Source organism: Amborella trichopoda, chromosome 5 (assembly GCF_054954075.1).
Source record: "Amborella trichopoda isolate Santa Cruz 75 chromosome 5, AtrichopodaSantaCruz75HAP2 v2.0, whole genome shotgun sequence".
Taxonomy (NCBI): Eukaryota; Viridiplantae; Streptophyta; class Magnoliopsida; order Amborellales; family Amborellaceae; genus Amborella; species Amborella trichopoda.
Window position 1 is genome coordinate 41,917,309 of NC_142340.1, and position 72,089 is coordinate 41,989,397.

At 34.2% G+C, this 72,089-nt stretch overlaps 3 protein-coding genes and 1 long non-coding RNA gene across 7 annotated transcripts in view; 2 read left to right on the forward strand and 2 right to left on the reverse strand.

Moving 5' to 3' along the window:
• Positions 1–9,968, forward strand: part of PDF2 (prefoldin 2) — a 12,555-nt gene extending 2,587 nt beyond the window's left edge. The window contains exons 2-3 of the mRNA XM_006829542.4: positions 9,133–9,256; positions 9,356–9,968. Of these exons, the coding sequence (XP_006829605.1) occupies positions 9,134–9,256; positions 9,356–9,676 (444 nt within the window). The 5' untranslated portion in view covers position 9,133 and the 3' untranslated portion in view covers positions 9,677–9,968. The remainder of the gene's footprint in view (positions 1–9,132; positions 9,257–9,355) is intronic.
• Positions 9,969–21,794: 11,826 nt separating this feature from the next.
• LOC148782114 (uncharacterized) lies at positions 21,795–24,479 on the reverse strand. The gene is made up of 3 exons (XR_016056338.1): positions 24,120–24,479; positions 22,035–22,962; positions 21,795–22,001 (listed from the first exon to the last, which is right to left on the reverse strand). It is a non-coding gene; the product is annotated as an uncharacterized LOC148782114 (long non-coding RNA).
• A 127-nt stretch (positions 24,480–24,606) lies between these two features.
• Positions 24,607–35,420, forward strand: ATSRL1 (PRP38 family protein). 4 transcript variants are annotated; one of them, XM_011630897.3, is made up of 6 exons: positions 24,607–24,677; positions 28,427–28,524; positions 28,627–28,930; positions 29,098–29,178; positions 31,573–31,644; positions 34,187–35,420. In XM_011630897.3, the coding sequence occupies exons 3-6, from the start codon at positions 28,643–28,645 to the stop codon at positions 34,994–34,996; spliced, it is 1,251 nt and encodes a 416-aa protein (XP_011629199.1). In that variant the 5' UTR covers positions 24,607–24,677; positions 28,427–28,524; positions 28,627–28,642; the 3' UTR covers positions 34,997–35,420. The 4 variants fall into 4 exon arrangements, with proteins under 4 accessions (XP_011629199.1, XP_088724086.1, XP_006829603.1 ...); XM_088867960.1 differs by having other exon boundaries at positions 28,427–28,930; XM_006829540.4 differs by lacking the exon at positions 28,427–28,524.
• Positions 35,421–40,761: 5,341 nt separating this feature from the next.
• Positions 40,762–42,422, reverse strand: LOC105421881 (uncharacterized). The gene is made up of 3 exons (XM_088866285.1): positions 41,597–42,422; positions 41,326–41,550; positions 40,762–41,285 (listed from the first exon to the last, which is right to left on the reverse strand). Exons 1-3 carry the CDS (start codon positions 41,945–41,947, stop codon positions 41,070–41,072), a joined length of 792 nt encoding a protein of 263 aa, XP_088722411.1. The 5' UTR covers positions 41,948–42,422; the 3' UTR covers positions 40,762–41,069.
• Positions 42,423–72,089: the final 29,667 nt, after the last annotated feature.

Consider the following 72,089-nt stretch of genomic DNA (forward strand, 5'->3'; position numbering starts at 1 on the left):
GAATTCATAGAGTCGCAGGTTCATTCTGTGTTATCAGATTTCTCTGTTGACCTAATATCCGTGCGTTGTATTTACCCTAGTTTTGTTTATGGTTTCTCTATTTCATCAAAGATGTTTTTTTTAAAATAAAAATTGGTTCTAAGATTTAAATTTTTCTTGATTCATGGAAAATACATTGATCAAGTGTATGGGATTCCAGTAAAAAAATAGTTTGTTAAGTGCACATCTAGTTTGAAGCTTCATAAAGAAATTAACATTCATTGCCTTTTCTTTCGTCCATGCTTTACTAGGAAGGGTGCAGTTACAATTCTCATTGACTTATAACATTCATGGAATCAGATAACAGTAAAACTGTAAACCAGTGATTTAAAAATCATCGAGTCCACACGGACTCAGGCGAGTTGACAAGGGAATCGGTCTTCCCGTGTCGATTCCCTGTAAAAACAGTGTATCGCCTGCTTCTAGAAGAGAATCGGCGATTCTCTATAGTGAAACGGCCGAATCATTGTATAGAATCGGATGGTGACGTCATGTATCGGCATGTATGACGTTTCCAAGGGTAATTGGGATATTTGTCTTAAAAATGAAGGTAATTTTTCACATTCTTGGACATCAGCACCACAATCACGTGCAATCACGTGCCCATGTCCCTTTCGCTCGTACGCTGTTGAAGAGCTCATCCTCACATCTTTTATAGACTTGGAAGTCCCTTGATATTTCCGATGTGGGACAATTCCCACTTGCCTTCAACAGCATGCAAGCCATCTTCACACAAGCCATTACCTAATAAACGGCCATATAGTTTTTCCAAGCCATTAACTATTGCAAGCCATTGTCCACATGTGTAGTGTTTTAATTTAGCGTGTCAAATTAATAGCACTAATAAACGGCCATATAAAATTAAAAAATAAATTAATAGCACTCATTAATTTAGTGTGTCAAATTAAAAAATGGCCATATAAATGTTTTTTGTTGTTTATTAGTAAAATAGTTTTTTTGATGTGTTTTATTACAATATTTTATTTTTATTTTTATTTTTTTGTAGCTATTGTGCATATTGCCGATGGGATTTTTTTTTGAATTTGGACATCTTTATTTTTCATTTTTTTGGGTAAAGCTATTTTGAAATTTTTAATATAATTACATTAGAATTTATTGGTGGTTTGATTTTTAATTTTATTCATATGATATGGAAGCCTTTTCTAATAACTTTTTAATCACTTTTACTATAATATTATAATTAATAGTTATATATTGATAACCAAATCTTGTATTTTATTTATTTACTTATTTATATTATAAATTATGTAATATATTATTTTTCTTATAGTTGTAAATAAGATTTTTTAAATTTGATGATATTATAAGACATTTTAGATTTGTTCTTATATGTATAGTAAAATAATTATAAAATATAAACAACAATTTCAATTTCATTACATAATATTTTTAATATCATAACATTGTGAATTATATTCAATTCAATTTATAATTATCATGTGAAAATAACTTGTATTGTTCAACTTTATTGTCAATTATTAATGCAAATTTAAAACAATTTGTTGATTAAAACTGTGAATTAATCTCAGGTGCCCACTAATTTAGATGATTTGTTCCTAGATTGAGTTAATGAATTGTCACGCGAATTCAATCAATGGCACAAGGGTGACCAAGATGATGAACAACAACGATTTTTATTTTGGTATTAGGTCGTATTTTACGAATTATATGCTTTATTGTAGTCCATATATGATTATATACTTCATCAATGATAATTCTATGTTTCTTCTTTTGTGTGATGCAAATTTAATGGTTATCAGTAGTTCATATAGGGAAAGAACATCTCAATATTCGCATATTGATGCAAAAAAAATGGAAGTTATTAATGTAGTACCCCTATTTCGTATTGGATTCCTAAAAAACAACATTTGTAATGATTTTTAATATTTTTTTCTATTTTTTAAAGGTCGAATCCAACCGATTCGGCCGATTCTCGATCCAAAACACCGATTCGCCGATCCGGATGGGATTTTGAGGTGCCCGATCTGGGGCACCGATCCGTTTTTTAAACCACAGCTGTAAACCATTGAGACAAAGGGGAGTAATGGGTATTTCAGAAGTTTCAGGTTTGAGCAAAGATAAGCACGAGGTTACTGAGGTGAAGTGGAAGTTCAGTGAAAAAGGAAGAACCTTAATGGGAGAAAAAGGATTTTGATGGATGTGGTTCTTTTTTTGGAAAGGTCATTACTTATAATGGTGAGTGTATCTTGAACTCTGTGATATTATCATTCAAGAGGAAACATTTGATGCTGAACTCTTCAATCAAAAGAGAGAACTAAATCAATTAAATAGTTCGTGTATAGAGGCAGCTTAGAAGATGCCAAATACTTCACTAGTAGATTTCAGTATCTGAAAATGGCTTTGAATGTCTGGGAAAACCGTCCATAGTAATACCACCATTGTAGCTGAAGATAGTCTTCGAAGTAAAAGTTTAGAGGAACAATTCATCAGGTTTAGTTGATCATCCTTGTAGAATTTACTCAGTTTTAGTTCATGTGTTTTGGGAACAAATTATTTCAATATCCTTTCCCGAGGTTCATTTTTACTGCTAAAATTTGTTCTCGCAATTAATTTAAATATAGGAATTTTCATCACTTTTAACAGATTCTTTTATCAGTTTTCTTGAATTACGATAATCCAGACAACTCAATTGTTTCTCTCAGTTGTTTTTCCCTTTAAGCTACTCTATCCACAAAAGTACTCTCTATAGGCAATTTATACATAATTCCTTGAAAGGACTGTGTGGAGCTTAGTGACCTGATGGTGTTCCTTAGCAAGAAAAATGTTACACAATGAGCATCCTTCTGTTAGGCCTTGAGGCTTATCTCGGGCTTCACTGTGTGCTTCTTTATTATCATAGCATTCTGTTATCTTCTCCATGATGTTGTAATGGGCTGCTGACTTGTTATCCATGTTTTCGACTTGGCCTTTTAGAATTTAGACTTTTTTTTTTTTTTTTAACTTGCCCTTTTAGTATTAGACCGATACCAAATTATTCCTTTTTTTTTTCACAGAGTTATTGCCTTATGTATATTACTAAGGTTGTGCTATGAGCAAAGTAACTGGGACAAAAATCAGGAGTTTGTTTGTCCAGTGTCTATGTTTCTGTATTGCTACATGATATGCAAGATGTTGATACCCGACACAAACTAGTGTCCTGTGTCCATGTTTTAGTATTGCTAAATGATACTTTAGATGGTAGTGCGATTTTCTTTCGCTTGTGTTGTGTGTTTGGGGGTATGTTGTCTCTAATAACACCGGACTCAAAAAGTCATGATGTCTAGCCAAATAAATTCTAGCACGATAATCGTTGGAATATTGCATGGACCATCAGAAATGGCTACGGTGGGTAAAAAGCAGCCTCATAATATCCTAAGATGAAAATTCCCCTTAATATGATGAAAGGAAGCTCCTCGTCAAAATCAAGAAAGATTACAGGCGCAATTAGGCCCAGATCAGCAATTGGACGGTCTAGAAGGAAGCACGGCCAAACTCTGGTCAAACCAGCTCAATATGGTAATTTGACAATTCAATCTTGAATCAGGGCATCCCGAGATTACCCTAAAAAAATCAGGCCAATCTGAGGCCAGATGACCAAGATATCGCTCAACAAAGCCCAGCCATCGATTTCACAACATTGATCTAAGGCCAATCTACAAAGACTCCTTAAGATATTTAAATCTAAATGTCCCAAGAACTTTATGGGTGAAAGGTATCAATATCATAAGACTGAAATCTACATTTGAGCCTAACTCGATATCGGATGAAAGAGACATGGCCTCTCAAACACCTTGAATTGTAGTCAGGGTCCACCTAAATCAGCCCAATGTTACAAAAGAACCCCAACTAGAGCTGTTCTCTCAAGCCGGGCCGGTCAAAGCTTGTGCTAGCCCAGTCCCAACCCGAAAAATATTAGCCTACTAGGCTTGGCGTGCTGGGCTTAACATTTGGCCCGAACCCTGCCTTTTCTCAACTCGAAAGGGGCAACTCTAGCATTTTTATGATACTTTTTGAGTCGGTACCTTAGTTGAGATGAAAATGAAAAAGTAAACCATCTAGTGTTAATTTGGATGCTTTGACACCTTTAATGATTTTGTGAGGGTTTTGACCCCTTAAATATATTTTCCCAAACTAAATACATTATTCATCATAATATAGTATATACGTGTCTCAATGTGTGGTATACATATGCATAATTGAGTGCCTAAAATATATTTATGCACTATTGAAGCTATAGTATATATGCGTCATTGATTGAGGTGGGCTATCTTCACTTCTTGCATCAATGGCCATACATGTATCCTTATTTATGCATCTAAGCCAATAACTCGTACATCGACCCTAAGTGCCATTTTCAGCTATTTATTCTCATAAGCATCCCTCATTTATATCAAGGGCTGGCTTACGGCTCCTATGTCATCTATGTGAGATAGATTGTGTACTTCCTAATGGGAAGATCAAGTCCTCCGTAAGTGTCAATTGATATCCTTCATGACTTGGGTATACCACATGAAGGTGATGCTTATCTTATGAAAATCTTGTGAATATCAATTTGCAAATAGCAATGCTATGGGTTCTTTTCTACCTAGTGAAAAGAAGACAAAAATCACTGCCATGGGTATGATGGAGCGGCACCATTATCATGGGAAACCCTAATGAAATTGGTGGTGCTGTTGATTATATTGTGAATCTTTGTTGATGCATAAGGTTGGGCCCATGTAATGGAGCTTACAATGCCACTTAAGAGTTGATCGGGCCCTTCGCTTGTGTTAAGGAACAGCCTGGAATTGATAGTCCATCTCAGTGTGTGCTTGTGTTTCTATTGTGTGGTGCTGAATTTGCAGTACTTTAGTATCAGGGATCTTGAGGACTGGTGTTTATTTCCCGAGGGTTTGTTGCGGTTGAGGTAGAGTAGTTGGTCTTTGAGATTTTTCCCAAACGTCTCTTGACCTATATCGTTTGCTTTTTGTTCTTGTAGTCTTTGTCAACAATTTTTATTACTGATAAAAATGAAACTACAGTAAGAAGGCTAGATTCCTTTGAGCAAACCTTTTGAAATAACTCTTCTGTGTATCTCTGTTATTCCATTTAGCGTTGTCTAGGTTTTTTTAATACAATGAACCCAATCACATGCTCGCTTTCTGGGAAGAAGAAAATTTTAATCCTCACTTTTTCCTTTAAAGGTTCTGTAATCATCATAGGACCTAGTACAACACTTGGGATATCCTTGGTTTTGTGTTGTCTAAGTCGATACCCCAATATGGGAGTGTGTGAATATAACAAAATGTGCCCTGGCTCAGGTTCAAACCTGAGTACTTTTGAAAACCATTCATTCTACAGCAGGGGCGAGTTATCCTATGTGTAACTTAAATGTAAAACTCTTTTACTTTAAACGAGAATCACATCATTATGCTTTGACAAAGTAATTGTATTGGGGTTCTATTTAGTGATTATAGCTCCAAATGAGGTCAGTTTGGTGTCAAAGGATGGAACTGAATGGCAAAGGCGGCTTGCAGAGAAGGGAGATTTAATTTCTTAATAGAAATGGCCTCTCGAAGTAAAATCCATCCATGAAATATGGTTAATGTTCTAAATATGCAAGCTTTTCACTTTTTCTTTTCTAAAAAAAAAAAAATTCAATGGTAAAAGTGTATGACGATGCATATCTTTTCGACTCTTTAGAACGTAGATCTATAAATATGGCAATGAATATTTTGATGCTAACTGTAAATAACTAAATTGCTCGTCCACCTTTGTCATGGTTTTCCTACAAAAGTTACATTGATCAAATCTTTAGAATGAAATTTCATTTAGGAACCCATTTTTGTGGTGTGGATCAGAACGGATCTCATAATCTTGTTGAGTAGCGTCTTCTTTTTTCTTACCAAAATAAGGAAAGAATGATGAATTAAGCATGTTTCTCACCCAAAAGGGTTTTTGGAACTTGTATCTTGAAGAGTCTAGTTTTAGCAGCTTCTAGTAGATGTATGCTGCTCTTTTTGGGCAACTCCATCAACATGAGGTTTTATCGCATGTGTTGATGAGTAGGCAACTCCATCAAGTTGAGATTTTTATAGCTTGTGTTGATGAGTAATGATCTTGTTCTCTGTTTGGAAATCTGTTTAAACTTTGGAGTTTATTGCTATATTTGTAGATCCTTCATCTCAGATTTGGTTTTACAAATTGGGGTATTATAGGTTATGTATATTATTTGTGTGATAGTTTGACTGAGACGAGGGACATATTTGCTGGTGTGAAGTATTAATTTTGTTTATATTAAGTTTTCTTCCCTTGCTTACGAATAGATGTCTAGCTTATTAAATGAGGGGTTTATCTTAAATCCAGAATAATGCCCGCAGTTTCAAGTCATATGCATTATAATAGGCCTGGTAGTATGGGAGGCAGAGAAAGGGATACAATCGACGCTATATTTGATTGGGTTGCGTGAAAAGGGAGTGGGAGCATTGGGGAAGCATAAAGTCAAAATGGTACTCTATGAATGTTGTTTAACTTTAGAATTGGAGTGCTTAAATGTGTAGCATCTGCAGTTCTTTTTGCCTCGTCTTTTCTTGGGGAAGAAAGAAGAGAAAAGATTGATGAGCCGCACATTATGGGCACAATTGATGGGCATGGGATAGAACTCTGTATTGATACTTAGACAATAAAGAAGGTTTTCAAGGGATAAACAGAGCATTGTCATCAACTTCCAACTCTTGGAATGAATGGAGTTGTTGGAGTCAGGGTAAACCACATCCTTGTATTTATATAGCTTATGGTATTTGGCTCTATTGCTCTATCGCTAGAAATTAGTTCATAGAGGACCAACATAACTCAAGCGATGATTTTGATTGTGGAAATAGATAAATTGGAAAATTTTAGTTATGCAATAGCATGGGTATGTGCTCTGTTCTTTTTGCATTGATAGAGTTGGTAAATCTGTCTTTAAATAATTAGGTAAGGGTGTTTATGTCCTTGCCCATTCATATAGGATAGGTAGGCAAAGGTGATTCTAAATTAGTTTCTCTTTCTGGAAACTTTATCAGAAACAGGGTCTTGATTTATTACTTATCATACTTTATTCTTGGATTTAGATTTTTTTCTATAGGTATGGATTGAGATCTTGAAAAATTTTTGGTTATAAATTTGGGTTTGGTGGGTTGACTATATTTCTAACGATTTTGTACCAGTCTAAATCCTATTTTTTTTTTTTTTTTGCATGTTTTTGTATTTGATAGGTTATTGAAATGAATTTGATTTTGGCTTGTTTGGTTTAGTAAAGCTCAAGATTTATTTATTTATTTGTATTTGGAATTCATTTTTAAACCTGAACATTTCATCCAGCAGCTTAGTTTGGTTTTTCTCTTTGCTTCTTTAATCACTGCTTCGGGTTTAAGAAAGTTGTTGTTTTACTTTAAGGCAATGCAGGTTCAAACTGTGAACATTGTAACTTGTCCAAAAAGGCAACTAATGAAAGTTAAATTGCGCAGACTGCATAGCCATACAAGAAAGTGAAGATTGAAATTTATTTTAGTTTTTGGTCTGAAAAGTTAGTTTTCCACTGGTAAATACATTTATGATGATTCTATATGAAATTTTGAATTTCAATGATGAGCTGGTATCTAAATTTTCCGATTCATCTTTTGGCAAAACCCTATTACTTCAAATATATATGATTTTGTGCTTTTCTGTGATTGATGATAGGCTAGGTTGTTTTCTAGTGTTATGAAGTATTTTACTTTTGCATTTTTTCTTGTGGGGAAGTTACTGGTGGTTGTGGGATTTCTTGGATATATTAACTTTGATTGGTTTTTAAGTTGAACCCCACCAACTGTAACCTTTTTCAAATTGACATCTCTTAACCTTTCATCTTTCTGGTTATTTCCTGTTGTTCAAATCTCTCTCTTTGGAGGAAAAGAAGAAAGAAGATGGTGACCAAAACACTATTGCTGGAATTGATTGGTCATGGGATAAAACTCTATATTGATACTGTGATAACAATAAAGGATTCATGGAATAAACAGAGCATTTTCAACTTCCCACTGTCAAGTTAATTGCTCTTGTTGGTATTGGTGAAATCCTTGTATTCTTACATAGCTTATGGCACTTTGCTCTATTGCTCTACCTCTAGAAACTTGATCTTAGAGGACCAACACAACTTAAATGGTGAATTTGATTGTGGGAGTGAGAACTGATGGTTTGGAAATTGGAGATGTGCAATCGGAGTTTTATGTGATTGCGGCATATCAATGAAGCTAAATGAGAAGTTCTATAGGACAGAAGTTCTATAAAACAGTTGTGAGACTAGGATTGTAATACGGGGCAGAATGTTGTGCGGGCAGGAAACAACATTCCCATAGGATGAGTGTAGCTGAGATGAGGATGCTGAGATGGATGAGTGGCAAGGCAAGAAAGAATAACATTCAAAATGCATACGTTCAGGAGAACTTGAGTGTGGCTCTAATAGTCGATAGAATGAGAGAAAGTAGACTTAAGTACGTTGACCATGTGCAGCGCAAGCCTAGTACAACACGTGTTAGGAGGTGCAAGTTGGTTCAAGTGCAAGGCTCGAAAAGGGCAAGGGGTAAACACAAAATGATATTGTTAGACGTGGTGAGAAAAGATATAGGGATTTATAGTCTTATTGAGGATATGGCTCTTGATAGAGTAGAATAGCAAACAAAGATTCCAGTAGCTGACCCCAAATAGTTGGGAAAAGATACCTATGATGATGATGATGGATTGGAAAATTTTGCCTATGCAGAGGCATGGATGTCTGGTCTCACAGTGCCAAAGGATAGAAGTAATAGTGGTTGTAGTAGTAAGTGGATAGATTAATAGCACTAGTAATTGTCAGTAGTGATGGAATGGGGTAGTTGTAGTTTTTTTGTCACACGTGTGTGAGAGAGAGAGAGAGAGAGGGTTTTTTGTATATTCTTTGCTTATCAATTTAACGTTCCTTTACCTTTTGACTTCTCTTCAATTGCATCTTGATATCCACTGTGGGACTGGAACTGGATTAAAGTTACATATACAGGAGGAAAATACCCAATTAACCGCTCTTTATTGCTTCAGTATGGCTGAGAAGGCGGGTTCAGGTAGAGAGCCAGCAAATGAGCAAGCAATCGCTACTATGTATGGAGCCATGCGCACAGAGATCAACCAGCTATACACAAAGATAACGGAATTAGAGATGGAGGTTAGCATATCTCAAATTCGTGATTTTAAATTAATTTTTTTCAATGCCTTTTCGCTTCTCTGTTCTGATTAATGACATTGGTCTTCCATAACAAAATAGGTTAGTGAGCACTCTCTTGTTATTGGGGCAATTGAGCCCCTCGATCCATCGAGGAGATGCTATAGAATGATTGGTGGTGTTTTGGTAGAGAGAACGGTGAAAGAGGTTTTGCCTGCTGTGAAAAGGAACAAAGAGGGGATTGAGGAGGTGATTAAGAGGTTAGTGGAAGCTTTGGAGAAGAAAAAGAAAGAGGTGGCTGAGTTTGAGTCTAAGCATAAGATCAGAATTAAGAGACCAGATAGTGAGGCGAGAGAGGAGGGTGGGCGCAAGGAAGGGGCAGCCCAAGGGGTCCTTGTCGGCCCGGCAGGCGGGAACGAATGATGAGTCACTCTCTCTCTGTTTCTCTCTCTCCATGCGTGTGTGTTCTCAAGGACTTGATGTTTGTCTAATGGGAGAGGAAGGAGAGCTCATCTTTTATGTTGGGTTTTGGAGATGAGTTTCTCTCTTCCTGTCGGTGTGCGTACAATACAAAATGCGTAAATTTTTTGTAGAAGCAAAAGGTAGGGCATTTTTTATGTTTGTACAATATTAATTTTGCGAGTACCCAGGTGCTTACACCTTGAAGAACTTCTCAATTGAGTGAAGAATGAAGTAGGCCGGGTTTGATAGTGGATAAGGGGGATTTCCATCTCTCTCTCTCTCTCTCTCTCTCTCTCGCGCGCATTTTGGAAGGATGGTTTTGTGCATGTATTGTATTTCATATGAGTATAGTGGTGAGTACTCTTACCCAATATCCATCATCTATTATTATCTGCAAACGGTTGAGATGAATAATTACTTCTATTATAAAACGAGAGCGTTAGAAAGTGGAGAACAACTCATTTTGCACTGAGATAAGTACAGATAGTGGATATTGGGCATGAGCGCTCAACATTTTATGCACACACAGGGTAAGTAATGGTCATTGTGGAAGACTCTGGTGTGGGAATGCTCACATGTCAACCATTGTAGGTACGTGTGTTCCAGCACTTGTTTTTCAGGACTTTCTCGTATCTATGACTATGGTGTGAGGAATGGTTGATGAAGGTTACTTTCATGGGTGATACTCATCTCTCTCTCTCTCTCTCTCTCTCCTTCCCGGCCACACCCCAATAAAGAGCTTATGGTGAGAAATGAAAGCCCTTTATGAAAGAACACATCGCTATGCATGTTCAAGGACCCGAAAAACTTCAAATTCGTTTTCTAGCATGGTCTCTAAGAAAACGCTTCTTCTCCATTGAGGTCTCAAATTTTGATTTGAACCGAGTTTCAAAATTTTGGTCTGAGCCAACCGTTTTAATGAATGGTAGATTGAATATATTTAAAGCATTTTGAATGCTCAAAGCCCCTTTTGTCCGAGTGATTTGCTAAGGATCAGATCATCGATGGGTTCCAAAGTCGCCAAAAACACGATTTTGAGGTGTGGCCACACGGATTTTTGGTGTGGCCAGGGTTTCATCATAAATTGATCCATTTGCTAACTAATTAAGACGCTCACAGGGCTTTGTGCATTTGCATTTGTGCATTTTGACACTTAATACCATTTGTAATGCTCCATTTTCCTTTTCTTGTCTTTTCCTTATCTCTCGCTATTCCAACATGGAAAAAGTTTATGTAAGGGTGGGCCTAAACAATCAAATTAGGGTGCACCTCAAAAATTTTGCTAGAAAAGGTTATTTTGATGTTGAAAAACAGTCAATTTGATCTTATCAGACCTCTACATTTAATGGACATGAGAATTAGATTTCAAGTTCTGGAAATGGTGCATCCTGTAATGTATCATCTAGACCGTCAATTTTCAAGATTTTCAAATGTTCATAGATATGCTTGATCTATATTATTTTTAATCTTTGAATTTTATAATTCAAGATGAAAATAAACCTTAAGGTCATCATGAAGATTTCAAATACTGAAACAATGTATTCCGAGACTATTTGAGGATGCGCCTCACGGTTATTGTTTAGGACTTCAGCCTTAAATTGCACCCTTCCAACTCTTATGCGCCTATGTATCCATACAAGGATCGATAGCAACATGGGTTTTATATCGGTGGTGAATACTTTTCTCCTCCTTCTATTTCCTTTTTTTGTTTTTTTTTTGGGAATGCTGACAGTGTCTTTTTCCTTGCTATGTGCGAAAATTAATAAAAGGGAATTTATCGGAATAACTATGAGATAATAAACTATTAAACATTTTACCGATGTCTTTTGATTTAATTTCAAAATACCTATCCAAAGACATAGTTGCAAAAGGGTAAAATATTAAATGATTAATTTATTCTTAGTAGTTTGATAAATTTCCTTTAACAAAATGTCAATAGAAACTGTAATTTTCAAAATCTATGGACTACCAAAATTGAATGGCTAGACCTAAGTTTGGCCCAAGAACCTCATCATCATCATCAGAATCATCATCATCAGAGCTTCTCTATTGCTTCCCTTAAGACAATGAGAAATATGTGCTTCGGTTCCATTGTGGATATTCCTAATTCAATAAAAAATTGGGAGCATTCTCCAAGAGATGTTTTGCTCTCCTCTATAGCATCAAATCGCATTAATTGATGGGTGCAGTTGGCATACGGATACATCCGTAGTTGTAGAGGTAAGGTGCACCTTCAAATTTTATCATGGTATATAATTTTGATGAAAAATGTCCTTAGGATTATCTCAAATCTATTTTTATATCTAATTATAAAATTTTAAAATTAAAAAATGGTTTAAATCAATATAAACATATGAAAATCTTGAAAATTGATGGTGTAGATAATATGTTGTAAAATGCACTATTTTTGAGAAAAATCTTTTTATTTTTCATGGTCATACATCTCGATGTCGAGATGATCAATCAAAGAGTTTTTCAACATTAAAACTACTTTTTTTCGATGGATTTTTGAAGTGCATCTGTAGTTCTACATTATAAGGTTCCATCCTTATATAAATTTTTTCCTTAATTAAATGCCATTCAACAATTACGGTTCCTGCTATGTTGTCTGACTTTTTTTTTTTGAATGTTAACGGGAACTTTATTGAGCAAATGAGAGATTGCAAAAGGTAAATAACTAAAAACAAATGGCAAAAGAGAGAAAGAGAGAAGAGGGAAAGAGAAGAAAGCAAAAGATAATAAAATAGAATAGTGTGCCTTAGACTTTTCTCTGTTGATATGACAGAAGATCACCTCCCTGCCTTGTGTGGATAAAATGATTTCATCCATTACAGGCGTCAATCGTCATGGGACAAGGCTTGGATGAACACACCATTTGACTACATTTGTTGAATCTCTCTCCCTTGATAATGGTGCGAGCATGATCTTCCTGAAGATTAAAAGCACATTCTTTAACCGTCATCAATTTTGACTCATGAATATCACAGAAATTAAGTTGGCCATATAAAGATGACATATCTTTGTGAGTCCCTGAAGATGCCTCCATAACCTGTTTTTTTGAGATTGTGCGAGCACTCCCGTCAAAGTTCAATTTGGTTTCCACTCCGCTGATTTAACAACATTCTTTACATGGATGCTGAGGAGATGAGCAAAGTTCGTAAAAAATATTTCTTTGGATAGCTTTTCAGGTTTAAAGAGGCTTGTGCGTAATGAACCATTAGCCTCAAGACAGCACGAACAATGTCTGCTGGTGCTTTTGAGAGTCCCTTAAAAACTCTAAAATTCCTCTCCTTTCATAATGACCATAGCAATGCAGCAATTGTATGACATTGTACATCTTGTATTGAAGTCTGTCTCTATGTCCTCGGCAGTGCTGTTAGTTTTTTGGGGAAATGCTAATATATATATATATATATATATATATATGGAAAAGTCTTTCCAATGTTTATAGGCCAAAATGAACAGTGATTTTGCCTACCATCATCACCGTCCAAAGTTCATCGTACGGTCACGATTGTCTGGTAGTGTTTTATTTTTTATTTTTTTTCTACAAATTGGAATGATCTGAAATTTGGAGTGTGTATACATATTAGTGAGACACATTTAATAAAAATATAAAAAAAATAATTCATAAAATAAATTGATCAAAATACCCCTAAAACTTTTTGAGGGTATTTTGGTCAACTCTTTTCATGTAAAATATTATTTTGATATTTTTTGTAGATTCGCCTATTTGTGATGAACATAATTTTCAAATTTCAGGTTATCCTGATTTGTATAAAAATAATGAAAAATAAAACACTACCAGACAATCGTGACCATGCAATGAATTTTGGACGGTGATGATGGTAGTTAAAATCACTGTTCATTTTTGCCTATAGGCATTTTGTAGTATCTTCTACATATAGAAAATGCTTCCCAATGCCTATAGGCGAAAATAAACATTGATTTCGTTTACCCTCATCACATCCAAATTTCATCACATGGTCACAGTCATCTGGTAGTGTTTAAATTTTCATTTTTTTTTTACAAATCCAAATTACTTAAAATTTGGAACGTGTGTACATCTTAGTGAGGCACACCTAATAAAAATATGAAAAACATAATTCGTAAAATATAAATTGACCAAAATCCCCCGAAAAATTTACAGGGGTATTTTGGTTAATTTATATTTTATGAATTATTTTTTTCATATTTTTATTAGGTGCGCCACATTAAGATGCACACATTCTCCAAATTTTAGATCATTCCGATTGGTAAAAAAATAATGAAAATTGAAATACTACCAGACAACTGTGACTGTGCGATGAAGTTTGGATGGTGATGAAGGTAGGCGAAATCGCCGTTCATTTTCACCTATAGGCGTTTTTGTAGTATCTTCCTCGATATATATATATATATATATATATATATATATATATATATATATATATATATATATGAATGATCGTATGTATTTTAGATACACCGTCATAGAGTGTATTTGAGTTTTACACGATTGATTTTGACAATTCAAAAATCTTATAACCTATTAAATGGGCTAGCTGTGAAAGGTTTTTAAGTTTAAATTTCTTAGCTTTTTTACCATATATATATATATATATATCGATACCCTTCTATTAATCCATCCCTTTCTCTTTCAAAGGGTCTTGCCCCTCCTTTGACTATGACTTTACCAATCTGGCCCCTCCTTTGACGGGATTGTCCACAGCAATGGCAATCAACTAAAGATCAACAGGCTTCGTGCATGCCCTCTGTCTTTCTATTTCACAGCAAGCAAAGATCTTGTTGTATATTCGTCAAATTACAAGCCACTCCAAAGTCACTCGGCAAGTATCGTTTGCAAGCTCGCATCTCCATCATATTGATGAGATTATCACAAAATTTCATGGGACAAGGAAGGCTTTTCTGGAAAAAGGAAAGCTGTATAAATAGAAAAAACTTTTGCTTTTGAGAGAAAAAAGCCCAATTTCTGTGTCTCTAAATCCTTGATAGAAGGAAAAAAAAAAAACCTAAAATTTGATTAACTTGGACTTTTGAGAGAAAAAACCCAATTTCTCTGTCCTTGAGTACTTGATAGAAGGCAAAACAAAAATCCTAAAATTTGATTAACTTTGGCTTTTGAGAGAAAAAACCCAATTTCTCTGTCTCCGAGTCCTTGATAAAAGGAAAAATAAATAAATCTTTCTCAAATGCTTGAGTAATTCAGTGGAGAAGACACATCCCTACTCGTTTTTTCAAATAGATTAGGAGTTAACTTTTTGAAAGTGTTAGTAAAGTGATTAGTAGTAGGAATGAAAACCACAATATAGTGACTAAGGTATGGGGATGCCAACACCACGACTTCACCCCCTTTCCTAGGTATGAAAGAATTATATCCTAAAGAAAAAAAAATTTGTCTAATTAGAATTTCTGCATATGAAGAACTATATCCCAAAGAAAAAAAATGTCTAATCAAGATTTCTACATATTAACATAAAAGGGTTATCCACCCGGGCAAGTTGCTTTTGTTGATCCATTAGAATGGCGTATCAATCCCCATGCTTTCCTCATCTTGCAGTCTTATTTATTCAAGAGCAAATTAAGTATGGACACTATTTGGGAGATTAATTACCGTTTGGAAGCTCTCTCTTTCCTCTCTCTCTCTCCAACCTAGAGCCCGGACTTGATTTTGCGGGATTGAAAGGTTCAAAACATGTGTAATGTTTTACGATGAATAGGGCGAGCATCAAGATTGATCATTAAGCGAGAGGGCTTTGTTTATATCCTTGTTCTTTTTCATTTTCTTTTAAAGAAAGAACCTAATTCTAACTAAATCCTTATTCACATATTTCACGTGGTCCAGATAATCTGGCATGCAAAAAGGAGTGGAATTAAACTGAACCGAAGAATATTCAGATTTGAGAAAAAGAAGAAGATGAAAAGAAAAAACATTGCCCATTGCTTTCTTCAACAAGGCCATGGCCATGGCCAACGCGATAGAGATCATCTTCGTTTACAAAATATGAAACTTAACCCCCTCCCCCCATTAATGATATCTATGGGTGTGCGGTGCTCCTCATGGCTCCTGAATCTAAAACCCCCATCTCCCCCTGAAAACAAAACTCATTCTGATGAAGCGTAGCCATGTAACTCTTCAGATCTTTAGCAATCATTCTTGCATCAAAGCAATGAACTTAGAGCTGAAACCAAAGACGCACTTTGATCATTAAGCAATCTGAAGCCAAGGACGAACTTCGTCATGGGTTGTAAAGAGAGAGAGGATTAGAGAGGAGAAATGACTGAAGAAAGGGAGGACTTGATTTATTTTAGATGAAAGTACGCAATAGTCAATTCATTAAGGCAAATGAAATTACGAGAAAAGAATAGAAAAGACACATGGAAAGAAAGAAAAAACATGGCCAAGAAAGAGCCAGAGCCTAAGCACTAGCAGCTTTGGTAAGTCGATCAGCATCAATATCAAAACCTCTCTTAACATGAACAAAAATCACTTCGTGGGATTCCAATGCCAAAATGATACGATACATAATGCCACTAAGGCTCCAAGACATGAGGTCCGACTGATTAAATTTGATAACGTTTGCTGAATCTCCTTTGACAATCACTTTGAGCTGATTTGAGCCAAGACTGTCCACTCCCATTTTGAATGCCCATAGCTCCGCCTTATTGATCTTGCAAGTGTGCAACCTCCCATGAGAAGACCAAATGGTCAAACCGTGGTTATCACAGAGAAGGCCACCATAACCGTTGACATTAAAGCGAACACTTGTATCATAGTTGAGTTAAGGGGGACTTGGGTTTCGGGGATTCAGAGAGCTATCCGGTATTTCGAACACCGGACAACAAAGAACAATAACTTAAGCAAAGCACGCTGTCCGATAATGCAAAAGCCGGACAGCTCTAGTGAATGCACAAATAATTATTACTTACTGTTCATTAATTATTACAAGGAATGTGGGTTGTGATCCATAAAACTATATGAAATCTATGCTCCAAAGTATTATGACTGTCTAGTTAATGAATGGACCATAGTTATCAAGTCCAGACCAAACTGGTGGTCTAAGTAGTTGAATCATCGACTACTGCTTTGATCGGTTTGATCTAAAGTAAAAATCGACTTTGCAAAAAAAATCAGTGAAAACTAATATTTGACTAACTTTGGTCCATCGGACTAATCAAGTTTAACATGTTCGATCGGCTAACTGTAGGGCTGGCAACAGGGCGGGATTGAGACCTGGGCCAGGTCAACCCTAGTCCTAGCCGAGCCTTGTTCCCTTGAAGGCCCACCCTAGCTCTATTAGGGCCGGGACGGGCCTAGCAGGATAAAATTAAAGAAAACTAAAAGAAAAAGGTAAAAAATAATAATCATAATACGGGTCAGACCGGTTAGGCCTTTTTTGCCTTAGCCTGGGCCGGGCCTCCTGGCCCATTTCCACCCCTAGCTAACTAATGTTAGACAATTTTTTTTAAACGAATATCCATTTTCTTTTCTTTTTTCTAAATCTTGTTCAACTAGTTTTGACCAACAGTCGAACCAATCTTGGTTAAACTAAACCTTTACTGATTCGATTAGCCTGATCAATCCTAGTAGTACCGGGATGAACCTCCGTAAAGTAGGAAGATACTAAAGATCACTAACCGGCTTATGACTCAAATATTGGGTCCCACATTTCCATTCCTTCCCTCTTCTCTCATCTATTTAGTTGGATGACACTAGATACTTGGGACCATGGGGGTCCTTTAATTGTCATTTTTGTTCGTGCCGGTGTTTCAAAACCTGGTGATTTTTTATCCAGGTACAAGGTAAGACATTAATCTTGACCCTTGGATTTGAAATTGGGATTGTATACAATACCTTTGACACAAGACGATCACAATTACTTATAACTATCCGACGTGAAGTGTGATAGCTTTGATGTGTCAAAAAGTTCAAGAAAATTTCTTTTGAAGTTCAAGCTTGATCAATAGAATAATTGCAGCCATTGAATTACACATCCAATGGTCAAGATTAATGTCCCACCTTGTACCAAAGGTACTTACCAAAAAAAAAAAAACCAAAGACTTATACGACAGGTAAATGATCTCATCTTGTACACCTTGTGCCATGGGACCCCTTAGGATCACCATCAGATCTACATCTCAATCTTGGGATCAGAAATAGTTTCACCGGCTAACCCCTTCCTAAAACCAACCATGGCCGGTCATTTGTGTCACAAAAATTTCGGCTCTGTTACTGCTCTCGGTCCTCACCCCCTTTTTTCTCCCTCTCCTTGGCCCACTGGTTTCCTCTCACCTTTTTTCTTCCATCTTGCACCTTCTTTCTAATTTGCTCCTATCCAAGTGGCCGCGAGATAATTTTGGAGGACAGTTTTTTGGGGGTCTGCCCAAAACAAAAATAGACGAAGAGGAGCCCTGTGAAGCCCTAAGCTCACTCATTTATGCAAGTCTCTCTCTCTAACGAAGCTCTTGTGAATCCCTAAATCAGAACCCTAGAAGTCCTAAATCACAGAGAAGCTCGTTCGACCTTGCTGATGAAACCCTAGACTGCTGAGGAGCTCTCTCTCCTTCTTCACGCAGCCATCCGTAAAGCTCACTCTAACTGCAACTGCAACTGTGAATCTCATTGCTAGGTACTCTCTTCTCCACCGAACAATTGAAATCACAAACCAAAAAAAACCACATCAATCTATTTTGCCTCTTGAATTGTAGTTTCAGAGTGGTCACTGTTACTTTTACTTCTCTGGTACGACTCTTTCTTTCTCTAGGGTTTGTCCCCTGCTTATTGGGACTCAGGAGCTTGATTTTTATGTTTATTGGGTGTTTTATTTATATATTTGGATATTGAATTTGATGCTTCTTGGGTGGTTTAGTTATGATATGGGAGCTTGAATTTGATGTTTATTAAATGTTTGAAGGATCCCAGTTTTTTTTTTTTGGGTGAACTTGGTCATGATTTGGGAGATTGAATTTGGAAATCAGTTTTCCATTTTGTACTTTTTATTTTTGGTTGCTTTGGTTATGATTTGGGCAATTAGAATTGAGGCTTATTGGGTGTTTTGGTTGTGTTTTGGAACCTCGAGTTTGATGTATATTGAACGTTTGATAGAACCTAGTTTTTAAAAAAATTTAGGGGGGTTTTGTTTAAGGTTTGGGAGATTGAATTTGATGTTTCTTGGGTGGTTTGGTTTAAGAGAAACGAGGCTTTTTTGTGTGTGTGTGTGTGTGTGTGGTGGTGGTGGTCTTGGTTATGATTTGGGAGATTGAAATTGATGTTAGTTTAATGTTTGGGGTAGAATTATAGGGGCTAGAGAAGGCCCTGGATATTGATGTTTTTGTTTAATTGTATAGAACAACCAGTTGAACTTTTACGTCCTATATTATAGAACATCCAGTTGAACTTTTACATCCTATATTGAGTGTAAAAATGTGAATTGTGTAGAACAACTTCTTTTTACATTATGTTGATACTGTGAAACATTATTTAATCAATTATTGGAGAATTTGTATTATCTTTTCATTATCTAACTTTTTAAACTTTTTTGGTATCTAATGAGATGCAATGTTACAGATATGATGTAAGATAGGTCGAATATGTATAGAGTGAGAGCAATGAGCAAAAAAATCATAATTCGACTTTTAAAAATACCGAAAAATATGGTCCGAACCGTAGTTTTGTAACATAAAGGTGATCTATGTCACAATAAAGTTTTCTTGCTCTCTCTCTTTCTCTCCCTAGCCTCTATTCTTATGAGACTTGCATTATCTATATGACAAGCAATGCTTACCAAGCTGTACCATATCTATGACAAATAAGTATTATAATCATCATATAGTCTTTGTGAGTTGTCAATGGAATATTATTTTGCTCTTATTGAATAAGATGGCACTTTATTGCCCTGCTTGCACAATTTGTTTTCTGCTATTTCTATATGGAATGAATGATTTTGGATATGGTTTACTATTTTTGTTTATTCACTATTTGAAACTTGGTTAAGTGCTTCTTGTCAATGATTTCGATCCAATCTAGAATATCCAATGACAAAATAACTTGTCATACAAGTGGTGAGAGTAAGAAAAAAGTAGATAAAGAAAGTATAAGATAATCAATATTTACAACATAATCAATATTTTACCCCTGCAAGTTGTGAATCACTACTTTTTGACAATGAACAAGTGTGTGAATTATATCCCACTTTGTTGCATATATGACATGTAACCAGCTTCCGCGGCTTCTTTTCTGATGGTGTTTTAATTCTTATGGTTGAAGGGCGGCCCTTTGTTGCAATATAATATCACTTGTTAAACAATCTAGATTTATTTCACTTGTTGTCGTAGCTACTCCCATGTTACTTTCATTGCCCATAGTGCAAACTTATGTTGTATTTTCAATACTTTCCTCATGGATAGCTCTTTGCTTCAATTCTTAAAATCCCAACAACACCACTTCAAAAACACGTGTAGATTTTGCCTCAATGTCTGTAATGTTAATTGCTTCACGACTTAAATAGTTGAATCATGAGAACAGAGAATCCATGAAATTTCCCATCACTCTTTTTTTATGCTCATTTAATAAAACCCATTTCTTGGCATTCCTTGTCCATCGCCTCAAAATGTATTGGGATGGGATTTCTTGAACATGCTCACGATGCACAACGGCTAACATATGTCTACAAAGGTACCCGGAAAACTCAAACAATTTACAGTTACAAGTTGCTTCGGTTTTGGAGACATCAAATATAATTATTTATTCTTTGCTATTTTTTTCATATGTGGTCAACTTTGTATGTGTTGATTGACCAATCCTCCTCAATTTTATTTACCACAATACATATCACTTCATCCAGTTCCTTTTGAAACTTAAGGAACATTGTCCTGGTATAAGCATTTGCTGCTTGCTTCTTCATAGGTAGGCTTGTATTCAAAGTTGGTGCATAATAAGAAGTGAGATGATCTAAATAGGATTCATCGTTGTATCGGTGATCAATAGCTTCTTCATATTTAAGAACAAATTCTTGCAGGGTAGTTTGAGAGTTCAAAAATCCATGAAAAAATAGTTCATACTTTCACTTCGCTGGGTAGTAGAGCAATTTGCAAATAATGCACCACGCAAGTAGACTAGTATCCATTGATGTCGCTAACCAGCTATTTCCTTTAGCTCATACTTATCAATAATCAATCCCCATAAACTCTCGAACTCTTCAATTGTTTCGGTCCAATTAATACAATGCACAAGTGGTACCCAACTTCTCATTGACCTTTTTTAAAATGTGCCATTTGCAAAATCTGTGGACAGTGTTCGCGAATACACGAGCAATAGCTCCTTGCATGGCTTTGTCTTGGTCGATAATTATTGTAATGGGATGTGTGTCATGCATTGCTCAAAGCCATGTCTCAAATAGCCAAACAAATGACGATTTAGTTTCATCTCCTAAAAATGCACACCCAAATAAATTGGAATTTGTATGGTGGTTGATTCCAGTAAAAAGGGCAAGGTATTTTAAACTTATTAGTCATATAGGTTGTATCAAAAATCACCACATCCCCAAACATTTATATGCATTCCTTGACCTAGCATCAACCCAAAAAATATTTGTTAAATGGTCATTGTCAGTTACATCACTTGCATAAAAGAATGAAGGATTTTCACTTTGCATGCACTTTAAATAATTTAAGAGCAATTGAGCATCATCGTCAAGGCTTTTTTTTTAAAGCTTCCTAAGCTCATTTCTACAATCATGATCCATTAAGCCTAAATTATAGTCTACTGCTCTAAAGACATTCATAATCTTATTAGTAGGAATCTCAGCTTTATGAAAAGTATCTATAATCCTTTTCTTACGTTCAGAAACAGCTCGATGAGATTGAAGACAACGCGCTTTACTTGAATTCACAAATTCATAATTGTGGTATCTCTCAAACCATGTAACATTCCACTTATCAATATCTTTTTTACATATTTCTATCATTGCTTTGCACCCAACTCTTGTGTTTAGTACCTTCCAAGTAGGTTTTTCAATATCGACTTTCTTTTAATGAAATCCTTCTCTTAAACATAAAAATCTACAAGAGAGCACGACCCCATCATGTTGTGTTTTTTCTTGTATTTCTCATGCGCATGCTAAAATCCTATTTACCTCGCATATTCATTATATAATAATTTTGCTTCTTCTTCATATGAAAATTCCATATCCACAAATGGTTCACAACCAATATTTCCTTCATTTGCATTGGGGTATCCCCTTCTTCCATTTTCATCTTCCTAACTGCAAGTGTTTATAACACTAACCTCCTTAGAGCCATCATTATTGCTCCCTTTTACATGTGATGCCACTGGTGCATGTGAACATTTTATAGGTGCATGTTGTCATTTTGGTCGAACTTCAACACGAACAACAACACTAATCAATTTTGAATCACTCATAACCTGGATAGCTCTATCTATTTCTTTCGCATTGGCACCATACCATAAGGGATGATCCTCAATGGTTAGTAGGAAATCGTAAAGCATTGTTGGTGTTTCTTTCTGGATCAATAACATGGAATGAGAATGATACAATGAAGTGTAATAGAAATATTTAGACTTTAGACACAATTGGCAAACTCAATCAATTCAACTAGAAAAACATGTGTAGTTCAAAAGATGTATCATGTGTCATACTCTATCATGTATCAATTCAACTAGAAAAACATGTATAGAAACAATACATGTAGACCTACGATTTTTGAGCTATTGTTAGTCATTGCATCTCAGGTAGCTGAGTTCTAATGCGCCATTAGAGAGAGTGGGTTGTCATTTTAAATGCAGTTAATTTAGTGACGTACGTATCTACCACTGTGACAATTTATTACATGCTCCTTATGGTCTCACATGCAGAAGTAGACTTCTGGAGGTATATGTGTGTTAGGTCTCAATCCAATTCCACCCAGCCACAAATGCATTTAATGTACATGTTTTCAAGCACCCAAGTATGAAGAAACACTAGAAAAAATAGCAAAATTGGTAGAGAAATAGTAAGAAAGAACGAGGGATAAAAATGAATCTAACAAATAACAAAACGATTTACGGAATTTACAAACTTTCAGTCCGATTCTACCAAACCACTCAACATGCGTCAACTTCAAGCTTCCCAATATGAAAAGAGAAAGTGAAAAAGTGACATGTAAAACTGGTAGAGAGAGCGAAAGAGAAACATGTAACCTGAGTATTACATTTCTATATAGCTATATATTTCCTTATCCCCTTTGACCTGCAAGAAACAAAAAAACAAAAAACACCATAATATAGTTGGTACATAAAAACGTCAACCAGAAAGAGAGATTGCAAAACAATTTAAATTACCTTCTATAGATTCCCTAACATACAACGATCTTGCAACTATAGCATCTACAACTCATGCCTATACTAAAATTATGCAAATTCTACAAGAATTCTAATCAATTATGCAAAATTACATCGCCCAAAGTTTTGGGTGTTCTTATTCTACATCTCCCTAGCAAAAGTAGAGAGAGATATACAGGTAAGGAAGTTGCAGTTAGAACATTGAATATCTTAAAACCTTTTAACATAAAAAAGTAAACAGAATCAGAAAAGGATAAAGAAAACAACAATCTCTCACATAACAGAGAAACAATAAGAGCTAAAAGACAACCAGAAATTTCACCTAAGAAAGCTATCAAAAGAGAGATAAATGACCATGCATATGAAAAACAAAAACAAAACAATCCAAAAAGACAGAACCACCTATTTACACACAGAAAAAAAATTCCAATACTCTCTAATCATGTGAAATAATGATGATCCATTAAACAAGCAAATGAGTGAGAAAATAGGGTGGCCCAAGACTCCACTCTATTTATTGGGGCTGTTGGTTTGCTATAGCAATCTTTGATCGATTGAAAACCAGAAGTGGTGCCCTCTTTCACCTCCTCCATACCCACATAGACCACAATCTTCTTCTCCAACCATATCTAACCTTCTTCTTTGTATCAGATGATGAAAACTCCACAAAAAAAGCTCTAAAATTCTCTAGAGAGAGATATTGAGAAATACAAAGAGAGATTGAGAAATACTACCCCCAATAAAAATGAAATAAAGAGATACAAATATATAGAGAGAGATTGAGACATACCAACCCCCCAAAAAGATGAGATAAAGAGAGAGATTGAGAGATGCCTTACAAAAAAAAGCCTTAGAATTCCCTAAAGAGAGATCGAGAAATATAAAGAGAGATTGAGAAATACCTACCCTCAATAAAAACAAGAAAGAAAGATACAAATATAGAGATATTGAAAAATACCTACCCCCAATAAAAGTGATTATAGAGATACAGATACGAGAGAGATTGAGAAATACAAAGAGAGATTCATAGATAGAGAGATTGAGAAATACAGAGATATAGCATACCTGTTTTTTGTTCTTCAACCGTTCTTTGAGACCTTGTGACCTTGCGAGAGAGAAAGAGGTGTTTTTCGCAACATCGTACCCAAAACAATTTGTCCTCCAAAATTATCTCGAGGAGACTTGGATATGAGGAAATTAGAAATATTGAGCAAAATGGGAGAGAGGGAGAAGAAAGACGAAACCCTCCATGGCCGATTTTAAAAAGGAGTTAGCCGGTGAAACCATTTAGTGATCCCAAGACCGGAATGTAGATCTAACGGTGATCTTTAAGAGTCCCATGCCACAAGGTGGTAGGGTCCCCCATTGGATCATTACTCGTCTCATATTCTTTTTAGTTTGAATGCCATGGGTGAATCGTCTTTAAGCAGTAGTTAAGGGTATTTATGTCCTTTATATTCCTACAAGTACTGTTAGGCGAAAGTCATTGCAAAATTGTTTCTCTTTCTTTTCGTTCGCGGAGCGGTAAAAGCCCTCACGCCTCTCTCTCTATATCCCTTTGAGATTCATCTCTCTCTCTCTCTCTCTGTCTCTCAGATTCACCTCGCGCGTGATCCATTGCAGGTAGCTCTCTCTCCTTTGAAACATCTGTGTCATGGGTATTTTAGGGTATGAACATCATTTTTGCTGCTTGTCTCTTTTGCCCTCTTCATTTGCCTGGTTTTGTTGATGTTCTTTCTCCCTCTTCCTGGATATCTGTGTCAGAATTAGGGTGTTATTTTTTGGTTCTCTGAACTTATCTTAGGATTCAGATGTTTTGTTTAGGTGTAGGTTTGAGGTCTTGACAGTGTTTTGGTTATAATTAGGGTTTGGATGGTATATATTGCTGACTTCTTTGTTATAATCTGAATATATTTTTTTGCTTATCTTTGTATTTGATTGGTATGTGAAGTGAAATTTGATTTTGGCTTGTTTTGGTTCAGAGCACATGCATTTTATTTGTTTTGGAATTTAATTTGAAATTATATTACTTCATGACTGCAACCTAGTTTGGTTCTTCTGTTTGCATCACTAATCATTTCATTAGTTTTTAGAAGGTTATTGTTTTTACCTGAAAGAAATGCAGGTTATAACCCTGAACATTGAACTTATCCAAAAAGGCTACTAATGAGAGTCAAAATTTGAAGACTGGAGAGTAATAGAAAATATGAATTTTTATGTTTGTTCTCAAGAATTTGTTTTACGCTGGTAAATAAATTTATAAAGTTTGTATTTGAATTTCTATGATTTGGTGGTATCTAAATGTTCTCATTCATGGCCTTTATATGAATGTTGTTACACTGAATATCTTTTTTTCTTAGTGGTGAAATCCAAATGTGAATTTCAATTTTAGAGCATTAGTCCCTGTCTTTGCAAGGACACACCATTTGCTTCATGAGCCTAACGCATTTTCTTGAGTCAGGTTGTTACGGAACCATTATATTAAAACTGAAGGATGCCTCTCATTTTTATAGGGTCATATAGAGATCTACTCTGTTGCCATAAAGTAACAGATCTTATGAATGAACTTCTTATGAGTTCTTGTCATGATATATATGAATACAAAGTAAACCTCTGAAACCAAGTAATAATTCCTTCATTTAGGGTATTCAGTGTTGTCACTTCCATGGAATTCTGCACCTGAAAATACTAAAGAAGAGGGGGTGTGGTGGGGGGGGGGGGTAGGGGGGTGTGTGAACGTAAATGTGGTGGAACCTTGAAGCATGAGGCACAGGGCACGGTTTACCCCTGGAAGATGTGCTTCATTGGAGATATTACAAAGAGAAATAATTTAACTTCTTAGGTATTCTATATGTTGTTTTCAATGAGTGATAGGTATGATAACTTTTACATGATATTTCTTTCAGACTAGGGTATTAAGACACTGTTATTTTTTGGGATCCAAATCTGAAGGACCTTAAGTGACACTATGGTGGGAGATATCTTGGGAATCCAAGACTGTAAATCGTAGAAGATCTGACTAGAAACAGCTTCAATGATGATCTTTGTTGGATGATCCAACTACTCAAGGATGAATGAGACTCTTTTTTATGGAGAATGTTGTGCGAGCCCTTTTGAGTTGTTTTCTAGTTTACTTTTGTGTTTTACCAGGCCTTTAGATAGTATAGGGTGATATTCTCCTTGTGATCAGATGGAATTCCAAAGATTGGTGTTTTACTTTATAGAGGAGACTTTCAGTAAAGGGCTGGGCTCTAAGACAATAGTTTGACCTTCCTACCACTGGCTTTCTTTGCTAGTTGCCACCTCTGCCATAGTCGCGAGTGCTTTGACACATCTTCTCGCTTGGCAGAGGTTGCTTGTTGCTAGAGTGCTTTATGGAAAATAAAGAAAGAGAAAAACCGTTGAATGCTATAACTTGGCCACTGAAGAAGGTGAAGGCTGGGCGAGAGACTGGGCCAACTTACTGCTGCCATGCCATGGTTGAAGCTTGAGGCTCCATAGACTGAACTATATATAAGGTCTTGTTTTGGGAGGGGAGGACACCACTTAGTACCAACCAGTGGGGTTCAATGCCTAACAAAAGAAAAACGCACAGACCAAAAGCAAAAAAAAAGGGGTGAACGAAAGAGATGTGTGGCTGAAGAAAGGAGAGAAAGAACGCATGCATGGAGATTCTTTTTGTCGAAGGTTCGAGAATCTATTGAAAACATCTAAGGAAGAATTCCCAAATATGTCGACTCAGCGTCCTTCCTCACCTCACTAGCATTCCAATCCTTCTTTCTAGTCAATCGAGACCTCCCCTCCAAGAAAGAAAAGAAAGAAATCCAACCTGAAACCCTTTCCCTAGTTCTAAATGCCACCCCAACCAGGGAAAAGGGTATGCCATCTGATAATTGTTCTTCCCCTTCGGTCGGATTGTTCCTCTCATTCCTCCAGTGGGGTCCCGCCCCCTGTAACCCCTATGGAATTGAGTTTCTGCCCGGTAGCCATCTCAAAATTAGATGGAACCTCTTTCATAGCAATAGTAGTAGTTATAGAGGCTTCACAAAAAATCACAGCATCATCAGCATAATCACACCCCGAAGGAAAAGCCCTAGGTATCATCCCTTGCATAATCCAACTGTCTACTGAGGAAATCCATGATCAGCATGAAGACACCCGGTCCCAGGACACCTTGGTTGTTGCCACCCTGAGCGAAAGAAGTTATTAATATAGGTAAAAAAACTTGCTTTCTTTCCGTCCCTTCCATGCATTCCCTGCAGCTTGCCAGCTCTTTCAGTCCATTGGTCATTGCATTGCGCGAGCTTTTTTCATCAGCTCCTCATTCATTTAATTCCACTAAACTACCCCACGGAGCACGGCTAATGCTACTAAGTTTAAGTGGAAGAAGCCGGCCATGCATGCATGTTCTCTTTTTGAAGGAGGTTCTCATGCTCTTTCTACTCTATCCTTTGTCCAATTGCTGGCCAGATCCGGGGGATCTACTTTAATGTTTTCCAGCTAGAGAAAATTCACATTTTCATGAAGGATTTCATATCTGATTAAAAGGAGATTATCATAATGAACATTATGTCAAGACTTCAGAGCCTTGCTAAGGCATATAGGAATAAACGTGGACTATGTCCTAGTTGTTGTCAGATTTGGTAAATTAGTGCCTGTCAAGGAGTGCACTTGAGGACCTCAAGGACCCCAAGAAGTTATTACATTCTTTCTGACTGTATGGGCCGGAGCAAATCCATAATTTTGATTGGTTGCCTTCTTTAACTGGGCAAATGAATGTGTGATATCCATGTACATGTCTATGCCTCCATAAACTTCAACTACATGCTCAATAAGTATTACAGATTTTTATGTTAACTGAACAAGTTATATGGAGTATTTAATCAAAGTATATCTGCAGCATCAGGTTCTGCTTCTTCCAAGTAATGCTGTACTACTTCCAGTTAAGTCAACAGAGTGTTATGTAGAGAATAAAAATAACATGGTCTATGGGATAGCCCTTACTCATGCTTTTGGGAATTTGAATTTTCGCTGGCAATGCATGGTCTGAAAGCATGTGTATTGATTGCTATTAATCATTGCAAACATTAAGTCTAACTTAGGGAGATGATTTGGATCACAGGCATTATCATCATAATAGAAAACTTATTGCACTATATGCATTTCTCTAAAAGTAAAATAAAGATAATATTCCTTTTTTCTATGCAATTTTAGCATTGACCGGTGATTCAATGTTCCTTTTCTCTAGCTAACAAATTTTCTTTTTATTTTATCTACTGTGACTGGATAAGTCAGGTCCTATAAGAATTTGTTTGAACTGTGGCAATGAATTTTCCTTCCTCATTATTGATATACTGATTATTTTGTTGTAGGTATGGAGAATGCGTGGCTATGTGCCTTGTGCTACAATGTGTGATAGATGCAAAGCAGTATAGTGACATGTCCTATGATAATTACTGTACAAGTGGTGGTTGAGTATCTTCTTTGTGAGAAGGCTTAAGCTGATTCTATAAATCAGCTATTTTGGCCTGCCACTTCTCAGCTGAAATTCTTCGGTTTCTGTTTGTACCAGGGGTTCTGTAGAGATCATGGAGATTCAAACATCTGGAAAACCCATCGATTCTTTGCTAGAAAAGGTCCTTTGCATGAACATTCTTTCTTCTGATTATTTTAAAGAGCTTTACAGATTGAAGACCTATCATGAAGTTATTGATGAGATATATAATCAAGTTGATCATGTGGAGCCTTGGATGACTGGAAACTGTAGAGGCCCTTCTACAGCATTTTGTCTTCTTTACAAGTTTTTCACCATGAAACTCACCGTTAAACAAATGCATGGTCTGTTGAAGCATCCTGATTCTCCATACATCAGAGCTGTGAGTGCTTCTGATAATTTGGCTCGCCCAGTTTTTTTCAATTTCATTGGTATAAATATGTATAACATTACTTGTCGATAATTATATTATTGCTATTTTATGCATATGATTATGATGGTGTATTGTCTAGATTGTAGTTTCTAAGTTGCAGGTGCTGATATATGCAGATTGGTTTCCTCTACCTGCGTTATGCTGCAGAGCCAAAGACCTTATGGGGTTGGTTTGAGCCCTATGTCAAAGATGAAGAGGTACCCATTCTATTGATATTGTTAATATCCTTGTCCTTACTCAGTATGTATGAGACGTGGATCAATTCTCCATTAGTTCTTATAAAGATAAATTTATTTAGTTTAAGAGTTGCAGGCTTTCTTTATAGCTCCACGATGATCTTCCCCCTCTATAAATATACTTGTTGGAAGAGTTATTGCAGAGCTGATACATCACATGAATCAAATCTTCTTTGTTATGGAGCGATCTGAATTTTTATTTGATGGCATCATTAAAAAAATCAGTTGTACATTCAAGACCAATCTGATATATAAAGCATCTAAATGGGATGTGAAATATAATGATTGCCTAAATCAATCTTAATCTCTATCATATACATCCTTGCACTAAATTAAAATAGTTCTGCTGTGCTAGTATCTGCAACAACCTCTCGTTGAAAAAGTGAGATTGAAGGTTCAGGTTCAACATAACCATATTGCCCTTTTATACATACAACCATCTATTTAATATCTCCTCATTAAGCTTGCACTGTATGTGATCCCCAATGGCACAGCAGTTATATCATACCCCATTTAAGTTTGAAATATAAGAGTGATACCCAATCGTATACCAAATTGGTAAACAAGTTTAACCATCCTCATCTACTTGAGGAGAAGATTTGCTTCGATATTTGGATGGTATATGAGGGGCAGAGGGGGGTTAATAATATCTGATGGGAGATGTTATCTCTTGGTAGTAATGCACTTGCTTGTTTTTGGTGTGTTTCTGCCACCCAGGATACTGGAGTAGCACTGATGTTATGAGCATACAACAGTTTGAGAGTGCCAAAGGAGCTCATGAAGCCAAACAATTTGTTGACATAGTTTTGTTATGAACTTGTATGCCATGTCCTTGAATGGTAGATTATGTCTTGCTTTTTGAAGAAGCAAATGAATTCCTAAGAAATTTAAAATGGGTGATTAATTTGTTATGCATCTCACTGTGCCAAATTTACTGTAGATTTTATTGTGTTCACACACACATATTTCTCAAACTTGATATTGACCATATTTTTTCTCTCAAGTGTGTCCATGACCTTGGTAATTTTTTAGAGATGTTTAAAAATAAATATGAAGTGAGCTTGAAATATGTTAAACACAACGTTTTAATTTTGAATTGATAGGGAAACTATATAATGGTTCACTGTTTCTATTAATCCACAAGTTCCTTTAAAATATTTGCAATATTTTACAAATTCTATGCCTGTCAAAAAAGTACAAATTCTACAACTTTAGCGAATATTTGTTATCTATGTTAGAGTACTATATGAATGGACAACCTCTGTTCATTTGTTAGAAGATATGGTGTTTGGTTATGTGAATTTGGTTGATGTGGAATTTGGGATTAAACAATACTCAGTCTTATCATTGCGTAATTGATGTAAAAAACTTGGGAACTTTTGAGTTCTTTTTTTCTTTTCCCCCCGTTTTTTTGACCATTGGGCAGCAAGTTGAGGATGGTATCTTGTTAGCTTGCAATAAGTTTGTTACATGTACTGTTCAATCATCTCAAAGTGGTGTTCTAGTAAGACAGTTGCTTGCGTCATCCTTATTGGTGGCATTACATTTTTAAGGTCATATGTTGCCTACTTCTTTGAGTTATGGTGGCATGTTGATGCCAAATTTGACTGATCTTCTATTGCTTGTAAATTCTTTTAGGAAAAATGCAAGTTTTATAACTGTTCCTCAACAAATTCTCTGAATAGTTTTGCAATTTGTTAGCAAGTATATGAATCTACTTGTCAACTCCACCATGGCCGGTCCCAAGCTGGTCATGCCGGTCCCAAGCTCAAATAAAGGAGGAGGGTTGTGGTAGGTAGGGCAGCCAGCTTAAAACTCTGCCACATCTTTTCATGAATCCTGAATTTTTGTTATTTATGGTTTGATTGAGGGTATGACCCTTGATAGAGCAGAATGGCATAACATGATTCATGTAATCAACCCCAAATAAATGGGTTAAGGCTTGGATGATGATGATGATATGAATCTACTTTTCTTCAGTGAATGGTGGGAATGATTGCAGAGAAGATTCAGCAGAATCTTTAGAAAATATTGGATACAAACATCTACATATTTGAACCCCGCACATGTGCGCATGCTTACACACACAGATTCACTCCTAATTGGCATGTTGACAAATTTATTCTTAAGATTCTTCATTCCTAATTGATGCTTGTAGAGGGATGTAGACGTCACTTAAGATTCTCCATTCCTAATTGATGCATGTAGAGGGGTGTAGACTTCACTTAAGATTCTCCACTCCTAATTGATGCATGTAGAGGGATGTGTGCTTCACTTAAGATTCTTCACTCCTAATTGATACATGTAGAGGGATGTACATGTTTACAATCTGATCACTGGTTCAATATCCTCCAGGAATTTTCTCCGGGGTCAAATGGTCGAATGACGACAATGGGAGTCTATGTGCGTGATCTGCTTCTTGGACAGGTGAGTACATATCTTTTCATGCTTGCCATTTTTGGCTTTGTTAATTTTAAGTTTAATTTCATCATCTGGTAAAGGCAGGCTATCTGCCTGATTATAGTGTATATCTTCCCTTAAATTGACGGAAATATTAATAAATCTCTATGGTGAATACGCAAGTAAAGCTACCACTGGTCTTGGTCTGTGATTTGCCACTCATAAATTTTTCATTTGAGATCCTGTGCATGGGTCGCCCTTTGGAGGTTACTGAAAGAGGAGAAACATCTCTATCTGCTGCAACTAAGTAAAAGGTTTGTAATGTTGATCTTGAATTGAAGCAAAGCATGGTACAAGGCAGTTTTCTTTACATGATATAGAATGTTGATTTGACTGTCTTAAGACGATGCTTCCTTTTCGATTTTTCTTATTATGTCTTCATGTTGCAATCTGATCCTTCTAGCGGTTCTATATTTGTTCATTTTGCATAGTGTAGTGGTCTCTTTAGGAACGTATATTCTGGGTATGGAAACAATAGAATATATTACACCATTGAAATGGAATATTGCCTGGAAAAGTATCACATAATATGATGGGCATGGTTTATGTTACTACAAAGGCCCATCCACCAATCCACAGGTCAACTATATCTGGGTGAATGCCCAGGTGGGTGCACTATTAATCTCTAGTTTCTGTCAGCAGGAACAGATGGTATATCCCTTTGGAGTACTATATACCATATTCCATTGGATTATATTGTATCTGCCCCATTTGTCATTACTTGAAATCTCTGGCCAAGATCAATTATGAGAGCTACTCATATATAATGTCTTTATTATAATACAAATACAAGTTAGAGTGTGCTTTGCTTATCTTGCAAGTTGGTCATATATCCAGTCACATCGTTTTATACTCAAATATGCCAAACCCTAATATCATATTGTCCTTTTCCCAAATGCCCGATTTAAGTCCAATGTGAAAAGTACACTGTTGCTATTGTAATCTTGGATTTGATTAGAAATAAAAAATGGCGAAAGAACACCTTTAAGAGCTGCTCAGATAGAATGCTTGATATGTTATTTATCAGAAGAACAACACAAAAGTTTCCTTTGCTTAACCTGCAAATTAATCATATATGGAGTCACACCGTTCTGTACTTGAATCTAAGATCCTATAGTTCATTTTCCCAAATGCCCACATTTAGGTCAACAGTTGAAAGAGAACAAGAAGCCACCAGTCTATAAGATTGGTTGTACTTTTGCTGTTGAATCATTGGATTTGATAGAAATGTTTACTGTTGCTGTTGAGGCTTTGATTTGATAAGAAATATTTACTGTTGCTGTTGAGGCTTTGATTTGATAAGAAATATTGAAGGTTTCCTCACATCTCGTGCCACCTCACAACCCTGGATACCAATGTTCGATTCCTGCAGAACCATGCCTTCCAAAATTGCAATTTACCCACTAAGCAGTTCTCTTCAGCTTCAACTTCATGATCCCCATGCAACAAGCTTAAACACCTCATTTCTAAAGCGAAAAGTTCATATAGAGAGCCTAGTCAAATATCCTCAAATTGATCATCTGGACATCAAGATGCATGGAATGAGAAAAACATGGATTTCAAGTTTTGGAAATAGTGCATCTTGTAACGCATTTTTGGACCGTCAATTTTTGAGTTATTCAAGTTTTCATAGATCTGCTCGATGTATACTATTTTTTAAGCTTTAAATTTTATAATTAAAGATAAAAATATGTTTTAAGGCTAGTCAAAGATTTTCAGTATTAAAACTACATTTCTCGACACGCTTTGAAGGTGGGCTCTAATTTGATTGTTTAAAGCGTCGGCTCTATACAAACCGCACCCTTTTCTAAATTAGTCCTCTTTCTCAAATGTCTCTCCCATGCCATTTTCAAATGAAGCATGCTGATCCCCATGCATCAAGTAGAACACCTCATTTTCTAAATTACTTCTCTTCAAAAAAAAAATTTGATAGTAGAATGTTAGAGACTTCTTCCTCATCTATGGCCAAGGTCCACTATAGTGAACAGAATTCTTATTCACAATCATTTTTGGCTTTATTAGGATTGCTTGAATACTTCCCAGTTCACGTTTGTAAGTAACAGAGCTGTAGCGCACTTGTTGCTAAAAATTGGCAGTTTTCTTCTGCCATCTTATTGACTGATCTTTTGATGCCTGTTTTGACTGTGAGCCTGACCAGGTACTAGACTACATGGATGTGTATGCGTTTAAGATGATTGTGAATGGGAATTTTAGTATAGAGAAAATGTGACCTAACATCCCAACTGTTTGCTGTGGTGTTGTCTGTGCTCCTGAACGAGTACGAATATCTGTCTAGCTTTCCCTGGCTAATTTAACTTTTCATATGTTTGATGAATATCTGTGAGGTTGGATCTGCCGAGTGCATCTCTTGTAGCTTGTATGATATTCCATGAGCAATTACCCATTGGATAAGGAAGGAGAGAGAGAGAGAGAGACTTCAACAACTTTAGTAGATCCATTCTTTGTAGAGCCCATGTCTTGGCCTATCTGACCTCATCTGATTTTGCAGTACTACTTCGACACCCTCTTTCCCCGCACCCCAGTCCCCATCATGCGCCAAATAGTGGCCCACCTGGAGAGGCTCAAGCTCCCCACAAAGCACTTGGGGGTAACTGGTGAATCACACCGCCATGGCTCTGATGACACTGCACGAAGGCCCCCATCTGTGAAAGCAGCTCTCTCTGTCTCTTTTGGTCAACGCGCCCCACATCGAGCCTCAACCCGTGACTCCTCGCCAGTTCGCCGAACGTTACCCCCACCGCGAGATCGGAATGAAAGCGATCGAGACCGAGATCGAAGGCATGGGAATGATGACCGAGACAATAGAGACTTGTACAAGTCGAGGCACCTAGAGAGAGAAAGTGACCGGCGTGACTACGAGAGGACCAGCCGAGACCAAGACAGGGATAGAGATAGAGAGAGAGACAGGGATAGAATTAGAGATAGAGAGAAGGATAGGGATTCCGACAGAGAGAGGGACAGAGATAGAGATAGAGAGAGAGGTAGCGATAGAAAGAGAGAAAGGGATCGAGGGAGGGATAGAGACAGGGAGAGGGATTCGAGGACTCGAAGGAGTAGGAGCAGGAGCAGGAGCAGAAGTAGGAGTACGAGTCGGAGCCTGCAGGCTCCATCGGATATGCGCTCGAGTCCATTTGGAGAAGCCCCAAAAGATAAGGCACCCATGTCAAGCAACCTCGCAAGGTTAAAGGACTTATATGGGGATGCAACTGATAAGCGCAGTGATGCGGGCTTTGGCCGCGCACTGAAGGATAGCAGCACTGAGGATGTCATCAAGCTTGGAGGTGGTAGTTGGAAGTAGCGAGAAATAGATTTGTGTATCAGCGTTCAATTGTTGTGGGGAGAGAGGAGCCTCAGCAATATCAAACTTGGACTTCTGAAGTAGAGAGCAATTGTGATGAAGAGTGGGCTGTGTTTCTATGACAGTGTTGAGGTTGTTTAGAGAGAGAGAAAGAGAGGGGTATAATTGGAGTCACCCGAAGTGGAGAAAATCAGCTCATTTATTTGAGCATATCATGGAAGAATTAGAAGAAACACATTTTTGTTCACATGCATGCTTGTAATTTAGACATGGAAATCTCTGTGATTTCCTTTTTCGCATTCTATTGTTGAACTTGTAGAATCTTAAATCAGGAGATACCATGGAAACTCCTTTAAAATCTTTTTCGAATACTTTACTGAATGTGTTATGCCATGTGACTATGTCAGGCAGATATTTGCTGTCATCCTTGAGTGTTATGCCATGTCACTATGTGAGGCAGATATTTATCGTCATCCTTTAGCTGAGGATTGGATTTCCCTTTAAATCTTGGTTTATTTGTGGCAAAGGTACTGTTGTTGGCATATTCCTTTTTTCTTTTGTTCAACGATGAGTGTCGCCCAAAATTGCAGGTTTCGGTGGAAGGAGTGTTGCCCAAAATTGCGGGTTTCGGTAGGCCAACTGGCTTTCCTTCGTTGTCAGTCATTTTATTGGATGGTGACCAATTTGATTCAGTATTTTTTTTCCCCTTTTCTCTACAAGGGTGAGGTTTGTATAAGGTGTTTTCTTTCTCACTGAAAATCTGAGATAAAACCATATTCGCTGCCCTCTTAAGTTTGCATGTTGGAGAATATTAATAGAAGTTTATAAAAGGTGTCAATCTTATACTAAGTAAACGTTCTTTCAAAATAGTTCCATCCATGTCTATTAATGAAGTACGCCATATTTCCATGCTATATGTGTTGTTTCTATCATTTCCAAGCCTCTGGCCACATTTTCTGCTTTTTATTCATGCCATACACCGTCTTAAAAAGTTTGATTTGAGCGCCCCTCAAATCATGAGGGAGGTGCCCTGAAAATGGTCTCACCAAACCCCTAGCGGGCGGTTGAACATCGCGAGATGAGACGGAGTAGTTCAGTTTAGGGACAAGTAACTAGGACCATGGCGCATAATTTAAGGTCATGACGCTATTGGACAGTCTTTTTAAGCCATTGATGCCCTCACGTAAGCCGCATACCCCATAGTGTCCCTCTTTCATAACATGCTCAGCCTCATTACGAGATACAGAGTGTAGCAGAACGCTGTCAAAAGACATTCTGAATGACACCCCATTTATAAATGTATACGGCAGAGCCCGCTTCATAACGATCTCAGGACCCATGGGTAGTGTGGAGCCGGCCGTATTGACTATATCCCAAAAGGTCACGGCCCCAATCGCTAGTGATTCCCAGCATACATGAGCCTCGGCTTGTTGCTTCAATTGAGCTTCCTTTTCATCTCTATGAGCTTGCTTTGCCAACATTAGTGTGCCCCATGGTATGGGTATGGTGAGCACTTAGGGAATATGTACCTTTCATCATCATATTCGATACATTTCTTAGGACGAACATATCGCTATTGCACGACCTATACCGGAATGAGCCTACCAATCGAAAGTGCAAGTGAGGCTCTCAATTTGGCAAGCACATCTGCCTGACGGTTCAACCTGCCGGGGAGATGAGTTAAGGTGAAATCCTCAAAAACAGTCAGAAGGTTCTACAGAGTCATGGTAGGGAAAAAGGGTATTCTTTTGAACTTCACACGTTCCCTTCAATTGGCAAATCACGAGCTCATAATCCCAAAAAATAGCCATGCAGGGGACATCAAGTCCTGCAGTGATTTCAAGGTTAATTACGAGTGTTTGATATTCAGCCTCATCATTATGTGAGGCAACACTATCAAAAGAAATGGATAGAGACATGATGCCATTCGGAGGGGTATGGACAAGCAATCCGGCTCCTCCTTGCCCCTCTTGATAAGCCCCATCAAAGTACATTTCCTACTCATATGGTTCTTCGACACATAAGGCTTGATCATCTGGGAGATCATAAAGGAGGGTTGAATCATCAAGAAGTGGATGTGCTGCCAAAAAGTCAGGGATTTTTTCTCCTTTTGATGTATTAAGACTGCTTTTTAGCCATTTCCAGTGGTTCCTTCGGTCTTCCAACAATTATCGTGCTAGGAATTTGTTTGGCTAGACGGCATCACTCCTCGAGTCCAGTGACATTTATTGGAGACAAAATACCCCCAAACGCACAAGTCTAATCTTGGAGCTTGTCATAGAAAAACCAACTACCACCATTATTTCTTGCCTACTCAATAAAACATGTAGCTGTACTTTTAGCCTTTTTAAACACATAAAGAAAAATTTGCAATGCATACATCAAGCTACCATGGGATGTATGTTACATATACCAAGCCTGGTTACTGGAGGAGTCTCGGAAGCAGGAGCACCTAACCAAATGAAAATTATCCATTGGTTCTGGGCTTCCTATTGAAATCACCAAGGGAGTGTCAGTTTCATAACAAGAATACAACCTCTAATAGGATCTTCATCAGCTAAGATTCAAGAAACCTCTTTTCTGCTACCTTGATGAGTCATAGCATAATGTGCACATATGGCTCACATCAAAAAATTAATACAAAGCAAGGCAACCCCAACTTACTCAACTCTACTCGTTTCATGTTTGTTTGTTCGCCAGGTTACTTACCTATTGACTCAGGCAAAAATTAAATTCGCAAAAACTTATATATAACTATTGACTGAGGTAGTAGGTTAAATTGGTAAATACTCACATATGTATATGCGAATAGAACTAGATATGCGCACAACCCACGTTGAGTGTGACTTGGGCAAGTATGTGGTTCCTTACGAAAAAACACGCTAACTCGTGCCGAAGAAACCAGGATGATTATCCAGTCTTTACATACGCTTATTATGTCCAAACTCAATGATAAGTTCACTAAAATTTCCATAGAGGAATCATGGTTATCCAACTGATTCTTCACGTATTGCAAGAAAACTCCTCCCCTGAGATTGTAATTTGTCAAAGCTACAGTCTTAACAAATGTGGTTATGTAGTTGCATATATTCTGAATGAAACTTAGAAGAGTGTATTAAACTAATAGCAGCCTTCATGGATCTGTCCCTATACAATTGTGACTATTAAGGACAGTTTTCACAAAATGATACAGAAAATGCCACACTTAAAAGCCCAGGTTGAAATTATCATTAATTTCGGGCAGGCTGATGATCACTCCTTCACAAATGTACCTGCTCCTGCATTAGCCTCTCTCTACATGTGCTTAAAGGTGACTTGTAGAGACCTCAGGATATAAAAAATTTGGTAAAAATGGATTCCTATCTCCTGGGAAATTGGAAAACTTGGAGGCCAAAGAAATAATCTTTTGGGAATCCCTTTTCTACAGCAAAGTCTGATATGAGCTATCCAGGAATAGATCCCCTACCCTTGCTAGTCCTGGATTGTTTCATGGAGCAGCTATCGAAATTTAGCTTGAACTCCATGAAAACTTCAAAGCACCTAAGAAATAGCCAAAGGTTTTGAATTGTTGGCGTTAGCATCACAAAGAACTAGGGGTGTGATCTGAATACAGTGGACTTGGACCAGATTGCTTTCAAGTAGATTTGAGATAGATTTGAGACCTCAGCCAAGATGGCAAACAAGAAAGTGAATTTATTTCAAAACAACAAAAAAAGGAAAAAAAAAAAAAAAATTGGTAAACAAGAAAGGGGATAGAGGGTCTCCATGGCAGAGGCCTCTCAAATTGGGGAAGAATCCTTTAGAGGATCCATTGACTAAAACTGAGAACCACAAGGAGGAGATGGAACCCTTAATCTAGGTCTTCCATATGCTATTGAAGCCCATCGATTGTAGCACACAGTGTTCATTAAATCGAACCGGAACGGTTAACTGGACATGGGCATGGAAGCGGTTTAACCAGCCTAATAGGTAAAGCCAATTCAACTGCTCTAACCGGGCAAGTCCCGGGAGATAAAAAATGTGTTGAAAAAAAATAAAAAAAAATACAACAAAAATATACTAAAATATGAAAAGCATATAAAGAATAATTAATACATTCAAATGAAGTTGAAAATTAATGCAAAAATGGATTTTAACCCATTTTATATCTTTCAAGGGCTATTTTTTAAATTTTCTAAAAAAGATGGGAAAATATAAAAGTGAGTATTAATAACCAAAATAATTTTTAATATTTACCATACTGTAAAAAACATTTAAAAATGCATTACAAATCAAATTCCTTATTTTTGAGAATTTATATACATTTTTTTGAATTGTTTTTTTTAAATACCGGTTGACCACCCTAACCGCCCAAAATCAGAACCGGCCACTGGCCGGTTCCGATCTAACTGGGCTGTTAGCGGTTAGATCGGGCGATTTTGCGAACAATGGTAGCACTTATCGAAGAATGGCCCAGTTGACAAGATCGTACCCATTTTCCCTATCCAGTTTAAGGACAAGAACATTTGTCTTGGATTGGTGTCTAGTTGTGGATGCACTCGCTGCAACAAATGCCTCATCCAGAATTTGGCAGTCTTGGACAAACTTGCATAGGAGACATGAGATGGGTTAGCACCAGTCGCAGGCGCGAGGCAAGCACTTTGGATAGGATTTTGTAGGAACTATCTCATACTTTTCGGCCTAAGATCTTTTAGTTCCCTGGTGCCCTCCAGAATTAAGAAACAATGATAGAGAGAGATAGAGAGATTTGGTTGATAGGCAAGAAAGAAGGAGAGTGATTTATATAGACTCTTCCAAGTATAACTTCAGTTGTCCAATGAGGTGTATAATCGGATATTCAAAAATACTACACAGTTTTGACAGCCTATTTGGACAGGTTGAACAGCCTGTTATACAAGCTAATTCCAGGTGTATGGTTTATGATATAGTGTCATGTGCACAATGTCTTAGTGCTTCTTATGCCTACTATATCTCAGTTATCCATATGTCTATCATGTCTTTTTTATTTCGCATAAGTTGGGATCTGAAAGTGGCATTCAGCCCTTAGCTCACGATCAAAATTCCATGAAAACTTGTGGAACAGGGGCAAGGCTGTTCTAAAACTTATGGAACAAAGCTACACAGCAGAGATTTGGGCCCGGGGCCTTCTCTTGTCCCAAATCAGCCACTGTCCTACGGTCTCATCTGTGGTCGATGACGTCACTGGCCACTTCACCCGCTCCCTAGATAAGGATTGCAGAGTGAGTTTAATAATGCTCTGCCTAGCCTGTTTGGGGCCAGGGAAAAAGAAAAGTGTTTTGACTGGGCAAAAACACTATATGGTACAAAATGTGCAATCAACTGTCATCCCGATTTTATAACGTTCAACAATTTGAGTGCATGTTTAGACCCATATCTTTAAACAGATATTTAACAGAGTAAAGCATAGTGCACAGAAATTTAGGAGACAAGGGTTTAAAGAGTGTATGAGAGATATCACATTATCCCTAGAAGTGGAATTAAATGTATTTACAATTTCAATCTTGATATACACAGATCAGCCCATATTAAATTACATGTATTTATTTACAATAAATAGATTACAATAATACATAGCATGCAGACAATGGAAAAAATGCCCCTGGAAAACCAACAGTATGACCACTGCTCCATACACCGTATATGTGATATCGTTAGACCGAAGCATGCATCACCATTTAACATTTATGTGGCTTTCTGGCAAGATTCACTCTTCTAGAGAACATGAATTAAATATTGTACCTGTATAGGGAAAATTCCATTTTCGAACATGCTAAGGACCAAATTTACAGCTTCATCAGCTAAACCTATGTCATAAAGACCATTATGTGGGAGCATAATTTTACTTTTTTTCAATAATAAGCTATGGCATCTTAAATTCAGCCTTTTTGGCATCTCTCCTCTAACAAACTCTTCACTTCTTCCAAACTCCCACACCTGCAAAGGCCATATATGAGTGCATTATTCATGACAATATCAGGGTGACACCCTCTTTTTTCCATTTCTTTGCATAATTTCAAGGCTCTTTCCACACTATCAGCCTTTAAGAGATTGATTACAAGAGTGGTTTATATAATAACATCTGGGTTAACGCCATTGTGGTACACAGCTTGTCCAACAGCTCCATTGGCTCCGTCATTCTTCCATTCTTGCAAAGACCATATATAAGTGTGTTATATGTTGCAATGTTTGGAGGACATCCTCTTCTTCCTATATCATTGTGTGATGCCAAGGCTTCTTCTGCATTATTGGCATTGTTGAGCCTGTTATACTTATACATGACAGAATCTAGGCTTATGTCATAAAACAACCTTTAATCTCTCATTCTTACAAAGACCATCAATGAGTGTGTTATAAAAGATAATGTTTGGTTGACACCCTCTCTTTCTCATTCTTTTGGATAATGCCAAAGCTTCCTCCACATTATTGGCTTTACAGAATATGTTAATAAGAGTGGTATACGTAACAACATTTGGATCCATGCCGATATGGTACATCTCCTCTAACAAAGCCAATGCTTCGTCTACTCTCTCACTCTGCTAATACCATCTATGAGCGTATTATACGTAATAAATCTGGATAACACCCTCTCTTCCTCATTTCTTTGCATAACACGAAGGCCCCTTTTACTTTATGAGCTTTGCAAAGCCCATATACAAGAGTGTTATTTGTAACAACATCTTGGTATAGACCACTCTGGTGCATTTCATCCAACAAAGCCACTGCCTCCTCCTTTCTCCCAGCATTGCTAAGACCATCTATCAGTGCGTTATATGTGACAATGTTTGAGAAACACCCTCTTTTCCTCATTTCTCTGGATACTGCCGACGCGCTGCTGGCATTGTTGATTTTGCAGAACCTGTTTATAAGAGTGGTATATGTAATAACATTAGGTTTCAAGCCACTTTTGGACATATCCTCTAACAAACCCATTTCCCCTCTACTCTCCCATCCTTGTAGAGGCCATCAATGAGTACATTATACTGTCTTCCCCATTTTTCGGTATAATTTCATAGCCCCTTCCACATTATTGGTTTTGCAGAGCCTGTTTATAAGAATGGTATAAGTAACAACATCGGGGTTCATACCATTATGGTACGTCTCCTCTACCAAACTGGCCGCCTCCACTATTCTCCCACCCTTGAAAAGGGCATCAATGAGGGTGATACACATTACAATATTTAAACGCAACCCTCTCTTCCCCATTTCTCTGTACAACTCCAGGGCTTCTTCCACCTTACTGGTTTTATATAGCCCATTCAAAAGAGTGTTAAAAAGTAACAAAACCCTGCAAAAAAAATTTGGTTTTCCATAGCACGGAAGAGTTCCATGGCCCCTGCAACTTTCCCCTCCTATCACAAGGCACCTTCTGAGTAGCGTTCAATTTTGAGCATGTACACTATGTTCCTTCAGCAGTATCATTTACTTCTGCTACTAAAGATCTACTTTGGAAGAAGTTTTTAGAACCAATAAAGAATCACTAGATGATTGTTCTCAAGAGAAAAAATCTGAAATTTCAGTTGTCTAGCACTTAGATATTTACTATTTAAAAATTGGATGGTCTTTGGTCAACCTCGAGATATTATTTTTTTCAACCTCGAGATATTATTTTTTAAAGTGCATAGGTGTAATTAGATAATTTTTTAGTATAACCAAAATATACGGAATGAATAAGCTACATCACTAAATTTGGGGGTCTTAAAATTAATTTTAAGGGTACGTTTGGTTCGTAAGTAAATGTTTACATATGTAAATTGTTTTTCACACATTTGGTTCGTTCCAAATGCCTATGCAAATATTTTACCATGGTACCAAAACATCGTAAAATGAAACCCCACCTCTTGAGGTGTGGAAATATTTATAAAATCCAATTTATATTGTATTTATAATATACAATATGTATATTATATTATATTATATTATTATAATAAAGTATATTATTATATATACTTTATTATAATATATACATATATATATATATATCAATTTATATTATATTTATAATATACAATATGTATATTATATTATATATTATATATACAATATTTATACATATATATATATATATATATATATATATATATATATATATATATATATATATATATATATATATATATATATATATATATATATATATCTAAGATACTACAACACGACTATAGGAAAAAATGAACAGTAATTTCGCGTATCCTCATCACCGTCCAAAGTTCATCATACGGTCATGATTGTTTGGTAGTGTTTTATTTTTTCAGTTTTTTTTTTACAAATCAGAATAATCTGAAATTTGAAACGTGTGTTCATAAAAAATAGGCGAATCTACGAAAAATATCAAAAAAATATTCTACATGAAAAAAATTGACCAAAATACACCCAAAACTTTTAAGGGTATTTTGGTCAATTTGTTTAATGAATTATTTTTTTTATATTTTTATTAGGTACGTCTCACTAATATGTACACATGTTTCAAATTTCAGATCATTCTGATTTGTAAATAAAAAATAAAAATTAAAACACTATCGGACAATCGTGACCGTGAGATGAACTTTAGATGGTGATGAAGGTAGGCGAAATCACTGTTTATTTACGCCTATATATATATATATATATATATATATATATATATATATATATATATATATATATATATATATATATGGGTTTGTCTAGAGTTAACAACCCCTCAAAATACAAATGTTCAAGTTAGAATAGGATGTGATGGGTGTATTTATCAAAATAACCATTACTTTTTCATTAAAAAACTATTTAAAGAGGTAACTTTACCATTAAGCGATGACAAATTTGAAATTTTCACAAAAATACAATGACATTTTTTAAACTAGTGTCATATAACTTTATCTATAGAGTGTCATTGTCTTTTAATTAAAATTTCAATTTTACCCCTTATGGAGATGACAAAAATACCCGTTGTCTTGTAGTAATATTTACAAATTTACCCTACAAAAGTAATTGTTTTTAAAAAATAGACAACAAAATTAATAAATACACCCTTCACAACTCTCTCTATCTTGAACCTTTGTAATTTGAAGGGTTGTGAAGTTTAGAATATCCCATATATATATATATATATATATATATATATATATATTGGACAATGATTTCATGCAACTTGGTATGGTAATATGATGCAACAACCTTAAAAAACCATCGTATGGTCACTTGTTTGATCTAAATTTTGAAATATACACTCTTTTCATTCTAATGAATAATAAAAAAAAAAAAAATGAAAACATAACCTAGAAAGTATTTTGTTAGCCCAATTAACATAGGATATTCATTTTGGTGAGATGCTTAGATCTAGGCCTTAGAAGGATTTTTTTATTTTTAATATTTTTGGATGGCTTTATTATCATTAGATGAAAAATGTTAAAAAAGAAAAAAATGATTTTGAATTTATAAAGGCTAAGATCTTGAAATTCACAAAATGAATGGCTAGATTTGTTTTTGTATGGGAGTCATTTGACCATATCTAGGGTTCAAATTTAACTTTTTTTTTTGGGAGGATTGACTATTGAGATGAAGAGAATGTGTGTACAAATTTTGGGGTCATACAAATACCACAAACATGGTTTTCTAGAAGTGTCGTTTCATTATACTATGATGCAACCATTGTATTGGATCATTGCTCATATATATATATGTAGGAAGCTGCTATGGTACACCGATTCGTATACCGCTACAGTATTTCATCTGGGCCGATCTGACGATCACAGATGTTTGGTAGTATTTTATTTTTCATTTTTTTCTACCAATCAGAATGATCTGAAATTTGGAATGTGAGTTCATCGAAAAAAGGCGAATCTACAAAAAATGTCAAAGAATATTTTACATGAAATAAAGTTACCAAAATACCCTCGAAAAGTTTTAGATATATTTTGGTCAATATTTTTTTCACGAATTATTTTTTTATATTTTTATTATGTACACACGCTCTAAATTTCAAATCATTCCTATTTGTAGATAAAAAATTAAAATTCAAACACTCTCGGACAACCGTGATCGTCAAATCGGTCCAGATTCGATCTGGGTCGTTGGGGAGTTTACTGTAGCAGTACGCACATGGACGTACATTAACTTTTTCCATATATATATATATATATATATATATATATATATATATATATATATATATATATATATATATATATATATATATATATATATATATATATATATACTAACATGAAGATATGAGCGCAACGGCCCAAATTGAATTTAGGCTGATATGACTATCATAGATGCCGAATATTGTTTGAATTTTAATATTTTTTTCTAAAAATCAAAATCACTTGAAATCATAGGTGTGTATTCATAAAAAATAGGTGAATCTTTGAAAAATATCAAAAAAATATTTTATATGAAATAAAATGATAAAAATACCCTCGCAAAGATTCAGGGGCATTTTGATCAATTTTCTTTTTGCAGATTATTTTGTTATATATTTTTATTAGGTGGGGCTTGATGAGAAGAACACATGTCTAAAATTTCAAGCGATTTGAATATGTAAAAAAAAAAAATTAAAATTCAAACACGAAATAAGGTCGTAACTATTAGTTCGGCCCAGATTCAATCTGGGCCGTTGAGCTCATATCTTTCTATTAGCCCTTGGGTTAACAGTAGTATCTTCATATATATATATATATATATATATATATATGAAAATATTATGCAGCGCCTATAGGTGAAAATGAATAGTGATTTCTCATGCCTCCATTACTATCCAAAGTTCATCGTACGGTCACGATTGTCCGGCAGTGTTTTATTTTTCATTTTTTCTACAAATCAGAATGACCTAAAATTTGGAGCGTGTATTTATCAAAAATAGAGGAATCTTCGAAAATTATAAAAAGGATATTTTACATGAAAAACATTGATCAAAATACCCTCGAAACGTTTTGGAGGGATTTTGATGAATTTATTTTTACGGATAATTTTTTTATTTATTTTTATTAGATGCACCTCAATAATATGTACATACCCTCCAAATTTCAAGTAATTCTGATTTGTAAGAAGAAAATTAAAAATAAAATACTGTAAAATAACCGTGACTGTACGATGAATTTTTGACGGTGATGGGGGTAGGCAAAATCACTGTTCATTTTCGCCTACAGGTGTTGCGTAGTGTTTAGGAAAAATGAACACTACAGGCGTCGCCAATAGGAAAACACTACATAACGCCTGAAGGCGAAAATGAACAGTGATTTCGCCTACCCCCATCACCGTCCAAAGTTCATCGTGCGGTCACGATTGTCCTGTAGTATTTTATTTTTAATTTTTTAAAAAAATAGAAATGATTTAAAATTTAGATCATGTATTCAAAAAAATAGGGGAATATTCTAAAATTATATATATAAAAAAATTACTTGAAATAAATTGACCAAAATACTCCTGAAAAGTTTAGAGGGTATTTTGGTCAATTTATTTTTTACGGATTTGATATTTTTATTAGATGCGCATCAATAAGATGTATATACGTTCCAAATTTTAGGTCATTCCGATTTGTAGAAAAAAAATGAAAAATAAAACACTACCAGAAAATCGTGGCCACACGATAAAATTTGGAAGGTGATGCGGGTAGGCGAAATCATTATTCATTTTCACCTATAGACGTTAGAAAGAATTTTTCATATCTATATATATGTGTGTGTGTGTGTGTGTGTGTGCGCGCGCTATTTGTATAGAGCTTAGGCTCTAAACAATCAAATTAGAGCCTACCTTCAAATATTATCGAAAAATGTGGTTTCAATACTGGAAATCCTTGTGGTCTTGAAACATATTTTCATCTTTATATATAAATTTTAAAGCTTTAAAAATAGTGTAGATCGACATATCTATGAAACTTGAAAATCTTGAAAATTGATGATCCAAAAATGCGTTACAAAATACACTATTTTCAAAACTAAAAATCCATTTTTTTCTCATGTCCATACATCTTGATGTCGAGATGATCAATTTGAGGATATTTGGGCATCAAAACAACCTCTTCAAGTGAAATTTTTGTGGCAGGCTCCAATTTGATTGCTTGAAGCATCAGCTCTATATATATATATATATATATATATATATATATATATATATATATATATATATATATATATATATATATATATATATATATATATATATATATATATATATATATATATATATATATATATATATATATATATATATATATATATATAATGCTTCTGTGAGCTAATGGGCTCACAAAAAAAAATGAGCCTATGGCCCAGATTGAATCTGGGCCGATCTATCGATCACGGATACCCGATAGTATTTAAATTTTAATATTTTTTCTACAAATAAAAATCACTCTAAATTTTAGATCTGTGTTAATAAAAAATAGGTAAATATTAGAAAATTATTAAAAACATATTTTAAAATAAAAAATTACCAAAATACCCCCATAAATTTTTTGAGGTATTTTGGTCATTTTTAATTTTACGGATTATTTTTTATATATTTTTATTAGGTGCGGCTTGATGAGAAGATTTACCTAAAATTTAAAATGATTTGGATTTGTAGAAAAACCATTAAAATTCAAATACTCTCGACCGTCAGATCGCCCCAAATTTAATTTGGACTATTGGGCTTATACTATTATGTGAGCTAGTGGGCTCACCCTAGCATCTTCCATCCATATATATATATATATATATTTCTTTATACTTTAAAACAAGAAATTAGATATAAGTATATAGAAGAACAAATACAAGACCCTTTGATCCAACAAAGGATTCAATCACTTCAACAACACATAGAAACCTCTATAGGCAGTGAGCATCCCAATGCTTTTTGGGAAAGAAAAAAGCATAGTATTAGTCTACCATATGAACAAGGATTTGATGAAAAAAAAATACCTACAAAAGCTAGACCAATATAAATGAACACTACTTTATTGGACATGTGTAGAAAAGAAATTCATGACCTTCAAATAAAAAGATTAATAAGACCAAGCTCATCACCCTGGAGTTGTGCAGCGTTTTATGTCAATAAAAATGCTGAAAAAGAACGAGGAGTCCCTCGATTGGTAATCAATTATAAACCGATCAATAAAGTTTTAAGATGGATTAGATATCCTATCCCCAATAAAAAAGATTTATTAGATAGAGTAGCCAATGCTTGTATTTTTTCCAAATTCGATATGAAATCTGGATATTGGCAAATACAAATTCAAGAACAAGATAAATATAAAACAACATTTAATGTACCATTTGGACAATATGATAGGAATGTAATGCCATTGGGTTTAAAAAATGCTTCATCAGAATTTCATAAAATAATGAATGATGTCTTTAATGCTTATTAGCAATTTATGATAGTTTACATTGATGATGTATTAATCTTTTCTGAATCTATAGATCAACATATTAAACATATAAATATTAGATGTCATGAGACACATGACAATGTTTGCTTCTGCAAACAAAATGGCAGGCAATCCAGATCAAGAGGTTGCCAAAGCAATAGTCAATGGATTCACTGGCTGGTTAAGAGGATGGTGAGATTTTTATGTTGATGATGAAACCAAAAATAGAATCCTTACTAGTACAAGACAATGGACCGCCAGGAATGAACAAAATCAAGAAATAATTTATACTGAAAGTGATGCAGTAAACACCTTAATATATACCATTACACTTCATTTTGTAGGCAGTACGGGATTGTTGGCAGCAAGATCAGAAGATCTGCTATCTAATCTTCGCTGTCCTACATTATCCCATTATAAATGGTATAAGGATGCATTTTTCTCAAGATTATTAATACGAGAAGATTGTCAATTAGACCACTGGAAAGAAAAGTTTATTGCTGGTCTACCCTACTTATTTGCAGAAAAAGTCAAAGACAGACTTAGAAAGAAACATAATGGAATTATAGTATATTCAGCCTATACACTTGGAGAACTTTCAAAAGAAATATGTGCTGAAGGATTAGCTTTATGTACTGATCTTAAACTCAAAAGACAGTTAGATAAACAACAAATTACCAAGCGAAAAGAACTTGGTGATTTCTGTGAATAATTTGGATACCATATAGATAGGAAAAATATGCCTGAAAAGCTATATAAGAAAAAGAAAAAATATAAAAAAGACAAATATAAATCCAAATCAAATAAAGTACATAAACAATATAAAAAGTCTAAACAAAAATTTATGAACAAATTTTCTCCAAATACAAAAAATAAAAAGAAGCTTTCAGTATGTTGTAAATGTGGAAAAGTTGGTCATTATAAACACCAATGCAAATTAAAAAAGAAAATAGAATCATTACATTTAGATGATTCAATCAAATCAAAATTATATAATATAATCAATTATGATTCAACATCTTCAGATTCCACTGAATCACAAATAGACCACATTTAGGATGATGACCTTTTATGGACAGAATCATCTGATTCTTCAACTGCGTCGACAGATACAGAATCATCCAATCCAATGAAAGATAATAATTGTAGTTGCCCTATACCTACACATAATCTTCATACACTTACTCAAGAAGATAATTTAATATTGGATATTATTGAGAAAATTACAGATCCAGAAGAAAAAAGATCTGTAATCACTAAATTTATTATATTAACTAAAACAAAAGCAAAAACACCTCCCATAAGTAAAACACCTGATGAATATAATTTTGCTTCTATTATGAAAAGCGTAAGTGAACAACATACTTCACAACATAAAGAACCTTCCATTTCAGACTTAAAGCAAGAAATCAAAGAAGTTAAAAAAGAAGTATATCAATTAAAAAATATGATCAAAACTTTAGAATTACAACATCTATCTCAACCAGAGAGACACAGATGAAATAGAATTCGATCAGCTTATGACATATGAGCCTGATCCACCAGAAGATATACCAGAAACTTCAGAAGCCAAACCACATCTGGTAACCATTCCCTCTGTTTATTCCAAACAAATATAGAAAAATCACATATAATTGTTTTGGGTACAATTGTATGTGATTTTTCTATATTTGTTTGGAATAATATAGTTTGAACTTTTTTATCAACTTGCATTATATTAGGACAAAGGGTATTCATTACTTTGTAATAAATTCTATATACTATTGCTAAATTCTGAGAACCATGTATCTTATTAAATCCATGAGTTTTTAGGTTTATAGATAATATATCTAATATGTTTGGATTTGTTAAAGAAACAGAAAAATTTGAAAAACAGTTAAAGTATATTGGTCCACTACATAGGCTGGATTCTACCATGCCTAGGAGTAATCTGCGAAGTTATTGTGTCTTCTATCTCTTTGGCATACAAGCACAGAAGTGTTTAACCCTAGTCGGGTTAAAGGTTTAATGGCTATTTGGATTAACCCAATGTGTAAATATTTATAATTATTCTCTTTATGTTTTTCAATGATTTTTCTTGATAGTAGTTGAAAGTCTTCTTGATTCTGAGTTACGGATATACTTTTTTCTACAGTTTTTATAGCATAACCTAATTTGAATTTAAATGATCTTTTTTGATAAATATCTTTTATTGGTACCTTAGGAATATTCCAATTTTGGATATGATCTTCAATATCATTAATAATAATTTGTTCCTTATTTTTAACCCTTAATGTTTGAGGTTGAGTTGCAGTATTACCTTTAAGATTCCTAATTAAATTTGCCATCTGTAGGTTGCGAATAATGATAATCTGGACGATCAAGGGTCCAACGTGTTCCCCTAAGCGGCTCTTCCTGGCCTTGGCGGATACTTTGCATAGACTTGTCCTTTCGTCTCTTGCCTTAACTCTCGGACCAACTTTCTTAGATGTAAATTTAATTAGGTTTCTACAGTACTACTGTAACTTTTACTCTTAAATAGTTACTGTTGGCTCTGATTACCAAAACGCACCAAGATCTACAGTAAATTTGAACCAACTAGTCTATAACAGGTAAGCAAATAACATATCTTTGGGTAAGATTTTATATGCTGTGGCAATTATATCATACACCAATAAACTCAGAATCAATAAGACTTTCAACTACTATCAAGAAAAATCATTGAAAAATATAAAGAGAATAATTATAAATATTTACACATTGGGTTAATCCAAATAGCCATTAAACCTTTAACCCGACTAGGGTTAAACACTTCTGTTCTTGTATGACTAAGAGATACAAGACACAATAACTTTGCAGATTCACTCCTAGGCATGGTAGAATCCAGCCTATGTAGAGGACCAATATACTTTAACTGTTTTCCAAATTTTTCTGTTTCTTTAACAGATCTAAACATATTAGATATATTATCTATAAACCTAAAAACTCATGGATTTAATAAGATACATGGTTCTCAGAATTTAGCAATAGTACATAGAATTTATTACAAAGTAATGAATACCCTTTGTCCTAATATAATGCAAGTTGATAAAAAAGTTCAAACTATATTATTCCAAACAAATATAGAAAAATCACATACAATTGTAACCAAAATAATTATATGTGATTTTTCTATATTTGTTTGGAATTAACAGAGTGAATGGTTACCAGATGTGGTTTGGCTTCTGAAGTTTCTGGTATATCTTTTGGTGGATCAGGCTCATATGTCATAAATTGATTGAATTCTATTTCATCTGTATCTGTCTCTGGTTGAGATAGATGGTGTAATTCTAAAGTTTTGATCCTATTTTTTAATTGATATTCTTTTTTAACTTCTTTGATTTCTTGCTTTAAGTCTGAAATGGAAGGTTCTTTATGTTGTGAAGTATGTTGTTCACTTACTCTTTTCATAATAGAAGCAAAATTGTATTCATCGGGTGTTTTACTTATTGGAGGTGTTTTTGCTTTTGTTTTAGTTAATGTAATAAATTTAGTGATTACAGATCTTTTTTCTTCTGGATCTGTAATTTTCTCAATAAGATCCAATATTAAATTATCTTTTTGAGTAAGTGTATGAAGATTATGTGTAGGTATAGGGCAACTACAATTATTATCTTTCATTGGATTGGATGATTATGTATCTGTCGATGCAGTTGAAGAATCAGATGATTCTGTCCATAAAAGGTCATCATCCTGAATATGGTCTATTTGTGATTCAGTGGAATCTGAAGATGTTGAATCATAATTGATTATATTATATAATTTTGATTTGATTGAATCATCTAAATGTAATGATTCTATTTTCTTTTTTAATTTGCATTGGTGTTTATAATGACCAACTTTTCCACATTTACAACATACTGGAAGCTTCTTTTTTTTTTTGTATTTGGAGAAAATTTGTTCATAAATTTTTGTTTAGACTTTTTATATTGTTTATGTACTTTATTTGATTTGGATTTATATTTGTCTTTTTTATATTTTTTCTTTTTCTTATATAGCTTTTCAGGCATATTTTTTCTATCTATATGGTATCCAAATTATTCACAGAAATCACCAAGTTCTTTTCGCTTGGTAATTTGTTGTTTATCTAACTGTCTTTTGAGTTTAAGATCAGTACATAAAGCTAATCCTTCAGCACATATTTCTGCTGAACGTTCTTCAAGTGTATAGGCTGAATATACTATAATTCCATTATGTTTCTTTCTAAGTCTGTCTTTGACTTTTTCTGCAAATAAGTAGGGTAGACCAGCAATAAACTTTTCTTTCCAGTGGTCTAATTGACAATCTTCTCGTATTAATAATCTTGAGAAAAAGACATCCTTATACCATTTATAATGGGATAATGTAGGACAACGAAGATTAGATAGCAGATCTGCTGATCTTGCTGCGAATAATGTCGTACTGCCTACAAAATGAAGTGTAATGGTATATATTAAATTGTTTACTGCATCACTTTCAGTATAAATTATTTCTTGATTTTGTTCATTCCTGGTGGTCCATTGTCTTGTATTAGTAAGGATTCTATTTTTGGTTTCATCATCAACATAAAAATCCCACCATCCTCTTAACCAGCCAGTGAATCCATTGACTATTGCTTTGGCAACCTCTTGGTCTGGATTCCCTGCCATTTTGTTTGCAGAAGCAAACATTGTCATGTGTCTCATGACATCTAATATTTTTAATTCAAATAAACCATCTATTGTCCAATTAACTATTGATCTTCCTGAATAGGAAACAACTTGTTGTATAGCATCTTCTTCAAGCTGGACATCAACAGGTGTAGGTCTTTTATAGTATGGTAAAGCTGTAATTGGTTTCCAAGTTTTACCATAGGCTATTTTGTTTATATCAATAGGTGTAGTATCCATAAAAGTATTTTCTTGATTTTTTATGGTGTCTTCTATAATTGGTTCTACTTCTTGAAGCATCATTGTTTCATGCTCTAGTATCTTTGATTTTCCTTTATATGATGATTCTGGTAACGGCACAGGTATATTTAGTGTAGGAATACTGAGTTTGGGAGATGGAATTCCTTTAATGTCTAATTGAGCTAATTTGGCTGTTAACTGATCCATTAAGGATTTATTATTGTCACCAATATGAAATTTATTTTTATTAAGTTTTGGAGGTCGTTTGAACAGGACTGCTTTAGGAAGGGAAGGAGTCACCTCCTTCGATACTAATCTTTCTATACGTCTGCTTGTTTTCCTAAAGACTGCATATATAGATTGGTGTAATTGTTTTGTTCCACAATATGGGGAATAAGTTCTGGTTTCTTATCGATTTCTTTGGGTAAAATTTTATATGGGGTGGCAATTATATCATATATCGATTGTGGTGGTTCTCCTTTATTTGATGGGGTTACTCCTTTGAGTATTATACTTTTTTCGGGAGGGTGTTTACTAGCAGTAGTAGTACCGTCCGTACTGATATATATTTTTTCTTCTAAAGTTTGAAGATTATCGAATGAAGGAATATTTATTTTATATTGGAGACATATTTCTTTTAACCATATAAAAAATCTTTTTGTTTCCCTTTCTTTCTTGAGAAATTTGTTATATTTTTTATGAAATAGTTCTATTAATCTAGGTTGAAAGGTTTGAAGATACCATTTCCTAATATTTTGGTTTTCTAAAGAAGATAATCTTTTTTAAGATAATCAATATTAATTTTCTTCTTTTTTCTTTCTAATTTAGCGGCTAAATACGCTGCTATATATTCATCATCATATGTGTTATTAGTAGTTATTTCTTCTTCTGTATCATCTTCTATTTGTAATGTAAGTATTTGAAGTTTCTCTATATTAGGTTCAGGAATATATGTAGGAAGAACTACATGATCAGCCGTTCTTCTTACTCCTTGTATTTGGAATTCTGAAGATGGTGTAGGTTGTGAAGTAAAAGGAAGTATGATGACATCAGGAGTAGTATGACATGATTTTCTAGCAGGTATTAACGGTTTTTTATTTCTTTTCCTATTATTATCTATATCATCTTTGACTCTAGATTGTTGGAATTTTATTTCAATATTTCCATCTAGATGTTCAATTAATTGGTTTGGAATATTATTTCTAGGTGCTTCTTGAGGTTGGTTTGCATGTTGTAATGCCCAAGACTGAGGTAGAATAATATCAGACCAAGTAATTGTTTTGGGTACAATTGTATGTGATTTTTATATATTTGTTTGGAATAATGCAAGTTGATAACTATGGATCTTCCTGAATAAGAAACAACTTGTTGTATAGCATCTTCTTCAAGCTGGACATCAACAGGTGTAGGTCGTTTATAATATGGTCAAGCTGTAATTGGTTTGCAAGTTTTACCATAGGCTATTCTGTTTATATCAATAAGTGTAGTATCCATAAAAGCATTTTCTTGATTTTCTATGGTGTCTTTTATAATTGGTTCTACTTCTTGGAGCATCATTGTTTCATGCTCTGGTATCTTTGATTTTCCTTCATTTGATGATTCTGGTAATGGCACAGGTATATTTGGTGTAGGAATACTGAGTTTGGGAGATGGAATTCATTTAATGTCTAATTGAGCTAATTTGGCTATTAACTGATCCATTAAGGACTTATTATTGTCACCAATATGAAATTTATTTTTATTAAGTTCTGGAGGTGGTTTGAACAGGACTGCTTTAGGAAAGGAAGGAGTCACCTCCTTCGATACTAATCTTTCTATACGTTCTGCTTGTTTTCCTAAAGACTGCATATATAGATTGGTGTAATTGTTTTGTTCCACAATATGGGGATTAAGTTTTTGTTTCTTACCGATTTCCTTCGGTAAGATTTTATATGGTGTGGCAATTATATCATATATCGATTGTGGTGGTTCTCCTTTACTTGATGGGGTTACTCTTTTGAATATTATACTTTTTTCAGGAGGGTGTGTACTAGCAGTAGTAGTACCGTCCGTACTGATACATGTTTTTTCTTCTAAAGTTTGAAGATTATCGAATGGAGGAATATTTATTTTATATTGGAGACCCATTTCTTTTAACCATATAAAAAATCCTTTTGTTTCCCTTTCTTTCTTGAGAAATTTGTTATATTTTTTATGGAATAGTTCTATTAATCTAGGTTGAAAGGTTTGAAGATACCATTTCCTAATATTTTGGTTTTCTAAAGAAAGATAATCTTTTTTAAGATAATCAATATTAATTTTCTTCTTTTTTCTTTCTAATTTAGCGGCTAAATATGTTGCTATATATTCATCATCATATGTGTTATTAGTATTTACTTCTTCTTCTGTATCATCTTCTATTTGTAATGTAAGTATTTGAAATTCCTCTATATTAGGTTCAGGAATATATGTAAAAAGAACTACATGATCAGCCGTTCTTCTTACTCCTTGTATTTGGAATTCTGAAGATGGTGTAGGTTGTGAAGTAGAAGGAAGTATGATGACATCAGGAGTAGTATGACATATTTTCTAACAGGTATTAATGGCTTTTTATTTCTTTTCCTATTAATATCTATATCATCTTTGACTCTAGATTGTTGGTATTTTATTTCAATATTTCCATCTGGATGTTCAATTATTTGGTTTGGAATATTATTTCTATGTGCTTCTTGGGGTTGGTTTGCATGTTGTAATGCTCAAGACTGAGGTAGAATAATATCGGACCAAGTAATTGTTTTGGGTACAGTTGTATGTGATTTTTCTATATTTGTTTGGAATAATGCAAGTTGATAACTATTGATCTTCCTGAATAAGAAACAACTTGCTGTATAGGATCTTCTTCAAGTTGGACATCAACAGGTGTAGGTCTTTTATAGTATGGTAAAGCTGTAATTGGTTTCCAAGTTTTACCATAGGCTATTCTGTTTATATCAATAAGCGTAGTATCCATAAAAGCATTTTCTTGATTTTCTATGGTGTCTTCTATAATTGGTTCTACTTCTTGGAGCATCATTGTTTCATGCTCTGGTATCTTTGATTTTCCTTTATCTGATGATTCTGGTAATGGCACAGGTATATTTGGTGTAGGAATACTGAGTTTGGGAGATGGAATTCCTTTAATGTCTAATTGAGCTAATTTGGCTATTAACTGATCCACTAAGGATTTATTATTATCACCAATATGAAATTTATTTTTATTAAGTTTGGGAGGTGGTTTGAACAGGACTGCTTTAGGAAGGGAAGGAGTCACCTCCTTCGATACTAATCTTTCTATACGTTCTGCTTGTTTTCCTAAAGACTGCATATATAGATTGGTGTAATTGTTTTGTTCCACAATATGGGGATTAAGTTTTTGTTTCTTACCGATTTCTTTGGGTAAGATTTTATATGGTGTGGCAATTATATCATATATCGATTGTGGTGGTTCTCCTTTACTTGATGGGGTTACTCTTTTGAATATTATACTTTTTTCAGGAGGGTGTGTACTAGCAGTAGTAGTACCGTCCGTACTGATACATGTTTTTTCTTCTAAAGTTTGAAGATTATCGAATGAAGGAATATTTATTTTATATTGGAGACATATTTCTTTTAACCATATAAAAAATCCTTTTGTTTCCCTTTCTTTCTTGAGAAATTTGTTATATTTTTTATGGAATAGTTTTATTAATCTAGGTTGAAAGGTTTGAAGATACCATTTCATAATATTTTTGTTTTCTAAAGAAAGATAATCTTTTTTAAGATAATCAATATTAATTTTCTTCTTTTTTCTTTCTAATTTAGCGGCTAAATATGCTGCTATATATTCATCATCATATGTGTTATTAGTATTTATTTCTTCTTCTGTATCATCTTCTATTTGTAATGTAAGTATTTGAAATTTCTCTATATTAGGTTCAGGAATATATGTAGGAAGAACTACATGATCAGTCGTTCTTCTTACTCCTTGTATTTGGAATTCTGAAGATGGTGTAGGTTGTGAAGTAGAAGGAAGTATGATGACATCAGGAGTAGTATGACATGATTTTTTAGCAGGTATTAATGATTTTTTATTTCTTTTCCTATTAATATCTATATCATCTTTGACTCTAGATTGTTGGAATTTTATTTCAATATTTCCATCTGGATGTTCAATTATTTGGTTTGGAATATTATTTCTTTGTGCTTCTTGGAGTTGGTTTGCATGTTGTAATGCCCAAGACTGTGGTAGAATAATATCGGACCAAGTAATTGTTTTGGGTACAATTGTATGTGATTTTTCTATATTTGTTTGGAATAATATAGTTTGATCTTTTTTATCAACTTGCATTATATTAGGACAAAGGGTATTAATTACTTTGTAATAAATTCTATATACTATTGCTAAATTCTGAGAACCATGTATCTTATTAAATCCATGAGTTTTTAGGTTTATAGATAATATATCTAATATGTTTGGATCTGTTAAAGAAACAGAAAAATTTGGAAAACAGTTAAAGTATATTGGTCCACTACATAGGCTGGATTCTACCATGCCTAAGAGTGAATCTGCGAAGTTATTGTGTCTTGTATTTCTTAGGCATACAAGCACAAAAGTATTTAACCCTAGTCGGGTTAAAGGTTTAATGGCTATTTGGATTAACCCAATGTGTAAATATTTATAATTATTCTCTTTATATTTTCAATGATTTTTCTTGATAGTAGTTGAAAGTCTTCTTGATTCTGAGTTACGGATAGACTTTCTTCTACAGTTTTTATAGCATAACCTAATTTGAATTTAAATGATCCTTTTTGATAAATATCTTTTATTGGTACCTTAGGAATATTCCAATTTTGGATATGATCTTCAATATCATTAATAATAATTTGTTCCTTATTTTTAACCCTTAATGTTTGAGGTTGAGTTGCAGTATTACCTTTAAGATTCCTAATTAAATTTGCCATCTGTAGGTTGCGGATAATGACAATCTGGACGATCAAGGGTCCAGCGTGTTCCCCTAAGCGGCTCTTCCTGGCCTTGGCGGGTACTTTGCATAGACTTGTCCTTTCGTCTCTTGCCTTAACTCTCAAACCAACTTTCTTAGATGTAAATTTAAGTAGGTTTCTACAGTACTACTGTAACGTTTACTCTTAAACAGTTACTGTTGGCTCTGATACCAAAACGCGCCAAGATCTACAGTAAATTTGAACCAACTAGTCTATAACAGGTAAGCAAATAACATATTATTATATTTGATTAGATCTACAGTAAATTTGAACCAACTAGTCTATAACAGGTAAGCAAATAACATATCTTTGGATAAGATTTTATATGGTGTGGCAATTATATCATATATCGATTGTGGTGGTTCTCCTTTACTTGATGGGGTTACTCCTTTGAGTATTATACTTTTTTCAAGAGGGTGTGTACTAGCAGTAGTAGTACCGTCCGTACTGATATATGTTTTTTCTTTTAAAGTTTGAAGATTATCGAATGAAGGAATATTTATTTTATATTGGAGACATATTTCTTTTAACCATATAAAAAATCATTTTGTTTCCCTTTCTTTCTTGAGAAATTTGTAATATTTTTTATGGAATAGTTCTATTAATCTAGATTGAAAGGTTTGAAGATACCATTTCCTAATATTTTGGTTTTCTAAAGAAAGATAATCTTTTTTAAGATAATCAATATTAATTTTCTTCTTTTTTCTTTCTAATTTAGCGGCTAAATATGCTTCTATATATTCATCATCATATGTGTTATTAGTATTTATTTCTTCTTCTGTATCATCTTCTATTTGTAATGTAAGTATTTGAAATTCCTCTATATTAGGTATAGGAATATATGTAGGAAGAACTACATGATCAGCCGTTCTTCTTACTCCTTGTGTTTGGAATTCTGAAGATGGTGTAGGTTGTGAAGTAGATGGAAATCACCACTATCACTTGCACTACAGTTCTTTGCAGCTAATAGAAATAATACTACTCCATCACATCCACCTACTATCATGGGTTCTCGTAGCAATTCTCGCAACGAAAAACGCCCACTGAATATAATACCATTTGAAGGTGAGTTCCCGCCTTTGGCAACCTTTTCACCTTCCAGTTCTCCCATTCACCAAATTACTTACCCAGAAGCTAATACATCTACTCCTGATTATTCTCAAGCACAGTCCAACTCAAATCAGAGGCCTAATTTGCCTAGGTCTTCATACATTGAAAGAGCCTACCTTATGGACATCACTATTAATGATCACCATATAAATATGGACCCCATCAAACTTGCTCCATTATACTTGATAAACCATTTGAACCCAACCAATGGAGTCAAAACCAGATAATAATATGAAGCAATTCTCATAGAAACAGGATCCACATCTGTTGTCCATTATTACCAACAGAATACTAGAGTCATTACTTACTCCAAAATCCAGATTAAGAAATTACTCTCTTATGATGAGTGGGGTTGCAATCCTGCTCAAGGAAAGAAATTACATAATCCTGATTTTTCATACAAATATTATAAATATGCCGAATATATAGAAGCCTAGCATAAAATGTTTTATTATCAAAATCCAAATAATACCCATAGCTGGTATATCCAGTTCAGATTACCTATTTTCGAAAGATTCCCCAACTGATTTAAAAATTGGTTTTTAGTTTGGGGATCAACCACTTCAATTTTACCTCCTACTTTCCAAAAAGTGCAGGAACAATTTGTGCAGTTCAATAATAGTGATAATAATACTGATAATCATCTATACTTTGTGGCACTATACCAACTCCCATGGATTATGAAATGGGAATATACCATCTCTTTTAATAATACAGCCGACCATACCTATATTCCAAGACTGAGCAAAACCATCTCAGTCAAATGGTGGGATATCTTTAATATGGATCCCACAACCATCGTTCCTAAAAGAATACCTCCACAAAAACCTATATATCACCCAAGTCCAAGTGACCATAATACAGCCAATACTTCATTTGACTTTCTCACATATTTAAGGAATATGATTCAATCAAACCCAAATGCTTCCAAAGAAATGCTAGAACAACAAATGAAGGAGATCTTTGCAGAAGCAGGAAGAAAACCGGTCTCATCAGATGAAACCGTACAATCTTCACCATTGCACACCAATAAATACTTCCCACTTGAAGAAACTGATCCAGAAGAAGAAGAGGATGATCCAAACGAATGCAGCCAAAGACCATGAATATGATGCACTCATACCTGCCGAACAAATAACTATCCACACCGATGCATAAGACAAAAAGAAGCTGATACTCTCCTGTAGCCACCGACAGATGAGACAAACAAGTCACTGCTCCCACTGAGCCACCGACAAACAAGTCACTGTTCCCACAAGAAAACGACAAAGCCACCGACACGTGACGAAAAAAGAAATACTATTCCCAGATGCCGTTTTGTCCTTACTCCCGACCACTGGAATATTCTTTTCCCTTTTTTACATTTGTCTTTTCCTTTTATGTCCCATCCCTTTACTTTATGTCTCTTCACGGTCTTTTCCACTCTTACCTTCGCTACGAAGGCATCTCCCTTCGCTTATAAAAGGCAGCCTCCTGCCTCCAAAATTTTCAGGTCTCTCCCAGCTTCTCCCTTACTCCGCTCTGCTCTCCCTCTTCTCTGTTCTCTTTCTCAGCTCTTTCTCTGCTCTTTCTCTGCTCTCTCTCTCTCTCTCTCTCTCCGAAGATACTCTGCTCTACAACAGCTATCTTGACCTCATAGCTCATGAATAACCAGGTCACAATAGTTCACTTTGATTTCCAGGTTCTCTCTTTCCTCCTTTTTCATTATACCTAGCATGTGTGATTGTAATCTTCACTCTCTTCCTTCCTATCGCCCCCAACACTAGAAACTATTTTCCAGTTATTGTATCTGTAAACAGTAAGTGGTTGTTTCTAAGTTTGTATTCAGTTTATTTATGATTTGTAATTGTTTTGATCATAAGTTTGTAATCTGTGGTTTGTAATCCGTGAGAGGTACTGTTAAAACCATATATAAGAGCTGATGATTTAATGCAGTTTAAACTCGTCTTTAGTATTAAAATAGGTGATCATACACACACATCATGGTTTGTTATTGATATTTCCGTTATACCCTTTATTATAATAATCTTATTTATCCTTAATTATATTCATATATTACAAGAATTAATCAAATATAATAATATGTTATTTGCTTACCTGTTATAGACTAGTTGGTTCAAATTTACTGTAGATCTAATCAAATATAATAATATGTTATTTGCTTACCTGTTATAAACTAGTTGGTTCAAATTCTGATCTGCTATCTAATCTTCGATGTCCTACATTATCCCATTATAAATGGTATAAGAATGTCTTTTTCTCAAAATTATTAATACGAGAAGATTGTCAATTAGACCACTGGAAAGAAAAGTTTATTGCTGGTCTACCCTACTTATTTGCAGAAAAAGTCAAAGACAGACTTAGAAAGAAACATAATGGAATTATAGTATATTTAGCCTATACACTTGGAGAACTTTCAGCAGAAATATGTGCTGAAGGATTAGCTTTATGTACTGATCTTAAACTCAAAAGACAGTTAGATAAACAACAAATTACCAAGCGAAAAGAACTTGGTGATTTCTGTGAACAATTTGGATACCATATAGATAGGAAAAATATGCCTGAAAGGCTATATAAGAAAAAGAAAAAATATAATAATATCTTATTTGCTTACTTGTTATAGACTAGTTGGTTCAAATTTACTGTAGATCTAATCAAATATAATAATATGTTATTTGCTTACCTGTTATAGACTAGTTGGTTCAAATTTACTGTAGATCTTGGCGCGTTTTGGTATCAGAGCCAACAGTAACTGTTTAAGATTAAAAGTTACAGTAGTACTGTAGAAACCTACTTAAATTTACATCTAAGAAAGTTGGTCCGAGAGTTGAGGCAAGAGACGAAAGGACAAGTCTATGCAAAGTACCCGCCAAGGCCAGGAAGAGCCGCTTAAGGGAACACGCTGGACCGTTGATCGTCCAGATTGTCATTATCCGCAACCTACAGATGGCAAATGTAATTAGGAATCTTAAAGGTAATACTGCAACTCAACCTCAAACATTAAGGGTTAAAAATAAGGAACAAATTATTATTAATGATATTGAAGATCATATCCAAAATTGGAATATTCCTAAGGTACCAATAAAAGATATTTATCAAAAAGGATCATCTAAATTCAAATTAGGTTATGCTATAGAAACTGTAGAAGAAAGTCTATCCGTAACTCAGAATCAAGAAGACTTTCAACTACTATCAAGAAAAATCATTGAAAAACATAAAGAGAATAATTATAAATATTTACATATTGGGTTAATCCAAATAGCCATTAAACCTTTAACCCGACTAGGGTTAAACACTTCTGTGCTTGTATGCCAAAGAGATAGAAGACACAATAACTTCGCATATTCACTCCTAGGCATGGTAGAATCCAGCCTATGTAGTGGACCAATATACTTTAACTGTTTTCTAAATTTTTCTGTTTCTTTAACAGATCCAAACATATTAGATATATTATCTATAAACCTAAAAACTCATGGTGATACATGGTTCTCAGAATTTAGCAATAGTATATATAATTTATTACAAAGTAATGAATACCCTTTGTCCTAATATAATGCAAGTTGATAAAAAAGATCAAACTATATTATTCCAAACAAATATAGAAAAATCACATACAATTGTACCCAAAACAATTACTTGGTCCGATATTATTCTACCTCAGTCTTGGGCATTACAACATGCAAACCAACTGTAACAATCCTAAAATTTCAAAAAAAAAAAAAAAAAAAGGGGGAAATGATGCTTTTAATAGGTGATGGTCTGACTGAGTATGATGGTCCTTGGGGACCATCAGTATTTTCAAAACTTTTACTTTGGTTAACTTTTGCTTTGCCTGCTTTTGCCTCCTGCTGCTTGCAGCTGGCAACGTCCTTTAGCGGACGTGGTTTTCGTACGATAAAAGCAGACTTTTAACGCGACACCTCAGGTATGAGGTAGAGCGTAATAAAATAATATAGTAATACGTTATAAGAATTTAATTAGGGGATGTGAGCACTCCCACCCTAAAACAAAATTTTGAGATCTCTCTCTCTCTGGTCGAAACACAGTGAACTCCTCTCTCGAACCGAATTTTTTATCGGAAGCTTCCTCTCAAACAATTGTGGGTAAGTGACATCGTCTTTCTGAAAAATAGTCTATTTTTAATAAATAGTGATATTTCCCTCTAGGATCTTTATTTTATCAATTTTGTGTGTAAGTGACCTCATTGTCTCGAAAAATAATCCATTCTTTTAAAAAATAAAATGAAATAATTATTTCTGCTTATTATCATGAATTTTAGGCGCGATAAATTTTATGCGCACGTGACCTCATTATCTTGAAAAATAATCTTTTTAATAAAAATTGTGATATTTTATCTATGTTAGAAATTTTGAATGCTGTAAATTAGAAAAATAAATTTATTTATTTTTCTTGTCTATTGTTAGAAATAAATGTGATATTCCTGTTTTTAGTAAAATTGTGATATTTCTTTCTACTGTTTTGAATATTTAGACATTGTAAAATTCATGTGCAAATGACTGCCTTATTATTTAAAAATTGACATTTTTGCAATTGATTATAGTATTGTTGTGAAATGTTTATTTGTGAATTGATATTCCATAAATTGTGATAATTCCGTATTCTTGAATTTTTATAAGAGTTTTTCTATACATATTAAATTGGAAATTATGCTAGAATGCCTTTACAAACTGCTACCTTTCTAAATTTGAGCCCAAAATATTTGATTGGTTATTTTTAAAATATTATAGAGAGTGACTGTTATTAATGGTTTAAGTGAAATTCATATTAATGGTTTCAGTGATATGTTGAGTACATGATGTTGCTGCTTTTGAATGTTTAAAGAGATTTAGAAATAATTTAAGTATGCAAGTGGACTCATCCGGTTCGCCGGTGAGGTATAAGTGGACCTATCTGGGACGCTGGTAGGGATTAAGTAGACTCATCCAGTACGCCGGTGAGGTATAAGTGGACCTGCAGGGAGTAAGTGGACCTATCTGGGACGCCGATAGGGATTAAGTGGACCCATCAGGACGCTGATGGGGTATATAGGTGACCTACTTGGGACGCCAGTAAGCTATTTTGTGAAATCCTTTGAATTATGTACTGCCGTTAAAAGTGTTATAAGCATTTCAATTACTCAGATTATACTTAATTATGCATTTATTGAAAGTGACATTGTTGATGCATTTCTGTTAATAGATCTCATTTTGGAAAATATTGATATCTTTCAATCATGATTATTTTTAGGATTATGATGATCACTTACTGAGTAGCCAAACTTATCAAACTATGGTAAACATTTTTTCAGGATAACTACGGATTCATTTTGAGTGCTAGTCAAGATCAACCTTGGAAGATACTGTTGTTGTGCTAGCTTTCTTTATTTACTATGTAAGACCTCGCGACTGTAAATTTGTCCTATCAATAGATGTATATATGTTTTGTCCGTCACATCTCAGGAATAATAGTATTGTAAATTCTTGGGGTGTGACACCAACCCCAAGAAGCACATAGAAATAATATTCCAAACCAAATAATTGAACATCCAGATGAAAATATTGAAATAAAATTCCAACAATCTAGAGTCAAAGATGATATAGATATTAATAGGAAAAGAAATAAAAAACCATTAATACCTGCTAGAAAATCATGTCATACTATTCTTGATGTCATCATACTTCCTTCTACTTCACAACCTACACCATCTTCAGAATTCCAAATACAAAGAGTAAGAAGAACGGCTGATTATGTAGTTCTTCCTACATATAATCCTGAACCTAATATAGAGGAATTTCAAATACTTACATTACAAATAGAAGATGATACAGAAGAAGAAATAACTACTAATAACACATATGATGATGAATATATAGCAATTAGAAAGAAAAAAAAAGAAAATTAATATTGATTATCTTAAAAAAGATTATCTTTCTTTAGAAAACAAAAATATTAGGAAATGGTATCTTCAAATCTTTCAACTTAGATTAATAGAACTATTTCATAAAAAATATAACAAATTTCTAGAGAAAGAAAAGGAAACAAAATGATTTTTTATATGGTTAAAAGAAATATGTCTCCAATATAAAATAAATATTCCTTCATTCGATAATCTTCAAACCTTAAAAGAAAAAACATATATCAGTACGGACGGTACTGCTACTGCTAGTACACACCCTCCTGAAAAAAGTATAATACTCAAAGGAGTAACCCCATCAAGTAAACGTGAACCACCACAATCGATATATGATATAATTGCCACACCATATAAAATCTTACCCAATGAAATCGGTAAGAAACAAGAACTTATTCCCCATATTGTGGAACAAAACAATTACACCAAACTATATATGCAGTCTTTATGAAAACAAGCAGAACGTATAGAAAGATTAGTATCGAAGGAGGTGACTCCTTCCCTTCCTAAAGCAGTCCTGTTCAAACCACCTCCAGAACTTAATAAAAATGAATTTCATATTGGTGACAATAATAAATCCTTAATGGATCAGTTAATAGCCAAATTAGCTCAATTAGACATTAAAGGAATTCCATCTCCCAAACTCAGTATTCCTACACCAAATATACCTGTGCCATTACCAGAATCATCAGATAAAGGAAAATCAAAGATACCAGAGCATGAAACAATGATGCTCCAAGAAGTAGAACCAATTATAGAAGACACCATAGAAAATCAAGAAAATGCTTTTATGGATACTACGCCTATTGATATAAACAGAATAGCCTATGGTAAAACTTGGAAACCAATTACAGCTTTACCATACTATAAAAGACCTACACCTGTTGATGTCCAACTTGAAGAAGATGCTATACAGCAAGTTGTTTCTTATTCAGGAAGATCAATAGTTAATTGGACAATAAATGGTTTATCTGAATTAAAAATATTAGATGTCATGAGACACATGACAATGTTTGCTTCTGCAAACAAAATGGCAGGCAATCCAGACCAAGAGGTTGCCAAAGCAATAGTCAATGGATTCACTGGCTGGTTAAGAGGATGGTGGGATTTTTATGTTGATGATGAAACCAAAAATAGAATCCTTACTAATACAAGACAATGGACCACCAGGAATGAACAAAATCAAGAAATAATTTATACTGAAAGTGATGCAGTAAACACCTTAATATATACCATTACACTTCATTTTGTAGGCAGTACGGCATTATTAGTGGCAAGATCAGAAGATCTGCTATCTAATCTTCGTTGTCCTACATTATCCCATTATAAATGATATAAAGATGTCTTTTTCTCAAGATTATTAATACGAGAAGATTGTCAATTAGACCACTGGAAAGAAAAGTTTATTGCTGGTCTACCCTACTCATTTGCAGAAATAGTCAAAGACAGACTTAGAAAGAAACATAATGGAATTATAGTATATTCAGCCTATACACTTGGAGAACTTTCAGCAGAAAAATGTACTGAAGGATTAGCTTTATGTACTGATCTTAAACTCAAAAGACAGTTAGATAAACAACAAATTACCAAGCGAAAAGAACTTGGTGATTTCTGTGAACAATTTGGATACCATATAGATAGGAAAAATATGTCTGAAAAGCTATATAAGAAAAAGAAAAAATATAAAAAAGACAAATATAAATCCAAATCAAATAAAGTACATAAACAATATAAAAAGTCTAAACAAAAATTTATGAAAACAAATTTTCTCCAAATACAAAAAATAAAAATAAGCTTTCAGTATGTTATAAATGTGGAAAAGTTGGTCATTAGAAACACCAATGCAAATTAAAAAAGAAAATAGAATCACTACATTTAGATGATTCAATCAAATCAAAATTATATAATATAATCAATTATGATTCAACATCTTCAGATTCCACTGAATCACAAATAGACCATATTCAGAATGATGACCTTTTATGGACAGAGTCATCTGATTCTTCAACTGCGTCGACAAATACAGAATCATCCAATCCAATGAAAGATAATAATTGTAGTTGCCCTATACCTACACATAATCTTCATACACTTATTCAAGAAGATAATTTAATATTGGATATTATATAGAAAATTACAGATCCAGAAGAAAAAAGATCTGTAATCACTAAATTTATTACATTAACTAAAACAAAAGCAAAAACACATCCAATAAGTAAAACACCTGATGAATAGTATTTTGCTTCTATTATGAAAAGAGTAAGTGAACAACATACTTCACAACATAAAGAACCACCCATTTCAGACTTAAAGCAAGAAATCAAAGAAGTTAAAAAAGAAGTATATCAATTAAAAAATAGGATCAAAACTTTAGAATTACAACATCTATCTCAACCAGAGACAGATACAGATGAAATAGAATTCGATCAGCTTAATTTTATTGAGCGGTTTATAATTGATTACCAATCGAGGGACTCCTCGTTCTTTTTCAGCATTTTTATTGACATAAAACGCTGCACAACTCCAGGGTGATGAGCTTGGTCTTATTAATCTTTTTATTTGAAGGTCATGAATTTCTTTTCTACACATATCCAATAAAGAAGTGTTCATTTGTATTGGTCTAGCTTTTGTAGGTATTTGTTTTTCATCAAATCTTTGTTCATGTGGTAGACTAATACTATGCTTTTTCCTTTCCCAAAAAGCATTGGGATGCTCACTACATATAGCGGTTTCTATGTGTTGTTGAAGTGATTGAATCCTTTGTTGGATCAAAAGGTCTTGTATTTGTTCTTCTATATACTTATATATATATATATATATAGGAAAAAGCTTATATAAAGCTGAGGCTTTAAATATGAATAATGATTTCGCCTACCCTCATCATCGTTCAAAGTATTAGGTGCGCCTCACTAAGATGTACACATACTCCAAATTTCAAATCATTCTGATCTGTAAAAAAAAATGAAAAATAAAATACTACCGGACAATCGTGACCGTGCGATGAACTTTGGACTGCGATGAGGGTAGGCGAAATTGCAGCTCATTTTTGCCTATATGGGAATTACTTTTAAATATATAAGTATCATATATTATATTATCATAATATAAAGTATATTATATTATATATTATATTATATAAATAATCGCTTTTTTAGAGATTTGGATTTGTAGAAAAAACATTAAAATCACTTTTTTAGAGATCCGTGTCAACTTTAATGGTAATCCTTTGGGGTCCTACACACATGGGTAGGGGAGGGTCTTAAGCCAAGCTGTTAAAACTTTAACAAGATTATATTATAAAATAAATATAAAGTATATCGTATTATATATAATATATATTCCTTATAATATCTACAATATATAATATTTGTTTATTTAATATATATAATATTTCTTATATAACATTATATATTTCTTATATTATATAGTATTATTATTATAATCAACAAGTATATAATATACAATATATCATTTATATTATATATTTATTACATTATATATTCAAAGTTTTGTGTCAATAATTTAACACCAAACATATGAAATTGTTTACGTAGTGCTTTTTCAATGTGCTACCAAACATTAATATTTACACATGTAAACTGGATACATATGCAAATATTTCCCTGTGTTGACATTGTGGTGGGCAAAACTGTGCTAGCCAAACCGTCGGAGGATAATTGGAAAAGCGGTTGATTGTATGTCCTGGTAGTGAATAGCTAAAAAATTAAGGACAAAATAAAGAGGTTTATATGAAGCAATCATTTTAAATAAGGGTGTGGTTTCTATAAGGCTGACGCCCTAAACAATCAAAGTAAGCTACACCTTCAAATCGTGTTGGAAAAAGCTACACCTTCAAATAGTGTTGGAAAATATTGTTTCAACACTGGAAATTTTTGTGATGCCTTAAAAATTTATTTTCATCTCTAATTATAAAATTTTAATCTTCAAAAATAGTGTAGATCAAGGAGATCTATGAATACTTTAAAAACTTCAAAATTGATAGTCCGAAAATGCATTACAAGATACACTATTTTCAAGATTTAAAATCCATTTTATCACATATCTATATAACTTAAAAATCCATTTTTAGGTATCGAAACAACTTCTTTTAGTGAATTTTTGAGGTGCGCATTAACTTGATTGTTCAAGGCCTCGCCCTTATATAAACTTTTTTCTTTAAATAATTAAAGTAAGGCGTCCTTCCAAAAACCCAATTAAGGTTGTAGTTTTGGTGTTGAAAACTTTTATGATAATTTGAAAATTTGTTTCCATCTATAATTATGAAACTTGAGGCTTCACAAAAGTGCTGATTGAAAATGTGTACAATTACTTGAAAATCTTGAGAGTCCAAATAATATATTACACGATGCACTATTTTTATGACTTGAAATCGTATTTTTTTTAGTCATATATCTCGAGGTCAAGTTGATCAATTAGAGTATTTTTTCACCACATAACAACCTCTTATGATGGGTTTTTGAAATGCACCTCACTTCTATAATGTAATAATTTACGGTTGACACCTTATGTAAACTTTTTCATAAATGAATTCAATAAACCGGTTGAAGTTTATAATTTGACATCATCCTAGGATTGACAATGGACTGGGGTGTATCAGTTAAGGTTGCATTAAATACGTTTTGATGAAAGATTGAAGGAAATGTATACCATTAAACCACTTACCTTTTGTATACATAGTCACAATTAATCTTTGACCATTAGATATGAAATTGGGTGGCTGCATTTATTTTATTTACCAAGCTCAAAATTCAAAAAAAAATTTCTCAAACTTTATGACACATCCAAGCTATCAAATTCACATTGGACGGTTATATATAATAGTGATCTCCTTGTACAATAAGTAAATAGTCTCATTGTATACAGTCCCAAAATTGAAACATATGAAACTTGTGGATATAGTTATGCTAAAGTATGTGTCACGTAGGATAAAGTGGTCATCATCTTTAGCAGTGGCCCTCAAGCTATCTTCAATTTTGAAAGAGGATTGTATACCATGAGACCATTTATCCTTAGTACAAGGATCATAATTACTACTAGCTATTAGATGTTAAATTGGATGGTTTGTGTTGTGTCACAAAGTTCGACAAATTTTTTTTGAAATTTGAATCTAGACAATAACACTCTTACAACCACTCAATTTGAAATCTAATGAACAAGTATATATGTGACATCCTTATACCTAAAGTAAATGGTCTATTCATGTATTTTCCCATTTTGAAAGGTTCCCCTTGGCCATACTTCAACAGAATTCATTGGTAGATTTTGCCAAGAACATAACGTTTGTGAATGTTTTTTAATTTGTGAGAAAATTTCAAAATGCCCATGATAGATACACCATTTAGCCTTTTACACATTTGTCGCTTTTTCAACTTATCATCATGTTTATTTTGATGGGTATTTTGAAATTAAATCAATCTTCATGTGTAAAATGGTAAATAGCTCATCTCTCATTGGTATTTTGATTAATTTCCCTTCATTCATTTTGTTTTTTAACGGCATAGTATCTAAAAAAAGTCCCCCTTTTTTCATATATTACTTTCTTTTTTTTTTTTCTGATAATGCCCCCAATTTGAAACTTCAAGTTCGAACTGGTGTTTGCTATTTTTTCTTTTCTTGACAGCATATTTGTTCAAAACTTTGACCAAAGTGACATTATTGAAAATGAAGCGTTTCAAAACATGAAGTTTGAAGTCACAAATCACTTCTTCACTCAAAAGATACACAAGTATAAATATATTGTCGTACTATGTATTTTGATTAAATCCCTTTATCTCTAAGATGTGAAATATAATGATCCAGTTGATGCGTAATCATCATACGTTCTATAATGCATTCTATGACTCATAATAAGTTCCATTCTTGTACCCGTTCAATACCAATGACGATTCATAGTTATTATTTTGACACCAACGAAGAGTTTGATCCAATGCCTTATTTTTAACCTTGTTTATCATTGATTCAACATATCATGATTCAACATTAGATATTTATTGATTGCTCTCCAATAAGCAAATATCTTTTTTTGCAAGTACTACCTATTTGATTCCATCAATAAATCCATTTTCTTTCTTTTGTGTTCCAATATCGATAAAAATTTAGTTATATAGACGATGAGATTCTATTGATGTAGAACCAATTCCAATAGACTTATTAAATATTGTCATTCATCTATTAAAAATTGAATCTAGGAAGTTGCCCAATTATAAGTTGGGTGCTTTAACTTTTCAGAAGTGGGTTCTTAATTTCACCAGAATCGTCATAAGTATCATCATGAATAACTAAATGTCAATTGAAATGGAATATTTGGAACGATCAATGAAAGGACATGAACTAAAATCTTGGAAAGTTTTGGATCTTCAAATTGAAAGAGATTGAAAGATATCAAGAAGTCTCTCTATTTCTTAGATTTATAGACTAAACTCAATTTAGTGGGATCTTTCACTCAACTTTTTTGTTTTTTTTTACAAAAGAACATTTTATGAAACTCTTTGGCTCTCAAATTTGGAATATCCTACTTTCATGTGATTCACATAGTTCAATAAGCAATCGATATTTCACAATCAATGATGTAGCACTAGTTGTAGTAATGGTTCTTATATATCATATTAACCATCAAAATATGGTCGAAAGAAAAAATCTTCTTCATATATCTATAAATTTTGCTGGTCCAGAAATAATACATTGGAAGAATCTTTTTCGCCTTCCATTATCAATAAGTTGAATATTTCTAAAAAGTGTGTCCCGCTTGAAGCTAACTAGGGATGGCAATGAGGGATCGACCAAGTCGGTTCTATTTCAAAAAGTCGAGTAAAA

Excerpts from the sequence above, each read along its gene's own strand:
- LOC105421881 (XM_088866285.1), bottom strand. The coding sequence starts at position 41,947 with ATGGGTTTGTTAGAGGATATGTCCAAAAGTGGCTTGAAACCTAATGTT. Across the intron at positions 41,551-41,596 it reads AAATGAGGAAGAGAGGGTGT|AGTGAGAGAGTAGACGAAGC; the intron begins TATCCAGATTTA and ends TGGTATTAGCAG. Across the intron at positions 41,286-41,325 it reads GTAAGAATGAGAGATTAAAG|TATAACAGGCTCAACAATGC; the intron begins GTTGTTTTATGA and ends GTCATGTATAAG.
- ATSRL1 (XM_088867960.1), top strand. The coding sequence starts at position 28,643 with ATGGAGATTCAAACATCTGGAAAACCCATCGATTCTTTGCTAGAAAAG. Across the intron at positions 28,931-29,097 it reads ATTCTCCATACATCAGAGCT|ATTGGTTTCCTCTACCTGCG; the intron begins GTGAGTGCTTCT and ends TGATATATGCAG. Across the intron at positions 29,179-31,572 it reads CCTATGTCAAAGATGAAGAG|GAATTTTCTCCGGGGTCAAA; the intron begins GTACCCATTCTA and ends AATATCCTCCAG.